The sequence below is a fragment of the Manihot esculenta genome, chromosome 11, assembly GCF_001659605.2.
Source record: "Manihot esculenta cultivar AM560-2 chromosome 11, M.esculenta_v8, whole genome shotgun sequence".
Lineage (NCBI taxonomy): Eukaryota > Viridiplantae > Streptophyta > Magnoliopsida > Malpighiales > Euphorbiaceae > Manihot > Manihot esculenta.
In genome coordinates, this window is record NC_035171.2 from 17827549 (window position 1) to 17899637 (window position 72089).

Genomic DNA, 72089 nt, shown 5'->3' on the forward strand with positions numbered 1-72089 from the left:
CTCTACAGATTAGAGAATGGGTGTGACAATTTTTGGTATCAGAGCTTAGGTTTATAGATTCTGTAGACTTTTCTTGAGTTAGTATTCTTAATTATATTCTAATAATTCTTTTCGTATTTTCATTTGTAGGACAATGCCGCCCAGAGTAGGTAATAGAAGTCGAGGCCGTGGTGTTCGTACAGCTAGATTAGCTAATATTGGTCGACCTCATAGGGATCCTACAATTACACCTCCACCTCTAGAAGGGGTGGCAAGTCATGATTTACCTGAGAGTAGAGAAGGGCATAGAGATTCTGTTTCTCATGGTGCTGAATCAGAGGCATATCCGACTGCACCATCGCCTCCCCAGCCATGTTCGGTGGCTGAAAGTCCTTCGGCTGCCGAACCTGGTTTCTGCCAAAGGGCAGAAACTTGGCTCCTTTCGCACATTTCGCCTCCAAACTCAAACCATCATGCATTTAGCTCAACCAAAACATGCATACAAGCTCCTAGGGGTCTCAAACTACCTTAAACCCCAACTACAACACATCAAACACACATTACAAACCACATTACTCAAAAACTCATCAACAACCCATAAACTCAACATAAGCTTACTCATGCATTTTCTACCCTATGAACTTGCATAAAACTTATTTAAAACATAACGTAAGCTAGAGATCAACTCTTACCTCTTGAAGATCGAGAGAGAGACGACCTAAAACTCGGAGGTGGGAGAGATTGGGTTCTTGAACCTCCAAGCTCCAAAACTTTGCTCAAAAGCTCAAATCTTCAAAACAAAGTTAAAACAAATGAAAAACTTGAAAGATCTAGAGGAAAAACATCAAAGATTAGTGAGGGACGGCGAAGAGCTCACCTTGCTCGAAAATGGGGAAAAAGCTCGCCCGTTTTCGGCTAAGGAATCCTTTTATAGTGGCTGGCCAGGCCACGTTCGGGGGCCGAATGTGCCTCCGCATGCATGCCATGTTCGGCGGCCGAACTTGAGGTTCGGCGGCCGAACCTGGACTTCCCTCACTTATGCTTTCGGGGGCCTAAGGCTCCCCCGAAATGCATGCATGTTCGGCGGCCGAACTTTGAGTTTCGGCGGCTGAACCTGAGCTTTCCTCCAAGGTTGTTTTTATTCAAAAACTCATTTCCTCTTTACTTAAAATCATCAAAAACATTAAAACATTTCATGAAAAACATGGTTTTACCCTTCTAGAGGTCTCCGACATCCGAGATTCCATCGGACGGTAGGAATTCTGATACCGGAGTCTAGCAGGGTATTATATTCTCCCCCCCTTAAGAACATTCGTCCCCGAATGTTCCTCAACTAACACATAGCATGGCATACACATATCAAACATGCAAGGCACATAAAACTCATAGGGAACTAACCTCAGAAAAGATAAGGGTATTGCTGGAGCATGGACTCCCGTGTCTCCCAGATGCACTCTTCCATATTGTGTTGGTTCCATAGGACTTTCACCATCGGGATTTCCTTGTTTCTCAACTTTCTGATCTGGGTGTCTATGATCCGCACTGGCTGCTCAACATAGGTGAGATCCTCTTGGATCTCCACATCAGGCTCACTAAGAACCTTGCCCGGATCTGACACAAACTTCCTCAACATTGAAACATGGAAAACCGGATGGATTCTTTCCATTGAAGCAGGTAAATCCAGCTTGTACGACACATTCCCAATCTTTTGCAAGACTTCAAAGGGTTCGATGTATCGTGGGGCTAGTTTACCTTTCTTCCCAAAGCGAACCACTCCTTTCATTGGAGACACCTTGAGCAATCCCAGATCCCCCTCCTGAAACTCTACTTGCCGTTTGCGGATGTCTGCATAACTCTTCTATCTGCTTGCAGCAGTCTTGATCCTTTCTCTGATTATGGGTACCACCCTGCTGGTGATCTCTACTAGCTTAGGCCCTGCCAAGGCCTTTTCTCCAACTTCCTCCCAGCAAACAAGTGACCTACACTTCCTTCCATATAAAGCTTCATATGGAGCCATCCCGATGCTAGCATGATGGCTGTTATTGTAGGCAAACTCCACCAAAGGTAGATGCTGCCTCCAAGAACCGCCAAAGTCCAGCACACACATTCTAAGCATATCCTCGATAGTCTGGATGGTCCTTTCGGACTGTTCGTCCGTCTGGGGGTGGAAGGCAGTACTGAAATCCAATCTAGTACCCATGGCATTCTGCAGACTCCGCCAAAACCTGGAGGTGAACTGGGGCCCTCTATCCGACACTATCGAAACAGAAACCCCATGCAGCCTGACGATCTCATCCACATATACCTGCGCCAACTTGTCAACAGAGTAGCCACTCCTGACAGGGATGAAGTGAGCAGATTTGGTGAGTCTGTCCACAATCACCCATATGGAGTCCAATCTGTTGGACGCCGCCGGTAACCCCACTACGAAGTCCATAGCTATATTCTCCCATTTCCACTCTGGAATAGGTAGCGGGTTAAGCATTCCAGCCGGCTTCTGATGTTCCAGCTTCACCCTCTGACACACTTTGCAGGCTGACACAAACTGTGCCACTTCTTTCTTCATCGCTGGCCACCAATAAACTTTCTTCAAATCTTGATACATCTTGGTGGCTCCGGGGTGAACGATGTATCTTGCATTATGAGCCTCCCTCATAATGTCTTCTTTTAGCCCTATGTCATCTGGTACACACAATCGACTCCCATAGCGAAGGATCCCCTTACTGTCAAATCTGAACTCGCTGTCCTTGCCTGACTAAACAGTCCTGGCAATCTTCACTAACTCTGGGTCCTCATGCTGTTTCTGAGCCACTTGCTCCAGAAACACAGGTGTCACTCTCATCTGGGCCACTAAAGCACCGGTACCAGACAACTCCAACTGTAGACCTTCATCAATGAGCTTGTAAAACTCCTTCACCACTGGTCTCCTCTCTACCGTGATGTGGGATAGACTGCCTAGTGACTTCCGGCTTAGGGCGTCTGCCACGACATTCGCCTTACCCGGATGATACTGAATCTTGCAATCATAGTTACTCAGCAGCTCTACCCATCTCCTCTGTCTCAAGTTCAAATCTCTTTGACTCAGGATGTACTGCAGGCTTTTATGATCTGTGAAGATCTCACATTTTACCCCGTAGAGGTAGTGCCTCCACATCTTGAGTGCAAAGATTACTGCTGCCATCTCAAGGTCATATGTGGGGTAATTCAACTCATGCTTCTTTAGCTGCCTAGAAGCATAAGCAATCACCCTCTCATTCTGCATCAGTACACAACCCAGTCCCACACGGGACGCATCACAAAAGACTGTAAAGTCCTCATCACTAGATGGCAGAGCTAAAACTGGTGCTGAAGTCAACCTCTTCTTAAGCTCTTCAAAACTCTCTTCGCACTGGTCGGTCCACAGAAATTTCTGATTCTTCCTGGTTAGTCTGGTCAGAGGAGCTGCTATTTTCGAGAAGTCCTGAACGAACCTCCTGTAGTAACTTGCCAAACCCAAGAAACTCCTGATCTCCATCACTGAAGTGGGTCTAGGCCAGTTAGCCACAGTTTCTGTCTTCTTGGGGTCCACCTCTATCCCATTCTCTGACACTACATGCCCCAAGAACGAAATGCTCCTCAGCCAGAACTCACACTTAGAGAACTTGGCATACAAGCCATGTTCCCTCAAGGTCTGCAAAACCAACCGCAGATGATGGGCATGCTCCTCTGCATTCCTGGAATACACCAAGATATCATCTATGAAGACAATAACAAAGTGATCCAGGTACTGGCTAAACACTCTGTTCATGAGGTCCATGAATGCTGCAGGGGCGTTAGTTAACCCAAACGGCATTACAAGGAACTCAAAATGCCCATATCTGGTCCTGAAAGCCGTCTTTGGCACATCCTCATCTCTGATCCTCAGCTTATGGTACCCAGATCTCAGATCTATTTTGGAGAAACAACCCGCTCCTGCTAGCTGGTCGAATAGATCGTCGATCCTTGGCAAAGGGTACTTGTTCTTGGTAGTGACTTTGTTCAACTGTCTGTAGTCGATACAAAGTCTAAGGGATCCATCCTTCTTTCTGACAAACAAGACTGGAGCACCCCAGGGTGAGGCACTCGGTCAGATGAAGCCCTTGTCTACCAGCTCTTGCAACTGTTCTTTCAATTCCTTCAACTCCGCTGGAGCCATCCTGTAGGGAGGGATAGAGATCGGTCGGGTTCCAGGCATCAATTCTATCTCGAACTCTATCTCCCTAGTAGGTGGTAAACCTGGCAGCTCGTCTGGGAAGACGTCTGGAAACTCTCTAACCACTGGCACCGAGGCGGGCTCTCTAACCTGACTGCTAAGCTCTCTCACATGAGCCAAATACCCCTGACATCCCCTCCTAAGCAACCTACGAGCCTGAAGAGCTGATATCAGACCTCTAGGTGTACCCCTCCTGTCTCCTCTGAAGACAACCTCAGACCCATCCTGACCTCTAAACCTGACTACCTTGTCCCTGCAGTCCAAGGTAGCACCATGGGTAGATAACCAGTCCATCCCTAGAATGACGTCGAAATCTGTCAAGTCTAGAACCACAAGGTCGGCGGACAAGCACCTTCCCTCAACAAACACGGGACTACACTGGCAGACTGACTCTGCCACTGATGGATCACACTTGGGTCCACTGACCCAGAGAGGACACTCTAACTCAGAGATCATCAACCCTAACCTCTGGACGGCTCTCGGTGCAATAAAAGAATGAGATGCCCCAGGGTCCATCAAGGCATACACATCTGAACAACCAATGATTAAGTTACCTGCCACCACGGTGTTAGATGCGTCTGCCTCCTGTTGAGTCATCGTGAAGATCCGTGCTGGAGCTGATGGACCTTCACCTCTGAAACCCGCTGAAGCAGAGGCTGCCCCTCTCCCTCTGCCTCTGCCACTGGCCTGAGTCGTGGCTGGAGCTGCTGGCTGCGCTACACTACCTGAAGCTGTCTGCTGGGACTGTGCCATCGGGGCTGCTCTTGGACATTCTCGAGACATATGCCCCTCCTGGCCACATCTGTAACAGGCTGTTGTCCCAACCCGACATACTCCCCTGTGTGGCTTACCACACCTTGCACAAACTGCATTATCCGCACCAGAGCTTGAGCCACTCCCTAGTCTCAGACTGGACTTAACCTTGTTCCAGAACTTGTTCTTCTTAGACTTCCTGGGACCTCTGTCCCACTTCTTGCTACCTGAAGCTGCTGCACTCATTGAAGAAGAGCCTGGGGTCTTAGAACCAGAAGGCTATGCCACTGACTGTTTAACTGTCCCCTGAACGATGGCACTGGCCTCCATTTTCCGGGCCATATCCACTATGGCATGGAAGCTCTCCCTATCTGCTGACTGGATCAAGGAGGAATATCTGGAGTGGAGTTTCATGATATACCTCCTTGACCTTTTCTGGTCTGAGTCAAGGTTTTGCCCTGCAAATGGCAACAACTCCAAAAATCTGTTTGTGAACTCCTCTACACCCATCTCATCAGTCTGCCTCAAGTGCTCAAACTCTATCATCTTCAGCTCCCTTGAACTATCTGGGAAAGCCCATCCTGCAAACTCATTTGCAAACTCCTCCCAAGACATGCTATCCACTTTCGGGTTCACATAATTCTTGAACCACTCTCTTGCCTTCTTGCACCACTCTCTTGCCTTCTTGCACTTAAGTGTGAACCCAGCCATCTGAATGGCTCTACTATCATCAGCCCCAATCTCATCTGTGATAACCTTGACCCTCTCAAGATACACAAACGGGTCATCCCCTTTTTCATACTGGGGAGCACCCAACTTCATGTAGTCGGTCATCTTGACCTTGCTCCCACTGGCTGAGCTAGGTCTAGAAGGTTGAGTAGTTGGGGCTACTGGTTCTGCTGGAGGAGGAGGAGGTGCAGCATCCCCTGGGGTAGGGTTTGTTGGATTTGGATAATAGGGTGGAGATGGATACATTGGGTACTGTGGGTATGGTAGATAATAAGGTGGGTACGGCATCTGTGTGGGATAAGGGCTAGAGCTATGGTAATCCGATATGCCTCCCATCGAATACCCAGGGTTTTGTGAGAAGGGTGGGTAGTAAGGTGGTTGAACAAATCCCGAGGCCTGGGTGCCTCCTTGGGATTCTCTCATTCCTTCTTCTGACATGCTAACTCCTATATTGCCATCCCTCCTCTGCTCTACATCCATATCATCCCCCATGTCCTTTGATGCTCCTCCCTGAACTGTTCCTCTGACTGATCTGCTTCTACCCAGATCCAAAGACCTTCTAGGGTCTCTTACTGCTCTTTCTCTGCTAGACCTACTAGACATTGCCCTAGGCAATGCTGGAGGACGGGCGCTCGTGCCCTCATCCTCAGGTGGTACTCCAGTCAATCTTGCTGATCGACGAGTTCCTCTCATCCTGTTTTCTGAAAAACAGTACATATCACATAAACATTAGCATTATATGGTTCATGTGGGCACACATGAACCCGTATCACACATCATAGCATATCATTAATGCACATGCATATAATCATGGCATTTCACATCATCATACAAGACAGGACTCCACATCCTATCCTAGTGGACATGACCTTTCCTATTGTGCTTGACCTTCTATAACATCTATGAGCCCGACACTCTAGGTTCGACCATATGAACCTAGGGCTCTGATACCATTCTGTAACGACCCGAAAATTGGACCGCTACCGGCGCTAGGATCCAGATCGGCTTAAGGCCGCCGGGACCCGTAGCAAGCCTGACATGTAACCTGTAAACCTGTTTAATCCCATACATGATCAACCATCATACATAAAAATTTAAAACTTTTCTTTCATACATTCTATCATACACCAAACTCAATCTGTGCATGCACTGAACATAGCCATAATCATAAACTTGACCCCTCTGTGGGATCTCATCAATGCCCCCAATGGGTGGCATAACAAGTGTTGAGTTGGCTAAACATAGTCATCAATAAACATTAAGATCATGTATCAAAAAGGGATTACAATATACTATGGTCAAGCACACTTCTAACCTTAATATCATTACATTACATATCTATACATCATTATACAATCTGTCATGTCCACATTCTAACTATTACATACATAAGACTTCATTACTCTTCTTGACTTCTCTGTCTAACCCGTACCTGCAAACCTGGGGAATTTGGGAGAGGGGTGAGCTACTAGAGCCCAGTGAGCAGAATCATAAAGCATTTAAAACACATGCTATCATGAAATGCATCACATCACAACTAATCATATCAAGGATGAACTTGTCACCATTTAGCCCTCTACATATTCCAATCATGCCAGGGGCGTAGTGCAGGCCACACCTGGTCTTTCTCTTATACATAACATAACATAACATACATAATCCATGGTGCCGGGGGCGTAGTGCAGGCCACATCCGGTCTTTCTCTTACATAGTGCCAGGGGCGTAGTGCAGGCCACATCTGGACTTCCATATCATATCACCATGTCATAACATATGAGGGCTAATGGATCATTCAACATTCATCCACATCAACAACATATTATGCAATGCAACATATTCGTGATTTCTAATGCACACAACCTAAAATATCACATGGCATCCGTGATGCATGAACATGCTCAAAACTTATTTATTTATTTAAAAGCATAAGAGTTATTCCACTCACCTCTGGCTAGCTTTGACACTGATTGAAGCAACTGACTCACTGCTGGGGTCCTCGGTTCCTCGGGTCCGAACCTACACAGGTGGACTCAAATGAGGGACCAAACAACTAGAACATAACTCTAAAAACATCCCCCAAAGACCCCCTAAAACATCATGAAACAACCATAGAAGAACATGCAAAGGAGGCCTGGACAGGGCACTTTCGACGGCATGTTCGGCGGCCGAAAGTCCCTCCAGAGCCGAAAGTCAAGCAGGTTCGGCAGCACCTTCGGCGGCCGAAACTGCCAGACAGAGACGAAAGTCTCCTTTCGGGGGCAGGCTTCGGCAGCCGAAAGGCTTGCCTCCCCAGCCATGTTCGGCAGCCGAAAGTCCTTCGGCTGCCGAACCTGGTTTCTGCCAAAGGGTAGAAACTTGGCTCCTTTCGCACATTTCGCCTCCAAACTCAAACCATCATGCATTTAGCTCAACCAAAACATGCATACAAGCTCCTAGGGGTCTTAAACTACCTTAAACCCCAACTACAACACATCAAACACACATTACAAACCACATTGCTCAAAAACTCATCAACAACCCATAAACTCAACATAAGCTTACTCATGCATTTTCTACCCCATGAACTTGCATAAAACTTGTTTAAAACATAATGTAAGCTAGAGATCGACTCTTACCTCTTGAAGATCGAGAGAGAGATGACCTAAAACTCGGAGGTGGGAGAGATTGGGTTCTTGAACCTCCAAGCTCCAAAACTTTGCTCAAAAGCTCAAATCTTCAAAACAAAGTTAAAACAAATGAAAAACTTGAAAGATCTAGAGGAAAAACATCAAAGATTGGTGAGGGATGGCGAAGAGCTCACCTTGGTCGAAAATGGGGATAAAGCTCGCCCGTTTTCGGCTAAGGAACCCTTTTATAGTGGCTGGCCAGGCCACGTTCGGGGGCTGAATGTGCCTCCGCATGCATGCCATGTTCGGCAGCCGAACTTGAGGTTCGGCGGCCGAACCTGGACTTCCCTCACTTATGCTTTCGGGGGCCTAAGGCTCACCCGAAATGCATGCATGTTCGGCGGCCGAACCTAAGCTTTCCTCCAAGGTTATTTTTATTCAAAAACTCATTTCCTCTTTACTTAAAATCATCAAAAACATTAAAAAATTTCATGAAAAACATGGTTTTACCCTTCTAGAGGTCTCCGACATCCGAGATTCCACCGGACGGTAGGAATTCCGATACCGGAGTCTAGCCGGGTATTACATTTGTACTGTCAATCCTTTTTGTATACTTGGTCTATTTATTTTGATATAAATGTTTTGATGACTGTAAAAACCAGGCTTAACATTCTATGAGTTTAACCCGTCTGGAGCATGGATGAGAGCTCTAGTAAGGGGTTACAGATATAGTGCATTCACAGGTTGAGCCGTAGTACAGAGTACAGTTTGATATTTTTACAGAAAATGTATGACCATGTATGGGATTTTATAGGTACCCAGAGAGTATAGCAGGCTTGCTACGGGTCCCGGCGACCTTAAGTCGACCTGGATCCTAGCACCGGTGGAGTCCGATTTTCGGGTCGTTACAAGCATCTTGCTATCATGAAGTCAAAGAAGCTTGGTGAAGCTTCTACTTTAGGTATATTTATGATTGAGATTAATCTTTATACGTTTAATTCTTGTACTTGGGTATTTGATACGAGATATGCATTTCACATTTGTAATGATATGCAAGAACTAAAGAGTCGTAGAAAATTGAGGAAAAGAGAGGTCGATCTATGAGTGGCATAAACATAGAAATAGTCCATGAATGTAATTTTTCTATAATAATTTTATTGTAGTCCATGAATGGTGTCATCAAAACAAAGTTAAACTCAACATAGCACAAACACCTTGATAAAGATAACTTTTTTTAATGAACATTTGTTGCATTTATTAATCATTAGACAAGTTTCTATATGTTATTTTCTGTGATATGAATCCCATATGAAAGTTATGCTCTGAATGCTTGAAGTTGATAATATTATGCATTCCATAGTGATTTTAGACTTCAGGATGAGTTTGGTTGTTATTTTGCTCCCCAACCTCATCAATGATGCTTTTGTTAATTAGTGAAAAAGAAGTAGACGAAATTCACTTATTTTAGTGCATGAGTTCATATTTATGATTTAAGGATATGTTTGATACCATTGTTTGCTAGTCATTAAACATAAACATGATAATTTAAAAATTGAGAGGCAACTAGTAATAAGAAAAGGGAGCTTTTGCACTTTTTGGTATGGTGGCTTGGGATGGTACTTATAATACCAGAGTGATGCTACACTATTAAGATAAAAATAACCATTTATATTTTTGCAGGTTTCTACAGGTTACCAATCTACAGGAACGGTTTTGTTTTTACTGGTTACAATCTACAAAACTTGTTCTGTTTCATTGTAGAAGAAGAAACTACAAACATAAATTCATGGACAGAATACACCTATACTCAATTCAATAGATACTGATATGCTTAGAGAACAATGAGTTTTATTTTACTTTAGCCAACTTCTTAACTTGAAGAAAAATAAAAACAATATTAGCAAGAGCTGCACTAAAATCAAATAACTCAGTTTTCCATCTTTTATTCTACTTGGTATGATGGAACAATTCCATGGTCATAATCTTCTCTTACTCCAAACGCCATATCTTTTTCCCTTGCAAATCGACCTCTTGGTCTATTCTCTGCATTAACCTTCCTAGTTGCATATCTTATTTTCTTCTCAAATTTCCTTGATATCATTTTCTCTCTATATCTTTAGACTCTTACTTCTCTATTTGTTTGTATAAATTGCAGTGGCATCATCAGTTCCATTTGGAAATCTAGAATATGAATTTGGAATGTTGCTTATTTTCAGTAAATAGCCAACATTCATAAAAGGCATAATGATATAGTTTTCAAGCATAAAAGAAAATCAAAATCAATAGTGATCTTTGTAAGGAAACTCAGAGATTACTGCAACCCAAAATTACGCAGCAGAAAAAAAACCAAATGATATTAATCACATTATCAATTCATTTGAGCACGGCCATGCATTTCTCAGTCACACTTATCGAGGGGCCTAAAAGATATCTCTCTCAAAGAGAGGGACAAATTCTATCTTGATTGTTCAATTTCCTTTACATAATTTCTATTATGCTCAATCATAATCTTTATGATTATCCGATTAAATATAATGTTTGGTTATGTCAAAACATAGCAGTCCTTATATTGGAAACTATGACAATTTCAAGTCAAAGGATTAAAACATAACTATTCTTGAGATTCACTTATGACTAATCCATATAGTGATTTCAATATGAGTTCATCAAATACTTTATTCTCTAGCAAGTATTTATGATTATTGATTTATATCAACATACATATAATCATCTCATGATCATCAATTAATAATCATATTAGTCATATTTTATTATTATCATCATAATAATAAGTAACTAGGGATGTTAATTATTATTATATAACATGTAAGTAAATAATAATTGTAACGATCCGAAAATCCGAACCGCTACCGGCGCTAGGGTCCAGATTCCAACGGAGATTCCGCCGGGAGGTAGGGATTCCGATGCCGAAATCTAGCCGGGTATTACAATAATGATAATAAAATTTCTTTTATTAATAAACAAAATGACATACAAAAAAGTTCAAGTTAATGGTGTAGCACAAATACACTAATAATCTTGTGCCAGAAAAATTAAAGAAAGAAATTTCAGAAAAGCTTTGAAAAGGATATGTAAGTTCATATATGCAATTAGATCTGATGATCTCAATCAAGGAGAGTCACTGAAATTTTATGGAACACTTGAGCAATAATCGTTGAGATTCCTTGAGAATTTAACCTAGTCTTGGAAATTTCCATTAGGAAAGCTCTTAAAAGACAAATGAAGATTTTATTTTAGTAATAAAGAAATGGATCTTTGTGGCAGTCCATTCTAACTAAATCAAATTTAGAATAGAATAAAGGAAAAAGTGAGAGACAAGTGTAGGGGAGAGAATCTCAGGTAGCTTTGCTGCCTTCCAACATTATCTATTCATGAAACATGCATTTCTATCTCGCATTACATTACAAAAATCTATCAAAATAGTATTGGATATAAATCCATTATAAATTCGTAACGGATTTTGTATTATGTTACTAATTTTTATTATTTGTTAATCCGTTACTACATTTGTTACTTAATAAAATTATTTACAAATTTAACAATTGATTTTGAAATCCATTACAAATTCCTTACTAAATTAGCTAAAAATTAGTAACGGATCTCAATCTGTTAATAAATTTATTATTATATCGGTTACTAAATAAATAAATTAAATGAATAAAATAGTAACGAATTTAATAACAGAATGCAATCTATTACATAATTAGTAACGGATTTAATTTGTTACTATTTTTTGAATAAAAAAATCAGACTTTATTTTTTGAAATCCCATATTTTCTTTTTAATTTAGTAATTGATATAATATGTTACTAAATCCGTTATTAATTAAAAAATTAGTAACGGATTTCATAATCCGTTACTAAATTTTAGAGAATAAAATACCGTGCTATTATTTTAAAATTCCGGTTTTCCTTTCTAATTTAGTAACGGAAAAAATCTGTCACTGAATCCGTTACTAATATAAAAATTAGTAATAGATTAAGAGATTCGTTACTAAAATTTAGAGAATAATCCCGCCTGTTTATTTTAATTCGTCTGCGTTTTTATTTTAAATTTAGTAATGGATTTAAATCGTTACTAAATCCGTTACTAATTCGCGTATTTATACACTCACACATTTTAGCTCCCTTCATTTCATTTATTTTCTTTCTTTCTCTTCTATACTCATTCCTTCATTTTTCCCTTATCTTGTTTTCTTCTCCTCATTGTTAACTCTATTTTCTTCCATTTTCTTTCGTTTTCTTCAATTTTCTCCTCAATTTTCTTTCATTATTAATCTTCCTTTTATCTCTTTATTTTTGTTTCATTTTCTTTATTTTCTATCATATTTTTTCTTTCATTCTCTTCTATTTTTTTCATTTTCTTCCATTTTCTTTTATTTTCTCTTTCACTTTCTATCATTTTCCCTTCTTTTTTCTTTCATTATTCATTCATTTATTTTCTTTTGAATCATATATATATACTCTAACTTTTTTCTTTCGTTCTTTTCTATATCTTCATTTTTTCTTTTATTTTTCTTCATTTTTTTCATCATCTTTCTCTCATTTTCTTTTTTTTTTTCTCTTTTTTCTTCCTTTTTTCTCATTTTCATTAATTTTCTCCTTTTTTCTTATTTTCTCTTCATTTTTATCATTATTTTCTTCTATTTTCTTTCTTTTCTTATTTTCTATTTTGTATCTCCTTTTTTTCCATTCTCTCACATTTTTTCATTTGTTTAGATTTTTCTCATGTAATTTTATAATAATTTTCTCATAAAATTAATAAAATTTAAAATATTAAAGTTAATATTTAATATAAAATACAATGAAAAAATTAATAGTTTATCATAATTAAATTAATATTTAATATAAAATATAATGAAATAAATTAATAATTTAATATAATTTTTTAAATATTATTTAAAAATTAACAACAATTTAATAACGAAATATAGTTTTAATATTTTCTTATTTTTTATTTATCAAATTAGTAACAGATTAGTAACAAATTTCTATCTGTTACTAAATTTAGTAACAGATTTAATTTTATATATATATATATATATATATATATATATATATATATTTTAAATTTTATTAAATTTTGAATCCGTTACTAAATTTCATTACAAATTCGTTACTAAATCCACTATAATATTAGTAATGGATTGCTAATCTGTTACTATTGTATTAGCAACGAGATTCATAGTAACAAATGTAAATCCGTTACTAATCCAGTTAGTAACGAATTTTTCATCGGTTAGTAATAGAAAAATCTGTTACTAATCTGGAAAAATCTTGTAGTGTTATGATTTACAATTACAATTAGAATGTAACGACCCGGAAACCGATACCCCTCTGTAACGGTCCAAACCGTCACCGGCGCTAGGATCCAGATCGGCTTAAGGCCGCCGGGACCCGTAGCAAGCCAAACATACCTCCTATCACCTGGTCAAATCCCATACATGATCAAAACTTTAACATAAAAACTCAAACATCTGATGTATATACCGAGCCTGACCTGTATGCGACATAACAGAAAACATAAAGAAACCCCCTACTAGAGCCCTCATCAAAACTCTAGCTGGGTCAACATAACATACATCAAGCCGGAGTCACATCCAAAGAACTAGAACCTAACATGTGCATGTGTCAAACCATAAACATAAGACCTCCACTAAGGTCCTCATCCATTACCATAGCGTAGTACACAACACATGCCACAAGATTAGTTCAAACATAACTCAACATCTAGCATAACATACATCATGTATTAAACAGGGACTAACCAAGTCTTAGAGCCAAGCACAGTACTAAACCATAAACATAACTCCACTTAACTTTACATTACATTCTCTTACAAATCATTATATCAATAAACATTACATGTCCACACTAAAACACAAATCTAATACTATTACATAAGCACAACCTTGACTCTTGACGTCTTCCTGGCCTACCACTGACCTGCAAAACTGGGGATAGGGGAGAGGGGTGAGCTAAAAAGCCCAGTGAGTAGAAACAAGGAAAATAGTTCATTAATTACGTGCTTTCATGAAATGCGTCACAGCACAAACAAATCATATCACGGATTGGACCCAACCCCAAAACATCCCTAAGCTATTTGCCCGGCCACCATAGAGGGCACCACAGGACTTCATAATGCCTGGCCCAGCCAGGTCTTATCCATAGGGCTAGTGGGGTCGTCCTTGGTCTAATCTCTATCAACAGTAAATAATGCAATGCTTCATATTCGTGTAACTAGTGCAATCAACCTATTACATATAAACATGATGCATGAGCATGCTTTAAGCATTTGATTTCATAAAATAAAAGATTAAGTTTAGTTCTACTCACCTCTGGCAGACGCTGAACTGACTCTGCAACTGCTAACACTGATGGCCTCCTTGATCCCTCGAGTCTGATCCTACAGAGGTGGACTCGAATGAGGTGCCAAACGCACTCTAAACAACTCATAAACAACTCCCCAAAAACCCCTCAAAACACCACTTAAACATGCATAGAAAACAACCATGAAAAGGCTGGACAGGGCACTTTCGGCGGCACCTTCGGCGGCCGAACCCTCTCTCCAGAGACAAAACTCGGGCACTTTCGGTGGCACCTTCGGCGGCCGAACCCTTCTCTCCAGAGACGAAAGTCAGGCACTTTCGGCGGCCGAAAGTCTGCTTTCAAGCCAAAACTCAGCTTTCGGGGGCAAGGTTAGGCGGCCAATCCATGCATCCAAAGGCAGGTTCGGCGGCCGAAACTACTTTCGGCGGCCGAACCTGAGTTCTTCCCAGAAAGACAAAACTCAGCTTCTCATGCATTCAAGCCTCCCAAACCTTCCAAACACCCCAAAACAAGCACCCAACCTTACCAAAATATGCATAAACCCTTAACCATGCACAAAGGAGTTTAAACAAGCTTAAACTCCAACAAAGAACATCAAAAAGCATACTTAAATGGCTTATAACCCACATAAGCCAAAACCAACAAAACTATCCAAAATCTCACTTGCTCTTTCCCAATCATGCATGCACTCTCCCACATGCATAACCTAACCTAAACATTCAACATAGCATCATATAAACATACATGAGCATCACATAACATACATTGGGCATAAAACCCACATAAATCCTAACATGCATATCTACCCATACTCTACCATTAAAACCTTCATAAAACTTCAAAAGACACTAGGAAAGCAAAGATCTACACTTACCTCTTGAAGATCGAGGGTTGCGTGATCTCTAACTCGGAGGTGTGGAGAATCCAAGCTCCAAAAGCTCCAAGCTCCCAAAACTTCAATCTAAGCTTTAAAACTCTTCAAAATAACCATGGAACTCATGAAAACATGAAGGAGATGAAGAAAAACATGAAAACGGCCAAGGGAGGACAAAAACTCACCTGAGCTCGAGAATGGGGAGAAAACTCGCCCATTTCCGATCTGAGGGCTCTTTATAGGTGGCCTAGTCAGAGACATTCGGCAGCCTAACATGCCCCCTAAATTCATGCATGTTCGGCGGCCGAACTTGACTTTCGGCGGCCGAACCTTGGCTCGTTCGAATAAGACTTTCGGAGGCCAAAGGCACTCCCGAAGCCTTTCCATGTTCGGCGGCCGAACTTCACTTTCGGCGGTTGAACCTGGCAAATGCCTCCTTGGTCTTTTCTTTTCAAAACTCAATTCTTTTTCATTTAAAACCATGAAATCATTGAAAACCTTTTAGAAAACACATTTTACCCCTCTAAAAACCTCTGGCATCTTCAGAAATTCCAGATTCCAACGGAGATTCCGCCGGAAGGTAGGGATTCCGATGCCGGAATCTAGCCGGGTATTACATTCTTCCCCCCTTTAAGAACATTCGTCCCCGAATGTTCCACAAACAAACAGGCATCTCAAATCATAGCATCAATCATACATAAACAAGCAAGCAAACCAGCAAGCAAAACCTAAAAATCTCTCTCCTGAAAGAGAGACACAGGCACTGCTGGAGTATAAACTCTCGGGTTTCTCAGGCACACCTTTTTCCAAAAGAAACACCTTAGCAATACTCAACCTTCTCCTGACACTCAACGCTTCCACTGCGCTTCTCTGATCCTTACTCTTTTCTCTTCATCTTAACTAACAGGCTCCTTCTCACAGCTAACCCAAAACTAACTCTAACTCTCACAGGTAGTACCCGAATTTCAGATCTATCTTGGAAAACAACCAGCTCCTACTAGCTGTCCCAATAGATCATCCATCCTGCATGGGAATACCTGCCCTTGGTAGTGACCTTGGTCAACTGCTTACAGTTGTTACAAAGTCTCAAGAATCTACCCTTCGTTTCCCACAACACTGGAACACTCCAGGGTAAGTTACTAGGTCAGATAAAACCCTTGTCTACCAAGCTCTTACAACTGCTCTAACAACTCCTACAACTCTGCAGGTACCATCTTGTAGAGAAAGATAGAGATGAACCTGATGCTAGGCATCACTTCTATGTCTAAACTCTATCTCTCTAGCAGGTGGTAACCTAACAGCTCACCTGGGAAAATATCTAAAACTCTCTCTAACAACTGGCACTGAGGCTGGTTCCCTGACCTGACTGCTAAACTCTCAACAAGAGCTCGATCCCTCTGACAACCCCTCCTACGCACCCTACGAACCTGACAGGCTGACAACAAACCTCAAGGCATCCCTACTATGTTCCCTCAAAAGACTACCTCTGATCCATCCTATCCTCTGAACTTGACTACCTTGTCTCAGCAGACCAAGATAGCACCACGAGCAGAAACCAATCCATCCCTCGATTGACGTTCAGACAGTCAAGTCTAGGACCTCAAAGTTGGGTGAAGGGCATCTACCCTCAACTGTCACAGAACTGAACCGGCAGACTGACTCTGCCATAGATGGATCACACTCGGGTCCACTGACCCAAAGAGAACACTCTAGCCCAGAAGCTATCAACTCAACCTCTCGACGGCTCCTAGAGCAACTAAAGAAAGAGAAGCACTAGGGTTCACAAAACATGCACATCAGAACATTTATTTATTCAAAATTATGATTTGAGATTATTACAAAGGTACTACTTAATCTTATTAGTTGTTGAAATTTATTAGATAACATTTGCCTTTTTAATATTTTGAAACAATGACAGAATATGAATATCTCCAGAAATTGGATGTATATTAGGAAGCAACAAAATAGTCTATTGAATCTAGAGTTCATTGTGGGGTTAGAGACTTTTATACAATTCGCATTTAGTCAACATATATTCATGGATGGAAGCAAAATTAGGTGACAATGTAAAAAGTGTTTAAACTAGAAGTATCTACCAGTAGATGATATCAAGTTGCATGTTTTGAAATGAGGGTTTAGACTAGATTATTATGAGGGATAAGTCATGGTAAATCATGCAGTACTTCAATTTCTATGGTTGATTTACCGATACGACCTATAGACTTACGAGTCCATGATGATGATAATACATACAGAAATATGGTGCTTGATGCTGTTGGTTTTCAGTTTCAATATATGGATTCAAATATTAATTCTACCCTTTAGATTATGAAGAAGCTCCTAATCCAGACACAAAAAGTTTTATGACATGCTAAGTGCTCTAGAGAAAGAATTATGGACTGGTTGTGAAAGGCATTCCCAATTGTCAGCCATTGCTCAAATGTTAAATATTAAAGCAAAGCATCATTTTTCTTAAACATGTTATGATGCAATAGTAAATTTGATTAGAGAAATGTTACCAGATGACAGTAAATTTGTTGATAGTTTTTACAAGACGAAAAAGCTTGTAAATGGATTAGGCTTGCTTGTTGAGAAAATATATTAGCTGTAAACATGATTGTATGATTTATTGAGGGGAAGGTAGTTCTTTAATAGAGTGCAAGTACTATAGGCATATAAGATATAAGCCTCAAAGTGGGTCAAAGTCAGTGGCATTTAAGAGGATGCATTATTTTCCTCTAACACCAAGGCTTCAGCCACTCTATGCTTTAGATGCAACAACTATAAAAATGAGATGACATCATGAACATAATATGCAAGATGATGTCATGTGTCATCCATCTGATTCTGAGACTTGGAAGCACTTTAATTGTACCTATCCATCATTTGTAGCTAAAAGTCAAAATGTTCGATTGGGATTATGTATTTATGGATTTCAACCATTTGGACAATCAGGACAATAATACTCATGTTGGTCGGTAATAATTATGCCTTATAACTTGCCTCATAATGTATGTATGAAAGAGCTTTTCATGTTTTTAACAATAATAATACCCGAACCTCAGAATCTAAAGCAACAACTAGATGTCTATTTGCAATCACTAATTGCTAAAGTGAATCAATTATGAAATGTGGGGTGCAAACTTATGATATTTCTACAAAGCAAAATTTTCAAATGAGAGCTACTTTAATGTGGACAATCAATGATTTCCTAGCATACTCTATGTTAGCTAGGTGGAGCACTACAGGGAAATTGGCATGTCCTTATTATATAGAGTATTTAGAGGCATTTTCACTTGGACACAATGGGAAAATTAGTTGGTTTCACAATTACCAGAAGTTCCTTCCTGATAGTCATCCATTCAAATGTAATAAGATAAATTTCCTTAAAGGCAAAGTATGTACATTTGAGGCCCCTCCTATCCTTAGTAGTAAAGATATATTTTTTTACAAAGATGACTAGGAATTGAGAAAAGTTACTGATATTGATGGGGAAGCGGTTAATGCGACCATAGCTAGAAATAGCAGATGGCGAAAGAAGAGTATATTTTGGGATTTGCCATATTAGTCTTCTAATATCATTCGCCATAACTTAGATGTCATGCACATCGAAAAAAATGTCTTTGAGAATATTTTCAACATAGTGATGAATATAGAAGGAAAATCAAAGGATAATTTTAAAGTTAGGGAGGATATAGCACATTTTTATCGTAGAAAGGAATTGAAAAGAAATTTGCAAATGGATAGATATCCTAAGGCTTGCTATGCTCTTGATAAACAACAAAAGCATGTTTTATATGAGTGGGTGAAGAGTCTAAAGTTTCCTGATGGGTATGTATCTAACATGGAAAGGTGTGTTGACATGCAAAAATATAAGTTATTCGGCATGAAGAGCCACAATTATCAAGTATTAATGCAGAGATTATTACCTATTGCATTTTGTAAGCTCCTACCAAGTATATTTTGGCAAGCATTGACTGAGTTAAGGTTATTTTTACATCTTATTTTTGCATAAATAAAGGTTCAAGAAATGGAACGCTTAGATTATCAGGTGGATCAAAATGCGCTTGAGTGATCACAAATAGTTTTAAAGAGCGAATGATATTAATGGTTTCAATTAGAAGAATGTCTCACAAAAAATAAGATTTTTATTAGCAAGAACTTAAGATAATATGTTTATTTTTTATATACTTTTTAATATACATTAATATATTTTTCATTTTAATTTCTAACAATATGCAGAAAAGATACTTTTGAAATCTGACCATAGAAGCAGGAATAAAAGCTGCATGAAAAGTAAAGGAAAAAATGTATTATAAAGATATTGATGCGAAACTCAGGATCAATTCATGATAAAGAATCCCATCACACAACAAAGAACGAGATAAAGATATCTTTCATAAGGTTGCTCTACCATACCCCTAGTCAACCAGTGTGAATAGAAATAAAGATAATCAAGTGATTACAGCTAGAGAACGCTGCAAGATATTCTTGATAAGTTAACTAAGTATGCAGGAAATTCATATTAGAATGCCACAAGGTTGAACCTTGATAAGTTACTAAACATTGGAGGCATAAAGAATTAACAATCTTTGCAATGGAGAATAGAAATTCTCATTACGGAAAAAAAAATCTCAAATCTACTTATTAACTTCCTTCTTCTCCTACATACAAAATAAAGACTATTTATAACAAAATATCTCCTAATCCTAGATAGAATAGAAAAACAAAACAAATCCTGATTGAAATAGGAAAATAAGATAAATCCTAGTTAAAATAGAAATAGGAAAACATAAGGTAATCCTATTTAAACGAGGAAAACTACATCTAATCTTACTAATTTAACTCCTAATCCATATAAGGTTATAAAAGATATCAAAACATACTAAAATATCACATATCTGAGCTTCCAAAAGTGAATTTATAATGGCTAAAATTGGACTCATGAATTTTAAATAAATAAGCCCATTTCTTTTTCTTCTCTTCCAAATATGGTATTCAGTATGAATAATTCGATTTCTGCTTGATTCCTCATGATTCCTTGCTTGCCTAGTTGAATACTCAAAGAATATTGCCATACTCTTACACTTTAAGTTGTTAAAAAGTATTGCCCCCATTATGCACGCATCAACTCCTCCCTTCTCAATGAGATTCATCCTCGAATCAACAAGTATAATAGTGAGAAAAGGATCGGTGTACACATACTCATCTTTGGACTTGTGTTCTTCAGCAACAATCTCACAAGCAATTTGATTTTCATGGGTTTGATCGATTGAAAGAACTTCTACATCAGCTACATGGATTTCTTAAACTGAATAATCCTCTTCAACATGTTTGGTCTCAATTATTTTCTTTCTCAAAAGATTTCTTCTCAAATATTATTGAAATCTCTTCATTATCAACATGTTGTGGTGGTAATTGAGATTGTTTTGCCCATTACAATAGAAAATTCTCTAAGACTTTCATTTCTTCTTGAAATTCTTTGATTTTCACTTTTATGAGATCACAATTTTCACTTAATGATTTAAGGATCTCTGATTGGTCATTGAATGAAATTCCTTGGATCTTCTATATACCATGCTTTTTTTTACTCTACTTTTTTTTTCTTTTTCTCTCTCTCTTTTTTTTTTTTAAATCTCACACAATTGAAATAAAACTTTTTTCTTCTCTTTTTTCTTATATAACTGAAACTTTTTTCTTTTTTTTTTTTTTGTGAGAGAAACTATAAAGTACTTACAAAATAAACAAATGTAGATCAATAGGAATTCATCTATCACTGTGCTCTAATACCAATTATTCCGGAATCCATAATCAACTCATGATAAAAAATCCTATCACACAACTTAGCAAAGAACGAGGTAAAGATATCTTACATAAGGTTGTTATACCACACCCTTAATCAACCAATGTGATTAGAAACGAAGATAATTCCAGCTAGAGAATGCCACAAGATATTCTTGATAAGTTAATTAAGGATGGAGGAAATCCATATTAGAAAGCCACAAGGTTGAACCTTGATAAGTTGCTAAACATAGAGGCACAAAAAATTAACCATCTTTGTAATGGAGAATAGAAATCTTCATTGTGGAGATAAATCTCAAATCTTTACTTATTAGCTTCCTTCTTCTCCTACATACAAAATAAAGGCTATTTATAGCCAAATATTTTCTAATCCTAGTTGGAATAGGAAAACAAAATAAATCCTAATTGAAATAGAAAAATAAGACAAATTCTAGTTAAAATATGAAACATAAGGTAATTCTATTTGAATAAGGCAGACTACATCTAATCCTACTTATTTGACTCCTAATCCATATAGGATTATAAAAAACATCAAAACACATTAAAATATCTCATATATGAGCTTCTAAAAGTGAATTTATAATGGCTAAAATTAGACTCACGAATTTTAAATGAATAAACCCATTTCTTTTTCTTCTCTTCCAAACGTGGTATTCAACATCAATAATTTGATTTCTCCTTGATCCCTCATGATTTTTTGCTTGCCTAGTTGAATACTCAAAGAATATCATCATGTTTTTCTACTTCAAGCTATTGAAAAGTATTGTCCCCCTTATGCACGCATCATATATTATAGCAGATCTCAAAAAAACATGAAAGAGGCCGATATACATGAATGAAGAAGCTTGGAGACGAATGGAGCAGCATTAGAATGACCTTGAGTCATTTGTCGATCCGAACATAATTCAAAAAATTAATGAGGCGCTGTAAATGCTCCTGGGCCGACCACCCATACAGATGGATGGATCAATAATGTATGTTGAATGGTCGCAGAGACTTGTGAGTATTTTTTACAACACAAATTAAATATCTAATTTAATTTTATGATTTACTTAAAATTTTGATGTATAAATTATTGATGGAACATATATTGTTATTCGTAGTTTGTGAGGTTTTATTATTTCTAATAGAGATTTTTTAAAGAAAAATTCAAGGGAAACTATGTGCGATTTTATATTAATTTATAATAAATTTTAATAATTTAATATATATATACTGTATATGTTTGTGATTCACAAATATTATTTGTTTAGGAGAAAGAAATAGGTCGAAAGCCAACTCCGACTAAATTGTTTGTCCACACTCACACTCGAAAGCATGATAAAGAGACATTTGTGGACCAGAAATCAAAGCAAATACATGTATGTTAAATACACTATTATATTTTTCATTGTATATAGTATAATGAATTAATCAAATTATGTTTTTCATTATGCATATATGATGCTATTATGGCTACGAGGGATGAGCTTTCACAAACTATGCTGGAAAATACAAATGAAAATCAACTTTATTTGGATGTTGTCACTGGAGGGGATAAGAGATGGAAAGTGTATGGACTTGGATCCAAATCATCATCATTTTACCCTTCAATCAGACCATCTTCTAGTATGGCATGCGATCCTCAAAATGCTTATTTGCAAGAGCAAGTACATGAGTTGAAAAAGCATATTGAGGATGAAAGAAGTCATGTTGATCAATTGAAAAAGCAAATGGAGCACATGAGGAGTTCTACGATGGAAGAGGTCATGAGATTAGTAAGAGACTTACCAACTCCTCCAACACCACCTCGCCAAGATTAAATTATTAAATATTGTGTGAACATTTTGGATATTGTTATTATATAGCTAAAAACTTAATTAGTTATATTTTACTTTATTATCTTGGATTTTATGTTTTAAATTATTAGATATTGTGTGAACATTTTGGATATTGTTATTATATACCTAAAAACTTAATTGGTTATATTTTACTTTATTATCTTGGATTTTATGTTTGACATGTTATTAATTTATTATAGATTTTACAAGTAATATTGTCTTATTAATATGCTCATACAGGTTTATTATTAGCTATTATTAATTTTATTTTATAAATTAATTGTAAATTTATAAAAAAATATTAAAAATAATACCCACCATATTACTTTGGTCAGTACATTTAAAATATAATTTCAAATAAATACCGATCATTTTACCATCAACACGTAGTCGGAAATTACCGACCAATTACCGATCAACACTTGGTCAGTGAATTAGTCACTAAATAATTCTCGACCAATGAATACCAATAACATTACTGATCGAATTTAAAATCTTATTTGGTTAGTAAATTTACCGACCAAACATTTCATCAGTGAAGTTTACTTAGCACTGAAACACTCTATAATTCATTTTTTTGTTGGCAATTGGTCAGTAAAGTGATTTACCGACTAATTTTGCCTATTTTTGGTCGGTAACAATTGTTCAATATATTTTTATTTTATTGTAATGTAAAATCCTAAAATTCATAGTTAAAAATAGTGACACCACTAGATTTGAGTAAAGATTTTTTTCAAAATTAGAGCAAATGGCATTAAGGGAGCTGCTAACTCACCCCGAGTTATTTAGGAGAGTTGCTAGCTTATCCTGATCTACTTGACATACAATTTAACTACAGATACAACGTTATGCTTATAGGTCTTTTTTGCATTGCATAAAGAGTTAAAAAATGTTGAAATAGGGCTAAAGTAAAAATGATCAATAATAATATTTTAATATTTTCAAATTCTAATAATTGGACCATAAAAAATCCAAATAAGGAAATACGCATATGTAAAAATAAAGTAGACAGTGTAATAAGCAAGTTAAAATTAAATCATATTTGAGAGGTGCTTAAGAGTTTCCCAACGTGCTAGATTTAGTTATTTGTTAAATTCAACGTGCTTACCTAAATGAAATGGACTTCTAAAAATTAAAAGTTCAACATTATTAGGTCAATCTATGATATTGAAAGTTTAAAAACTAAATTAAAATATGGTAAAAAGTTTAGTAGGTTAAAGTGTGAATATAGAAAGTTTAAAAGCATAATTCAAATTTAGTCCTTCATTTTTGCCACCTCTTCAACTTAGTCCTTCATGTGATTTGAATAAACTCAAAATAAGTGAAAAATAAAAAAAATATATTATCTTCTTCATCTTGGAAACCTTGGCCGAAATTTCTCCATGAAAGAACAAAGGTGAGCTTAGTTTTCTTCATTTCCATCAGATCTAAGCCAATTTCTTCACCAAATCAACTCATCTCTTCAACCAAAGTTCATCCTCATATCAAGGGTAAGAAAATAAGCCATAAATTAAATATTTAAAGAAAAATTTAGAGTTCCAAGCTTCCAAAGCTTGACAACAAAAGAAATTTCAAAGGAAAAGGATTTCACAAAAAGATGTGTGCAAAAAGGTTTGGTGTTTGTATGATTTTCTGATTTATTTTTATTTTCTCATGAATATGTAAAATTAGATATTGATTTTACTTGTTGAAAATATTTCTTTGATTGTATAAATATGTGATATGAATTTTGGAATTGTGTTTAAAAGGTTTAAAGCAAAGAAATTCAACATGGGAGTTAAAAGTGCAAACATGGCATAATAAATTTTAACAGGACAGTCTGTGTTGAAACCTTCATAACTAATTATGTAGTTATTAAATTAAGCCTAAAATATATCAAATGAAAGCTGAGACACAAAGTTAAAACTTTTATTAATTGATCAAATTTTGAATCGATAGTTAAATATATGTAAATTGCAAGTGAACCTAAACTGGTCATAGGGATAGTGCATCCGAAACAGTCTGTACTTCTTATATAATAACTAATTCTTTACTCAATGAAATGAGTTATGATCAGTGCCAAATGAACCTTGAGAAGTATACCTAAACCTTTTTAAAAGGCACTTAAGCTTGAATATGTATGCAAATATATACATCTGACGTGTTTTATTTTAAATTGAAAACAAGTACCAATATTGAACTGGTTAGTACCTGTTGGGCCGCTTGTAAGGAAAAATTCATAACTTGAGCTAAAAAGGTCAGAATTTAGATGTAAAATATCTTGTTAGAAATATAAGACTTAGACACATAATGTTTATGAATAAAGTTTAATCAAATCCTGTCCCTATGACACTTGAAATTGTGATTCAAAATCAGGCAAAAACAAATCTAAAACTTAATATTCAGCTAAAAGGGATTGACATGCTAGCTTGACATGCCTACTTTACGCATGTGCTAACTTAATAAACTAAAACTTTACACGTATTTCCTTAATAAATTAGCAATACACTCATAACTGAATATGGTCTACTGCACACACATGTATACTTTTAAGAACTCATTTTATCAACATGCTTGCTTAATCGGCAGGAATTACATATGTGCTTGCTTGCCGTGCTTGCTTTGTATGCATACTTGCTTTTTAACCAAACTTATTGTGCATTATGAGGTGAGCAAAATTTACCATTTTATACTTATTAGTGGTGTGAAATGCAAAAGCCAAATTGAATTGATGCAATATTTGGAATGCTAAGTCGACAAAATTATGCACTATGTGCTATGAATTTCTCTTGTTATTGTTGATATATAATATATTTATTTGGGAAATTACTTGAAATGACTTGAAATGACACATGTATTTACTTTAAATAATTTGAGACATTGAACTAAAGATACTTGGCCTGGTAAACTTAGTAGGACTCGTAGATAGAATAAGGGTATGACATGCTATATACAGTTTAGCAGTACTACGCCTTAATAGGCTACATGATATGATATTTTTAACACGTCATGTGTCATATAGTTTTTCTGCTTTTGAGCCATACAGTCACAACTTTCGGCCCCCAGGCCATACAGACACAGTTTTCCATATCTAGCTAGTCGATCCTACTATGTGTTTATAAAGGCTAAGAACTTAATTAAGATTTGATACCAAATTTTATGAATTTATCAGTGAATGGTGACATGTGTGTCTCTATTATTTACTTTAAGCCATGATAATTTGCTATAACCATAAAATGTATAATTTTTGCAAAAGATGATTGTTTTTAATGATTGTAAAGAAAATACTTAAAATGCATAAGGTAGCACATTTGCACTTATATTTTATACTATAATTATGACAAGTATACTATACACTATATTAATTACACTTTACATGCTTATAACTGTTTACTTTATATTATGTTTACATTAATATGCTTGTTCTATGTTATTACTTGTCTACAGTCACCCACTAAGTATAAGTTTAGTGTGTTGGTTTTACCTCACGTAGCTTTTAGATAAAGTAATCACTGCAAAGGTGACCTAGAGATCAACATCAGACATTGAGACTTTTATCATAGCTAGTTGTTTTAAGTTTTTGAATCATTATACAGTTATATTTTAATATGTACATATTAAGTAGAGATTGTGACAAAAATTATGTAGGTTAACAAGATGTAATCATGCATACATAAAAAAAAAGGCTAAACATATATATATAATAATAACCTCAAAAGAATGAGAAATGATGTTATATGGTAATATTTGATTAACTAATGAATCATATGGTATCAAATGACAGATGAGAGTATAACTATTAATATATTTTTCATATGTACTACAGGTTGAGATGTTGATAAAAATAAAGAAAACTCTACCAAATTTTTAGTTTTAAAATCTTTCACATTTACTTTATTCATATTAAGAAATTTACATGTTATATCCAATGACTTGTTAATTATACATATTAAATACATGGTTTAGTTTGAAAATGACTAAGAAAGTATAGTTTGTGACAGTCCTTGTTCAGTCTATACCTGGGCAGAATAACGAGTGTTACATGATGCTTATATGAAGTGTTTGATATTTAATAAGCTAGAAACTAAGTCAAATAAATGTAAGTTTATGAGATATCCAAAAGAAACTATTGGATATTATTTCTACCATCCTATTAAGAGAAAAGTGTTTATCTCAAAACATGCTACCTTTATAGAAAAAGAGTTTTTCCTTAAAGGGAGAAGTGAAAGTTAGATATAACTTAAAGAAGTTCAAGAACTACAGATTGACATCAAAGTGGAACAAGATCCATAGACTACAATGTCTACTGTGGAAAAACACTTTGAAGTACTACCATGTAGATCTGTTAGGAGAGTCGTGCTCCAATGAGATTAGACCTTCTTATGGAGACATCTAACAATGTTTCACTCATGATTATGAGCCTAACAACTATGACGAAGCAATGTCTGATGTTGAATCTTCAGATTCGCTTGAAGTAATGAAATTCAAAATGGATTCCATGTACATTAACCAAGTATGGACTTTAGTTGATGCACCTAAAGGGATAAAAACCCATTGGGTGCAAGTGGATTTTTAAGAGAAAAATAGACATGGAACGCAATGTACAAACGTACAAAGCCAGTCTAGTCATTAAAGGTTATAGATAAAGGCAACATGTTGACTTTGCTGAAACATTTTCACCAGTAGTTATGCTTTAATCCATAAGGATTTTACTTGCAATAACATCATACCATGCTTATGAAATTTGAAAAATGAATATTAAAATAATATTCCTAAATGGAAATCTTCTTAAGGATGTGTATACTATACAACCTAAGTTTTGAATCCAAAAAATTTTCTAATAAGATATGCGAATTGCGAAGGTCTATTTATAGACTTAAGCAAGTTTCGTGGAAATTGGAACACCCATTTTAATGAAACAATCAAACAGTTTGATTTTATAAAAAATATAGATGAATCTTATGTCTATAAAAAGGTTAGTGGGAGTGAAGTTGTGTTTCTTATTTTATATGTGGATGATATATTAATAATAGGAAATGACATTCCATTACTACAATTTGTAAAGATTTGGTTGTCCAATAATTTCTCCATGAAGGATTTGGGAGAAGTAGCTTATATTCTGAGAATTAAGATCTATAGAGATAGAACTAAGAGATTTCTGAGTTTATCCCAATCTACATACATTAAAAAAGTGTTAAAATAGTTTATCATGGAAGAATCCAAGAGAGGATTCCTGCTTATGTGACATGGAGTTCAACTCTCTAAAGACATGTGTCATAAGACACAAGTTGAAAGAGAAAGAATGGATAGAGTTCCATATGCTTCTGCGATAGGATCTATAATGTATGCAATGCTATATACTAGACCGCACATATTGTACACTCTAAGCATAACTAGTAGATACTAAACAGACCTAGGTGAAGGTCACTGGACTAATGTAAAAAATATCCTCAATTACTTGAGAAGAACTAAGGATAATTTTCTAATTTATGGAAGGACGAATGAACTCAAAGTTCATAGATATTTGGATGCTAGTTGCCAACTAGATTTTGATGATATCATATATAAATTTAGTTACATTTTTACTCTAAATGGTGGAGTAGTGAGTTGAAAAAGTTTCAAACAAGAGACCACAGCAGATTCTACAACTGAAGTGGAGTACATATTTGCCTTTGAGGCAGCAAAGAAGAAAGTTTGGATCAAGAAGTTCATTTCTGAACTTGGTGTGGTTTCTAGCATTGTTGATCTAGTTACTTTTTATTGTGATAACAATAGAGCCATTGTACATACAAAGCAGCCCAACTCTCATCAAAGATCTAAGTATGTACTTAGGCGATTACATTTAATTAGGGAGATCATTAAAAGGAAAGATGTGGAGATAAAAGATGCACCCAAAAATGAGAATCTTGCAGATCCTCTCACTAAAGCATTGTTCCAGCATAAATATAACTACCACATGAATGCTTATAAGATAAGGCATATGGGTGATTGACATTAGTGCAAGTGGGAGATTATTAGTTATATGCCCTATAGCCAATCAGTTGGTTATAGTTGGACATTATTTTTTATATATTTTAAGTATTTAATATATTTTAAATAAAAGTATTTACTTATCTTTAATGTTCATTTAAATTGAATCTCTAGTAAAAATAAAATTCATAAAACTATATTACTATGTAAAGGAAATTATAATGTGGTTATAATTATGAGATTTCTATTGTATTTAAGTAATGTCTCTAAATGTTCCTAGTCAATGTTCCTAGTCAATGTTCTTATCGTTATTGAAAAATGATTAAGAATTATTGAGACTAGTACATATTATGTTCTTTTTTTTTAGAGGAAGTAACCGATCACAAAGGTTGAGATAGGTGAAATATCTAGAACTAATATGTATGTACTTATTTTATAAACAAGTACACTTTACTGACCCGGCTGAGAAATGCATATGGAGAATATCGTATGTTTATGGATTACTCAAGTGATGGTTGTGTAAATTATTCTTTTGACTTAAAATTAATAAGTCATCTTATATAGGGACTTCTATATTTTGATTTATTTTGCACGTTAATTAGTTCATGAATAATAAATACGGATGAATTGGGTATAGAAGAAACTATATAAAGGTGTTTATTTAATTGAGACAGGATCCACCACCCTTGGTTAATTAAAAAATATTTCATTTGTTCTCTATTAGCATTGATCATGAAATTCTTGCGCAAGGTGGAGTGAAATTAGCAAATTAGATTTAGAATTTCATTTAACAGGTCAATAGCTAATGCATGAGAATTAATATGGTTTAACATATAGACACACTCCATGCATTAATTATTAAATCGGGACATTAGTGATTAAAGGATATTAGTTACAGGGAGAAATCATGCCTGAAAGGTTAAGTCAAACCACTATTAACATTTTAAATATTTGGATACTTTTGACATGTTGTTAGATAACGTCCTTGATTTTTAAATTAATTAATTAGTTAATTATATTTGTTGCCAATATATTTGGAATCTAATGAGTCACACAAATAAAGAATAGTATGAAAAAATAGAATAAGAAGTCAAATCAAATAACACTTGATTGCATATAAGTTTTATGATATTAGGATAAAATTGTAATTTGATAGAACATAAATTTAGTATATTCTCTCCTTCTCTATCACCAATCTAAGTGATTTTCTATTAATTATGCTCCTTTTGACATGTTTTTGCAGAAAGTAAAAATCAATGAGAAAAGAAGTTGATTATGTGCATTAGTTAAATAGACTTGACCAAATATTTGTTTAAGTCTTTGGGCAAACCTCTTAATAGCAACAAAAGCACACCTGAAGTGGAAAAAAAATTAGTTCTTTCTATTAAAGAATGCACAATCTCATGCATTTCAATCCAGATTTCACATCATGACCTCTTCCAAAGATCAGGTGGATCTCCACCCCTCTTAGAAAATAAATCAAGAGAGTTATTTTATTGAAAATATTCAAATCAAACTCTTTTAGGAAGAAATTTCAAGAGGACTTCTCTAGGGTTTTGCTATTTAAATACCTTTTTTACAGTAGCAATCCACAACATCCTCTCTTCTGGCCAAATTCCTTTCTTTCTTTTATGCTTTCTTACAGCCATGTGTGGCTAATTTATTTAGTTCTAGATGATGATAGGTTGAAGTTTCAATTTCTTAATGAATTGTGAGAACTAAACGTTATTGTTCATCTTTATTCTTTTAATATTTATGCAATTTCATTTATTATTATTATTATTACTTTGTTAATTGATCAATAAAATCTGTTGTTCATATTTTTATGGTAATATATTGTTAGCTTGGATGCTTGAAGTCCATAATTGCTTCAGTTATTCAACAATAAGTAATAATTAATGTAATCCACTAAAGAATTACATGATCAAGCTTAAATTCACCACACGATTTGATTTGGTGGTTAAAATTGGGTCTCTATAATTCTTAAGGTGCTTGATAAATTAAATCCAATAGATGTTCTTTGGCTTGTTTGTTGACTAGGATTAATTAGTGAATATTTTCTAATTAATATACACCTATGAGAGATTGATTATGAGAAGCGTCTTCCATAACTAGAACTAATTTATTAGAATAAATAAATATATTTTTACTTCAATGATCAATTCTCACAATTGAAATAGATACTATTTTTCAACTAGAATTTATTTTTGCATTGATTTGATTTTTTTCTCTTGATTATTGCTTTCTTTAATTGTCTTGATTTTTATTTGGGTTTCACTCTTCATCAAAACCCCCCTTTTTTATTTTCCTAGTTATTGATTAGAGATTCTTAGTGTCCATTTCTTGTGGATTTGATGCTATTCACTCTATACACAATTTATATTTGTTGGATTTGGATAGATTAATTTTTGTGATTTCGACGCCCATAAAAAGTTGGCGCCATTTCTGAAAAATTGACTTAAGCTAATTTATTTCTTTTCATGGCTAGTGTAATACCCGGCTAGACTCCGGTATCGGAATCCCTACCGTCCGGTGGGATCTCGAACGTCGGAAATCTCTAGAAGGGTAAGAACATGTTTTATAAAATGTTTTCATGTATTTTAATGTTTTAAGTATAAAAGAAAATGAGTTTTTGCATAAAAAAATAGCATTGGAGGAAAACCCAGGTTCGGCCGCCGAAAGTCAAGTTCGGCCGCCGAAAGTCAAGTTCGGCCGCCGAACATGCATGCGTTTTGGAGGCACGTTAGACCCCCGAAAGCATGAGTTAGGGAAGTTCAGGTTCGGCCACCGAAAGTCAAGTTCGGCCGCCGAACATTTGCATGGATGCGGAGGCACATTCGGCCCCCGAACGTGGCCTGGCCAGCCACTATATAAGGGGCACTTAGCCGAAATGGGCGAGCTTTCTCCCATTTTCGGCCACAGCAAGTTTCCGACTTTCCCTTTGCAAACCTAGTGTTCTTCCTCCAAATCCCCACCATTTTTCTTGAGTTTTAAACTCACATTGCAAGTTTTGAACGTTTAAACCAAGTTTTGGAGCTTTGGGAACTCAGGAGCTCATCTTCTTGGATCTCCAAGTTTAGGTCGTCTCCCTCTCGATCTTCAAGAGGTAAGAGCCGATCTTAAGCCCCATGTATGTTTAAATAAGTTTTATGAAGTTTTATGGGGTAGAAATGCATGATTAAGTTAGTTGAGCTATGTTAGGTTTTATATGAATTTTGAGCATGATCCATGCATCATGAATGTCATGAGATATAATAGGTTGCTTGCATTAGTATTCACGAATATGTTGCATTACATTTATGATGTTAATGTTGATGTGGATTGGTTATTGGATGATCCTTTAGTCCTCATATGATATGATTGATGTTATGGCATGTTATGGTATGGAAGTCCAGGTTGTACCCATTCTACGTCCCTGGCACGATGTAAGAGAAAGTCCAGGTTGTACCCATTCTACGTCCCTGGCACAGTTGGTCCATATGATATGTTATGATAAGGGAAAGACCGGTTGACCCATTCTACGTCCCGGCACAGTTGGACCTATGTAGAGGACTATAGGTGACAATACCATCCGAGATGTGATTTGTTGTGATGTGTTGCATTCCATGAAAGCATAAAATTTTAATATATTGTTTTATACTATTCTGCTCACTGGGCTTTGTAGCTCACCCCTCTCCCCTAACCCCAGATGTGCAGGTACAGGGTAGATCAAAAGGTTAGCCAGAGTTTTGAAGTATGTCTCATGTATGTAATAGTTAGTTTGTGGACATGACAATTGATGAAATGTAAAAATATTCAGAATGTTATGTAATGAGGTTATTGAGGATAGAGTTGTGCTTGACCATAATGTATTGTTAATCCCTTTTGTCTATACATGATCTTATGTTATGATGTTTATGTAAACTAACTCAACACAGGCTGTTTTGCCTTTAAGGCTTGATGAGATCCCACAGAGGGACTATGTTATGTATATGATCAGAGTATGTACAAGTTGAGTTAGTTGATGACAGTATGTATGAGGAAAAGTTTTAATTTTGATGCATGTTGTTGATCATGTATGGGATTAAACAGGTTTACAGGTTACATGTCAGGCTTGCTACGGGTCCCGGCGGCCTTAAGTCGACCCGGATCCTAGCGCAGGTAACGGTCCGATTTTCGGGGCGTTACAGAATGGTATCAGAGCCCTAGGTTCATATGGTCGGACCTAGAGTGTCGAGCTCATGGATGTTATAGAAGGTCAAGCACAATAGGAAGGTCATGTCCACTAGGATAGGATGTTGAGTTCTGTCTTGCATGATGATGTGAAATGCCATGACTTTATGCATGTGCATTAATGATATGATATACTATGTGATGTATGTGATGAGGGTTCATGTGTGCTCACATGAACCATATGATGCTAATGTTTGTATGTTGTGTACTGTTTTCAGAAAACAGGATGAGAGGAACTCGTCGATCTGCACGGTTGACTGGAGTGCCACCTGAGGATGAGGGCACGAGCGCCCGTCCTCCTACATTGCCTAGGGCAATGTCTTGTAGAGCCAACAGAGAAAGAGTGTCAAGGGACCCTAGAAGGTCTTTTGATGCTAGCAGAAGGGGGACTGATAGAGGAGGAAGTTCTTCAGATCTGAGGGAGGTTATGGAAGAGGATCAGAGGAGGGATGGGAACCTGGATGTGAGCATGCATGAAGAAGGGACAGGGGAGTCACAGGGAGGCGTTCAGGCCTCGGGGTATGGTTTTCCACCCCATTATCCACCCTTCCCACAGGGTTCAGGGTATCCGATGGGAGGTACATCGGATTACTCCAGCTTTCACCCCTACCCTACCTATATGCCTTATCCACCTTTCTATCCCCCCTACACACAGTACCCAGCTTATCCACCCTCACCCTTCTATCCAAACCCGGCAAACCCCACCTCGGGGAATGCTGCACCTCCACCTCCGCCACCTACAGAACCAGCAGCCCCAGTTACTCAACCTCCTAGACCTAGCTCAGTTGATGGGAGCAAGGTAAAGATGACAGACTACCTCAAGTTAGATGCTCCCAAATACAAGTCAGGGGATGACCCCTTTGAGTATCTGAGAGTGGTGAAGACGATAACTGATGAGCTAGGGGCAAGTGACAGTAGGGCCATTCAGATGGCAGGGTTCACTTTAAAGTGCAAGAAGGCACGGGAATGGTTCAAATGTTATGTGGACCCGAGACTAGACGGTATGACGTGGGAAGAATTTGCGAATGAGTTCGCTGGATGGGCCTTTCCGGACAGTTCTAGAGAACTGAAAATGATTGAGTTTGAGCAACTGAGGCAGTCAGAGCACATGAGTGTAGAGGAGTTCACGGATAAATTCTTGGAGCTATTGCCTTTTTCAGGGCAAGCTCTAGATTCAGATACGAAGAAAGCCAAGAAATATGTTATGAAACTGCATTCCAGGTACTCCTCGTTGGTTCAGTCAGCTGAGAGAGAAAGTTTCCACACTGTGGTGGATATGGCTCGAAGAATGGAGGCAAGTGCTATAGTTGAGGGGTCAGTGAAGCAGTCAGTGACCCAGTCTTCAGGGGTTAAGACCCCAGGCAGAGGAGGACCAGGGTTCTCTTCTCAGAGTTCAGGCAAGAAGAGGTGGGATAACACCACCAGGAAGTCGAAGAAGAATAAGTTTTGGAACAAGTTGAAATCCGGTTTGGGATTCGGCGGTGGCTCGAGCTCAGGCTCAGATGGTACAGAATGTCAGAGATGTGGAAGACCGCACAGGGGAGTGTGTCAAGCTGGGACTAACACATGTTTCAGATGTGGACAGGAGGGACACATGGCTCGGGATTGTCCTAGAGCACCTTTTATGGGCCAGCCCCAGTAGACAGCTTCTGGTAGTGTGGCACAGCCAGCAGTTCCAGCCACAACTCAGGGCAGTGGCAGAGGTAGAGGGAGAGGGGTAGCCTCTTCTTCTGGTTCCCGAGGTGAAGGTCCATCAGCTCCAGCCAGGATCTTCACCATGACACAGCAGGAGGCTAACACATCCAACACCGTGGTGTCAGGTAATCTCGTCATTGGGTGTTCTGATGTGTATGCATTAATGGACCCGGGTGCATCTCATTCATTTATTGCTCCGAGAGCCGTTGAGAGGTTAGGTCTGATAGTCTCTGGGTTAGAGTGTCCCCTATGGGTCAGTGGACCCAAGTGTGACCCGTCAGTGGCAGTGTCAGTCTGCCAGTACAGTCCAGTTTTTGTTGAGGGAAGATGCCTCTCCGCCGACCTTGTGGTTCTAGATTTGACAGACTTTGACGTCATTCTAGGGATGGATTGGCTATCTACCCATGGTGCTACCTTGGACTGCAGGGACAAGGTAGTCAAGTTCAGAGATCAGGACGGGTCAGAGGTTGTCTTCAGAGGAGACAAGAGGGGTACACCTAGAGGTCTGATATCAGCTCTTCAGGCTCGTAGGTTGCTTAGGAAGGGATGTCAGGGGTACTTAGCTCATGTGAGAGAGCTAGACAGTCAGGTCAGGGAGCCAGCCTCGGTGCCAGTTGTTAGAGAGTTTCAGGATGTCTTTCCTGATGAACTTCCAGGTTTACCACCTGCTAGGGAGATAGAGTTCGAGATAGAGTTGGTACCTGGAGCTAGACCGATCTCTATCCCTCCCTACAGGATGGCCCCAGCAGAGTTAAAGGAGTTAAAAGAGCAATTGCAGGAGCTGGTAGAAAAGGGTTTCATCCGACAGAGCACTTCACCTTGGGGTGCACCGGTTCTATTCGTGAGAAAGAAGGATGGATCCCTTAGACTTTGTATCGACTACAGGCAGTTGAACAAAGTCACTACCAAGAATAGGTACCCATTGCCAAGGATCGATGATCTATTCGACCAGCTAGCCGGAGCAGGTTGTTTCTCCAAAATAGATCTAAGATCGGGGTACCATCAGCTAAGGATAAGGGATGAGGATGTGCCGAAGACAGCCTTCAGGACCAGATATGGGCATTTTGAGTTCCTTGTAATGCCGTTCGGGTTAACCAACGCCCCTGTAGCATTCATGGATCTCATGAACAGAGTATTTAGTCAATACCTGGATCACTTTGTTATTGTCTTCATAGATGATATCTTAGTGTATTCCAGGAATGCAGAGGAGCATGCCCATCATCTGCGGTTGGTCTTGCAGACTTTGAGGGAACATGGCCTGTATGCCAAGTTCTCTAAATGTGAGTTCTGGCTGAGGAGCATTTCGTTCTTGGGGCATGTAGTGTCAGAGAATGGGATTGAGGTGGACCCCAAGAAGACAGAAACTGTGGCTAACTGGCCTAGACCCACATCAGTGACAGAGATTAGAAGTTTCTTGGGTTTGGCAGGTTACTACAGGAGGTTTGTTCAGGACTTCTCAAAAATAGCAGCTCCTCTAACCAGACTAACCAGGAAGAGTCAGAAGTTTCTGTGGACCGACCAGTGCGAGGAGAGTTTCGAAGAGCTTAAGAAGAAGTTGACTTCAGCACCAGTGTTAGCTCTGCCATCTAGTGGAGAGGACTTTACAGTCTTTTGTGATGCGTCCCGTGTGGGACTGGGTTGTGTACTGATGCAGAATGAGAAGGTGATTGCTTATGCTTCTAGGCAGCTGAAGAAGCATGAGTTGAATTACCCCACACACGACCTTGAGATGGCAGCAGTAATCTTTGCACTCAAGATGTGGAGGCATTACCTCTATGGGGTGAAATGTGAGATCTTTATAGATCATAAGAGCCTGCAGTACATCTTGAGTCAGAGGGATTTGAATTTGAGACAGAGGAGATGGGTGGAGCTGCTGAGTGACTATGATTGCAAGATTCAGTACCATCCGGGTAAGGCGAATGTTGTGGCAGACGCCTTAAGCCGGAAATCACTCGGTAGTTTATCCCACATATCGGCAGAGAGGAGGCCAGTGGTGAAGGAGTTCTATAAGCTTATTAAGGAAGGTCTACAGATGGAGTTATCTGGTACAGGTGCCTTGGTGGCCCAGATGAGAGTGGCACCCGTGTTTCTAGAGCAGGTGGCTCAGAAACAGCATGAGGACCCGGAGTTAGTAAAGATTGCCAGGACTGTTCAGTCAGGCAATGATAGCGAGTATAGATTCGACAGTAAGGGGATCCTCCGCTATGGGAGCAGACTATGTGTACCAGATGACATTGGGCTAAAAGGAGACATTATGAGAGAAGCTCATAATGCGAGATACAGCATTCACCCCGGAGCCACCAAGATGTATCAAGATTTGAAGAAAGTTTATTGGTGGCCAGCGATGAAGAAAGAAGTGGCACAGTTTGTGTCCGCCTGCGAAGTGTGTCAGAGGGTGAAGCTGGAACATCAGAAGCCGGCTGGAATGCTTAACCCGCTACCTATTCCAGAGTGGAAATGGGAGAATATAGCTATGGACTTCGTAGTGGGGTTACCGGCGACGTCCAACAGATTGGACTCCATATGGGTGATTGTGGACAGACTCACCAAATCTGCTCACTTCATCCCTGTCAGGAGTGGCTACTCTGTGGACAAGTTGGCGCAGGTATATGTGGATGAGATCGTCAGGTTGCATGGGGTTCCTGTTTCGATAGTGTCAGATAGAGGGCCCCAGTTCACCTCCAGATTTTGGCGGAGTCTGCAGAATGCCATGGGTACTAGGTTGGATTTCAGTACTGCCTTCCACCCCCAGACCGACGGACAGTCAGAAAGGACCATCCAGACTATCGAGGATATGCTCAGAATGTGTGTGCTGGACTTTGGCGGTTCTTGGAGGCAGCATCTACCTTTGGTGGAGTTTGCCTACAACAACAGCCATCATGCTAGCATCGGGATGGCTCCATATGAAGCTTTATATGGGAGGAAGTGCAGGTCACCTGTTTGCTGGGAGGAAGTTGGAGAAAAGGCCTTGGCAGGGCCTGAGCTAGTAGAGATTACCAGCAGGGTGGTACCCATAATTAGAGAAAGGATCAAGACTGCTGCAAGCAGACAGAAGAGCTATGCAGACTTCCGCAGAAGACAGTTAGAGTTTCAGGAGGGGGATCTGGTATTGCTCAAGGTGTCTCCAATGAAGGGAGTGGTTCGCTTCGGGAAGAAAGGTAAACTAGCCCCACGATACATCGGACCCTTTGAAATCTTGCAAAAGATTGGGAATGTGTCGTACAAGCTGGATTTACCTGCTTCAATGGCGAGAATCCATCCGGTTTTCCATGTTTCAATGTTGAGGAAGTTTGTGTCAGATCTGAGCAAGGTTCTTAGTGAGCCTGATGTGGAGGTCCAAGAGGATCTCACCTATGTTGAACAGCCAGTACGGATCATAGACACCCAGATCAGAAGGTTAAGAAACAAGGAAATCCCGATGGTGAAAGTCCTATGGAACCACCACAACTTGGAAGAATGCACTTGGGAGACACGGGAGTCCATGCTCCAGCAATACCCTCATCTCTTTTAAGGTTAGATCCCTATGTGTTTATGTGCTTATATATGTTGTGTTGTTTGCTATGCATGTGCTAGTTGAGGAACATTCGGGGACGAATGTTCTTAAGGGGGGGAGAATGTAATACCCGGCTAGACTCCGGTATCGGAATCCCTACCATCCGGTGGGATCTCGAACGTCGGAAATCTCTAGAAGGGTAAGAACATGTTTTATAAAATGTTTTCATGTATTTTAATGTTTTAAGTATAAAAGAAAATGAGTTTTTGCATAAAAAAATAGCATTGGAGGAAAACCCAGGTTCGGCCGCCGAAAGTCATGTTCGGCCGCCGAACATGCATGCGTTTTGGAGGCACGTTAGGCCCCCGAAAGCATGAGTTAGGGAAGTTCAGGTTCGGCCGCCGAAAGTCAAGTTCGGCCGCCGAACATTTGCATGGATGCGGAGGCACATTCGGCCCCCGAACGTGGCCTGGCCAGCCACTATATAAGGGGCACTTAGCCGAAATGGGCGAGCTTTCTCCCATTTTCGGCCACAGCAAGTTTCCGACTTTCCCTTTGCAAACCTAGTGTTCTTCCTCCAAATCCCCACCATTTTTCTTGAGTTTTAAACTCACATTGCAAGTTTTGAACGTTTAAACCAAGTTTTGGAGCTTTGGGAACTCAGGAGCTCATCTTCTTGGATCTCCAAGTTTAGGTCGTCTCCCTCTCGATCTTCAAGAGGTAAGAGCCGATCTTAAGCCCCATGTATGTTTAAATAAGTTTTATGAAGTTTTATGGGGTAGAAATGCATGATTAAGTTAGTTGAGCTATGTTAGGTTTTATATGAATTTTGAGCATGATCCATGCATCATGAATGTCATGAGATATAATAGGTTGCTTGCATTAGTATTCACGAATATGTTGCATTGCATTTATGATGTTAATGTTGATGTGGATTGGTTATTGGATGATCCTTTAGTCCTCATATGATATGATTGATGTTATGGCATGTTATGGTATGGAAGTCCAGGTTGTACCCATTCTACGTCCCTGGCACGATGTAAGAGAAAGTCCAGGTTGTACCCATTCTACGTCCCTGGCACAGTTGGTCCATATGATATGTTATGATAAGGGAAAGACCGGTTGACCCATTCTACGTCCCGGCACAGTTGGACCTATGTAGAGGACTATAGGTGACAATACCATCCGAGATGTGATTTGTTGTGATGTGTTGCATTCCATGAAAGCATAAAATTTTAATATATTGTTTTATACTATTCTGCTCACTGGGCTTTGTAGCTCACCCCTCTCCCCTAACCCCAGATGTGCAGGTACAGGGTAGATCAGAAGGTTAGCCAGAGTTTTGAAGTATGTCTCATGTATGTAATAGTTAGTTTGTGGACATGACAATTGATGAAATGTAAAAATATTCAGAATGTTATGTAATGAGGTTATTGAGGATAGAGTTGTGCTTGACCATAATGTATTGTTAATCCCTTTTGTCTATACATGATCTTATGTTATGATGTTTATGTAAACTAACTCAACACAGGCTGTTTTGCCTTTAAGGCTTGATGAGATCCCACAGAGGGACTATGTTATGTATATGATCAGAGTATGTACAAGTTGAGTTAGTTGATGACAGTATGTATGAGGAAAAGTTTTAATTTTGATGCATGTTGTTGATCATGTATGGGATTAAACAGGTTTACAGGTTACATGTCAGGCTTGCTACGGGTCCCGGCGGCCTTAAGTCGACCCGGATCCTAGCGCCGGTAACGGTCCGATTTTCGGGGCGTTACAGCTAGGTTTGATTGTGAAGAAGATTTACTTTGCGATCTTGAGATTGATTGAACTGCCAAAAGTTTGCGAAAACAAGCCAAATTAAGGAAACAAGCCTTATTAGCATCCACTTCTATAGCTTTTGATGAAACAACCCAAGAACCATAAATTATTGCTGAAAAAATTCCCAAACCAGCCCCTGGAACAATAGCTAAACTAGCTGCTATAGAAGCAGTTGCAGCAATACTTAAAGAGACAGAAAATGCAGTAACTACTGCTATTAAACCAGCTGCTATCATTGCTAAATTATAAGCTGAAATCATCGAAGAAAGAGCACCTATGGCACAAGAAATCAGGTTTGATTCACTTGCTTTCCAAGTTTAGAGGAAAGAAAATGAAGATCCATGCAAACACCTTAAAGAGTTCCATATTGTTTGCTCAAGCATGAGACCTCAAGGGATAACCGAAGAACATATCAAATTGCGTGCATTTCCTTTTTCACTCGAGGAAATGCACATCCTCCAAGCTCCATCTTTCTTTGGCACAAGTAGCATAGGTACAACACATGGGCTCAACTTTTACGAATATGACTCTTTACTAGTAATTCTTCAACTTGACTTTGTAGCTCCTTCATTTCCTTGAGATTACTCCTATAGGTTGGTCAATTTGCAATTGAAGCTTATAGTGTAAAGTCTATTTGATACTCAATGCCTCGCAATAGGGGCAATCCTATAGGCATCTCTCTAGGGAACACATCTTTGAACTCATGCAAAAGTGTAACAAATACACTAAGCAAATTGGGATCAATGTCAGCATTAGAAAATAATCCTTCTTTATACCTAATTAACACCAGTGATTTATGACCAACATAACCTCTCTTTAACTCTCTTTCTTTTGCAAAGAAACTCGCTTTAGTTTCAGTTCTCAAAGTCCTCTCTTTTGTGCTCAATTCTTTTTTTACACAAGTAATCATTTTTAGGCCCTTTTGTTTATTCTTTTTTATCACAACCTCTTTACTCTCTTTTCTTTTTTCCTCACATCTCAAATTTCATCATCTTGAGTTGGTCTTCGTAGACTTCAATAGGATGTTAAGGGTGCAAGAGTGTAGTTTTGCCCATTTAAGAGGAAGGAATACCGATTGTGGTACCCATCATATGACACTTTTTGATCAAACTGCCATGGTCTCCCAAGTAAAAGATGACCAGCTTGTATTGGAACTATGTCGCACTTTAACTTCTCAACATATCGACCTATGGAGAAAGGGACAACAACTTGCTTTGTGACTTTCACTTTCCCACTATCATTTAGCCATTATAGCCGATATGGCTTGGGATGCTTTTCACACTTCAACGTAGCTTTTCCATCAAGGTCATACTAACAACAGTAGTACAATTCCCACCATCAATAATCATTATACATACCTTCCCACCTATGCGGCAATGCATGTGGAAGATATTTTCTCGTTGCTCCAAGCCTTCTTCTTTTACTTGCATGTTCAACACATGCCTGGCAACAAGTGACTCTCCTTGCACAACATACTCAATATTTTCTTCATTAGAATAATATTCTAAAGAAGGCATGTTGTCACTGTCAAATTCTGACTCAGAGATAATTTCACCATTATCTAGCAACAGTATAGTCTTGCTATTGGGACATTGAGATGCAATGTGTCCTTTTCCTAAGCACTTGAAACACTTGACATTGTGATGCTTGCTAGAAGAAGATGGTATTTCAATTGTAGCTTTGGAATTAGTGCTTTGTGACTTACTATTGAAATTCTTATCTTTGCTTTCATAAACTTTCTCCTTGCCCTTTTTATCTTTCTTGGACCATTTTAAAGTCCAAGTGTTGTTTTGGAATGTTTTGGCACCACCCTTCCCTTTCAGTTGCTTCTCTATCCTCATCGCCATGCTAACCATATCATCAAGAGTGTAATTCGATGATGTTGGCAATCTCTTTGTTAAGCCCATTCAAAAATCTAGCCATGTTGTCTTTACCTTGTTCTTTATCAAGTTGTGTGATGGGGTTTTTAATCACGAGTTGATCTTAGGTTTTGAATCAGGTGAGCAAATTAGTTACAAATAGTTCCATACGGACAAAGCTCAGTGGTAAATTTGTAGAATGCACCTATAAAAGCAGACAGTTCCACACGGGCAAAGACTTGGGCAAACCTCAATGACAGACCTGCATGATGCATCTGCAGAAATTCAATAAAAAAAAGGGAGAAAACTTATTTCAAAAACATATCAGTAAAGGGAATTTGTTATTCCACCAACTTTTCCAAAGAGGCTTGCTAAATCTAAGAAAGAAAAAGAGGAAAAAGAAATTCTAGAGACTTTTTGCAAAGTTGAGCTAAATGTTTCTTTACTTGATGTTATTAAGCAAGTGACTAAATATGTGAAATTTTTGAAGAAGTTTTGTACCAAAAAGAACAAGCTATCCGAGAATGAAAAGGTAAGTATGGGGAAAATGTTTTTGCAGTTATTCAAATAAAACTACCTCCTAAATGCAATGATAGTGATATGTTTGCTATTTCTTGAACCATTAGTAATGTTGGATTTAAAAAGGCTATGTGTGATCTTGGAGTTTCAATTAATGTCATGCCTTTATCCATTTATAATTCATTGAATGATGGTCCCTTTAAGAAAACAAGTGTTATCATCCAACTTGCTAATAGGTATATCATTTATCCTGATGGTGTTTTGGAAGATAACCTAGTCCAAGTTGATGGGTTAGTTTTTCTGCAGATTTTTACATCATTGACATGAAAGAGGATAAAGTTAATATTAAATCCGATATTTTATTGGGTAGACCTTTTCTTAGCACGGGTAGGACTAAAATAAATGTGCATGATAGTAAAATCACTATAGAATTTGATAGGGAAGTGACTAAATTTAATATTTATGATTCTTTGAAATTTCCTAGTGATGTAACTAATGGTGATAGTATTGATGTTCTTGATACTTTGAATCAAAATACTTTTGAGTTGAGTCATGATGACAAGCTAAATGTTGTTTTGTGTAGAACCCCAGCCACGTGCAGTTTGGAGGGTTAGAATTCCAAGACAGATGTTGAAATCAAAGAAACAGCTTGTTCTTTAAATCGTGCATAGCCTTTAGACCAAACAACCTTACTCAAATATTTGCTCAAATTTAACTCACAACTGCAACCATTTGTTATGATGGCACTTGAATTAGAGTTAAAACTATTACTCAATCATCTAAAAAATTCATGTCTAGGTGCTGGAGATACACTTCATTTGAAAAAAGAGAAACTAATTTTGTTAACTCATGACTACAAGGAAGCAATAGGATGAGTTATAGCCAACACAAAAAGGCATGCTACACTTCTTGTTTGATCATGCTGGGATCTTATTCCCTCTATTAGTTACTTGAGATTTGCCTTATGCCTTACCTATGCCAACTTGACTAAGGGAGTATTGTTCTAACCCTCTTGGTATAACTTTTTACTTTTGCACACACTGAGGGTAATGTGTTGGTTAAGTGTAGGGGAGGAAATTATATATGCTGCATTTTCCTTTTATGTCTTGTCTTATTTTGCAATTTCCTTTTTTAAAAAAAAAAAATTCATGCATTTCCTTTTATTTTCTTTTTATGCATTTTGGTAGGAATTTTGGCTAAGTATTGCAATTTGATTATTTCACTCACTTTTGAATTCTTTGAAATTTGGATTGAATCATAAACAATATGTTAGTATTTATGTGGGTGATTGTCTTGATTTTCACATTGCTTGCAACAATCTTTGATAATTGTCTTGAAACATAAATAGTTAAACTTGAATAAGATGCGTGTGCTTGCATGATTAAGGCACTAGTGGAGTATAATTAGAATTTGCTACAACCATGAATTTTTATTTTTTCTGAAACTATTGTCAAATAAATAAGGTTTTCAAGGTACCAAAAAAAGAGAGAAAAGAGCACAAAATAAATCTATTCCGTTGGTTAAGTGACCATGAGTATTGATAGTATCCACTTGAAACTATGACCAATTGAGTAACCAGAGGTGGGAATCACAAATATGTTCTTTCACGTCAAAAGAGTGGTGATATTCTAAGCAAGAGATGGATAAGTGCTCATAAATAATAAACAAAAAGCTTTAGATACATTGTTTTTAGACTTAAGTACCAGTTTTGAACAAAAATAGAATTGGCTAAGGTAAAGTCTAGTGACTACTCCATGAATTCTACTTGACTATTTGTGTGATTGAGTGTGAATAGCTTGAGCTCTCCTATTTATGTCAAAGATTTTGTTGAGATTATTTTATGCAATGTGACTCTTGTGGGTATTAGTTATATGCATGCTGACATGCTGTTGTGCTTCAATCCAAAAGTATAGGTGAAAGAGTAGAGTTTATGATCTAAATTGTTTGAATGCTTAAAGGCAAGTGTGGTTCAAGTGTGGAAAATTTTGATAGAGTACAAATTTAGCATATAATCCCCTTTTTTCTCTACCACTAATCTAAGTGATTTTCTATTAATCTTGCACCTTTTGTCCTATTTTTGCAGAAAAGCAAAGGATAAAAATGATGAGCCAAAATCAATGAGAAAAGAAGTTGATTATGTGCAGTGGCTGAACATATTTATTCAAATATCTACCCAAGTCTTTAGAAAAACCTCCGAACGACAGCAGAAGCACACTTGACACGGAAAAAAAAAATTAGAACTTCCCATTAAAGAATGCACGATCTTTCGTGTTTTAGTTCAGATTTCACAGCGTGACCTCTCCCAAAAATCAGGGAATCTCCACCCCTCTTAAGAACAAATCAAGAGAGTTATTTCATTGAAAATATTCAAATCAAACCTTTTTAGAAAGAAATTTTAATAGGATTTCTCTAGGGTTTTGCTATTTAAACACATTTTTTACAGCAGCAGCCCACAACATTCTCTCTTCTGGCCGAATTCCTTCCTTTCTTTTATGATTTCTTACCGTCAAGTATGGCTAATTTCTTTAGTTTTAGTTGGTGATAGGTTGAATTTCAGTTTTTTCATGGATTATGAGATGTCAACATTATTATTCATCTTTATTCTTCTAATATTTATACAATTTCAGTTATCATTATTATTTTTGCTTTGTTAATTGATCAATTGGGTCCGTTGTTCATATTTTTAAAGTAATATATTATTAGTTTGGATGCTTGAACTCCGTAATTGCTTGACTTATTCAATAATAAGTAACAATTAGTGTAATCCACTAAGAAATTGTATGATCTAACTTAAACTCACTACATGGTTTGATTCGTTGATTAGAATTGGGTCTCTGTAATTCTTAAGGTGATTGATAAATTAAATCCAATAGTCATTTTTTGGGTTGTTTGTTGACTAGGATTAATAAGCCAATATTTTCTATTTAATTTACATCTAAGGAGAGATTGGTTGTGAGGAGTATCTCCTATAACTAGAACTAGTTTATTAGAATGAATAAAGATATTTTTGCTTCAATGATCAATTCTCACAACTGAAATAGATTCTACTCTTCAATTAGAATTTATTTTCCATTGATTTGATTTTCTCTCGATTATTGTTTTCTTTAATTGCCTTGATTTTTATTTTGGTTTCACTATTCATCAAAACCCTTTTTTTATTTCCGTTGTTTACTTTTCTAGTTATTGATTGGAGATTCTTAGTGTCAATTTCTTGTAGATTCAATCCTATTCACCCTATACGCAATTTATATTTGTTGGATTTAGATAGATTATTTTTTGTGGTTTCAACACTCATCATAGTTTGAAAGGATTATAATTGTGATCTAATTCAACTAAATCCCATTAAATAGGGATTTAATTGAATTTGTCTAAAATTTATATGATTTATTTATTAAAGTTCTAGACCATAAAATTATTTTTTTGATAGTATTATAATTTATTTATTTAATTAGTTATATAAATAAATAAATATTATTCTACTAAATCCTAGGAATTAGAAGACTCTCTTATAAGAGTCTGAACCAACGTTTTGTGAGCCATCAGAATTCGTAGAAATAGTGTAAGAGTAGCACTCTAAACCTTGTTTCCTTCTTGACTCTTAAAATTGTTCTAAGGTTTTTCGATTCACATTTTGTGTGGATATCATTAGAGATCGTACATTTGGACGATTTGTTGTTTGCGACAACCCAATTGAGATGGATGATCTCACATTTTTACAGTAAAGAAAATAAAATGTGTTTATTTTATTATATTTTATTGCTTTATTCTTTAAATGTGATTCATATAGGTGAAAATTATTTTATTTTTTCTATTTTTTTTACATTTATTCCCAATAATCCCAACAAATTTCTTATAAGCTTTTTTAACATATAGTTTCTTGTTTTCAATTTTCTTAAAATAAAGATCGGTTTAGTTTACTTTTTTTTTCAAAGAAAATAAAAAATTTTAATAAAAAATTTATAATTTTTAAACTTAATTCTTTTATAGAATTATATTTTTTTAATGGTAAATTATAAGAATGTTATCGGCAATTCTAATATTCCTTCACTTCCATTTCATTTTTATATTTATATTATAGAAAAATAATTATCATAATTTTCAAATTTATTTTTTTATAGAATTACATTTTTTTGTGATAATACTAAACTATAAGAATATTATTGGCATTTCTCATATTCATTATAGATGATAGATGTAAGATGGATAGATACAGGTACATAGTGTATAGATAGAAATCTCTTATTTAAAAAAATTATTATAATAATTTTATAAAATATAAAAAGTATAATATTTTTATTTAATATCCGTACAGCTCATTGTATTTTTTTTTTTTTACCTTTTTTTATAAATTTTTACTATGTTTCGTTAAATGTTATACATTAATTTATAAGGTTGAAAATAAATCCTCACTAATGCCAATTGAAAAATATTTGGCTGACGCTTGACTACGACTGATGCAGTTGATTCACTGCTGTCCTATACGGTCTCTCGGGTCCGATTCTACACAGGTGGACTCAAGTGAGGGACTAAACATACCCTAACAAGACTCTAAACAACTCTCCAAAAACCCCTTAAAACATCACAAAACATGCATATAAAACAAGCAAAGGAAGGCTGGACAGAGAACTTTTGGCGGCAGGTTCGATGGCCTAAGGTCTTCTACAGATCCGAAAGTCGGGGTCCTTCGGGGGCAGGTTCGGCAGCCGAAGGTCCTCCACAGATCCGAAAGTCAGGGACTTTCGGGGGCGGGTTCGGCGGCCGAAACTTCCTTCCAGATCCGGAAGTGCATGCTTTCGAGGACATGTTAGGCGGCCAAAAGGCTGCCTCCCATGCAGGTTCGGCGGCCGAACCTGAGTTCTCCAGAATGGCAGAACCCGATTCTGCCTCATACATTTCAACCCCAAAACTCTCAAATCCGTACACCCAACTTTCCACAACAAGCATACTCACTCCAACATGCATAAGGGGGCATAAAAACTAACTTAAGCCCCCAACAACAACAACAAAAACATCACATAAGCATACATTCAACAAAAACCCAACTCAAAGCCTATAACCTTAGATCTAGCCATTTCATGCGTTATTTTTATCCTTAACCCTTTTTAAGACTTACTTAAAATATAATAAAGAGTAAGAATCTACACTTATCTCTTGAAGATCGAAGGTAGATGTAACCCCAAACTTGGTGTTGAGGAGAAACGGTCTCTAAACTTTAAAATCTTGGATTTAAGCTTTAAAACTTCAAAATAGGAGAAAAACTCATGAATATGTAAAAGATTTGGAGGAAAACTAATATGAACACAAAGGAAGGGCATGAACTCACCTTTACACGAAAATGGATGGAGAAGAAAACCCTTACATTTTCGGGCTGAAAGCCCTTTATAGGTGGCTAGCCAGACCACATTCGAGGGCCGAAAGGAGAGCTCCCACGGCAGCACCATGTTCGGCGGCCGAACCTGGGCTTGTCCCTCAAAAACATTTTTTATTTCATTTTTTTTTAATTTTAACTCAAAACCAAACAATAAAACCATGAAAAACATTTTATACAAATATATTTTACCCTTCCTAGAGGTTCCGGTATCCGAGATTTCGGATTCCAACGGAGATTCCATCGGAAGGTTGGAATTCCGACACCGGAGTCTAGCTGTGTATTACACAATCCTTAGTAGATCACACAATGTGGTTGATTTCTTTTACGGAGAAAACTTACTTCAACTCGATTCACATGGATTCAAAATATACCAACGTGGATCTCTCCATAAAAAATCACATAGGACCTACATTCATATATTTTGGATCCATGATGGATAGGTTCATCTAAAAATTTTCCTCCTTTCAATGGTTGTGCAGCAACAAGAACTGTTGGAAGAGGCTGACTCCATGGAAGGAGCAGACAAAAAGCTGAAGGTAGCAGTGGAAAATCTGAACAAACTTTCAAGAAATGGATTGGAGAAATTGGTGAGGGAGCATAACATAGATGCCCTAGTGGCTCCTTATGATATGGAAAGGAGCTCAAGTATCTCAACAGTCTTTGCAATTGGAGGATATCCAGGAATCACTGTCCCTGCTGGGTATGACACTACGGGGTTGCCCTTTGGCATCTGCTTTGGAGGATTAAAGGGTACAGAGCCAAAACTAATAGAGATTGTTTATGGCTTTGAGCAGGCCACTAAGAAAAGGAAGCCTCCTGTCATTCAAGCCACGTCACTTTAAATTAAAATCGGAAGCCTCCTGTAGTTCATTAGAACTCGAGGATTTAGAATAAAGTTTCCAAATTTCTTCAGCTCGATTTAAATAAAAAAAAATTATATATATAATAATTATATATATATATATTTCTTACACAGTCTATTTTGATTAAAGTTTAAACTTGAAATTCTACAATTCTGTAAAGGCTTCAATCTATAATATTTTTTTTCAACTTAAAAAGAATATATAGAGAAAATTATTGAATATTTTTAAGTCTTTCATCTCCTCTTAAAATTTAGTATCCTTCCAAGTTCCACCACTAATCAGTAAACAAATAGATATAATCGGTAACGGAACTATTTTTATGTTAACCTTTGTTTTTGGTAAATTATACTTTAGTTCTTGAATTTTAATATAATTAGCATATCAATTTTTATATTTTTAAAATCGAACGCTTAAATTTTTATATTTTTAATTCGTTCAAAATCAATCATTTTATCCATTAGCTATTGTTATATGAATTAAAATATCCTTTTTGTCTCCTTTTTAAATTATCTCAACTAATTATCATTCTTATTAAACACTTTAGTCCTTCAATTATCATTTCATAATATACTTGAGTATAATGAGTAAATTCAATAAATATTAAACATTTTAATCCATCCTTTATCATTACATAATACACTTTAATTCATGATAATATCAATATCAGAACATTAACAACAATTTAAATTATCAAAATTTAACTAATTCTAAATATTTTTATTTTTTCAATTATTATTCATTAAAACACTTTACTTATTATAATTTTGACACGATAATATCCGCAAGTGTATAGTATTATCTCAAGTGATAAAATAGTGAGTATGCAAATCTAATTTAGATTTGAAGATGATTTAAAATATAAAATTTAAATTAATTGACAAAAAATATTTCCATAAATTAAAAAATACGAAATCAATTAATATTAAACATCTCATTCAATTAATTTATCTAATTAATTATTTAATTTTAATTACTAAAATTAGAGCAAATAATCTTAGAGTAATTAACTCTCTTTCGAATAAAATCAAATTAATTAATTAAAATATATCACATGTCTTCCACTAATTCTCTAATTAATTTTTCAAACACTATGATTATTTTCCAAGACTCTATAAAATAAATTTTTATCCTCAACCCAATTAATATTTTTTTATATTCAATTTTCTATTCAAACTTAAAACATTCCACTTTCAATATTAATTTCAAGATGTAATCATTTATGCTCCACAAAAATATTAAAAAGTATTAATCTCAAAAATTAAATAATAAAATTAAATAAAGAAAATTAACATAAATAAATTAAATAGAAATTACATCCAAGTTACACCAACTTCCTTAGTAAAGAATTTTAGCTACCCATAGAAAATTATTTAAGATCAAATTCTATTGAAAAATTTTCGAATAATTTTGAAAAATAAAACAACAAAAGAAGGGAATAAAAACTTTAGAAGCATGATTCCGCCTTACAATCTTCAAATCTTACTCCTTACATCTGTCGCGATCTCTAAAAACTAATATATTTATACTTATCAAGACTCTCCTCTCGTTGCTTTTAGAGTAGACCTGGAAAAATATATTTATTTATGAAAATATGGATAGAAGCCAAAAATACAGGGCAAACATGGATCTCATTGCCTTTAGGGTAGACCTGAAAAAATGTATTTATTTATGAAAATACAGGGCAAACATAGATTAGCCTCTTATTTTTTTTTTTTTTTGTTTTTTTGTGACACTTTTTTCTTCTTTTAGTATTTTAATTATTAAAATACAGTGTAAAGTATTAAAACACAAGGCAGACTTAATTACATGGGTCTATCCTATATTTTTTTTCAGTTTCTTGCAAAAGTATCATGTAATTGTCCAAATCTTCTGTGAACGTGCCTAGTCTGTGCCTTGAGTAATTTTAACATATAGAAATAATGAAAATAAAAAAAAATTAATTAAAAGTATTAAATTAAAAATTTCACAATTAAATATAAAACATTTAATAAAAAATTAAATAGATATAATTATAAAAATATATAAATAATCCATGTAGATTATCATCACATCAAACATAATATTTTAAAAATAAATTTATCTTTTCATATTTTTTTCACCATCAGTATTTGACCTAAATTTAAAATGAAATGATTGATTTTTGAACGGATAAAAAATATAAGAATTTAAATATTTGATTTTAAATATAGATTAATTACTTGCATTAAAATTTAAAATTAAAATATAATTTACGCTTTTTAAAGTTGTAATATAATCTCTAGTTTTACTAAAATTCTAATTTAATTTCTATTTTTTAATAATAAACAATTTAATTCTGAAAATTTTGCTTTTTAAACAAAATAGTAATTCTGTTACAACATTTTAGTAGTAGCAAAATAATTAAATAGTATCAATTATAAATTTACTAGAAATAATTATTATATTTTTTACAAAATTTTATTTATATTATATAATTAGTTATTAAAAAATATAGAGTATTATAAAAAAATATTTCAAATATTTACCATGAAACATATTGCAAGTACTATTTAATTTTAGTACTATAAAACTAAGATATAAAATATAATAAAATATTATTTATTACAAAAATTATGTTATAAATATTTTTATCACATTAATAAAAATGATTTAAAAAAACATTTAAAAGTCGCCAACAAAGGAAGCTGCATAAGAGATATTTAGAGTTATAAGATGCATTACACTATTAGAGTGAGCATTATTCAATTGTTTATAATTTATAAAAAATTAAATAAATAAATTAATTAATTAATATAAATTTTTAAATTTATAAAATTAAGTTGTGTAGCCGTATTTGTCTATCGAAGCATAATTTTAATTTTATAACACTGGAATTCAATAGTATTTTTAATGTTTTTTATTTAAATATTAATAATATAATTAAATATATTTTATAATATATATAAGAAAATATATTATTATTATTATAATATATATAATATAAAATTATAAATATTTTTATATTAACAATATTAACTATTATATAAAATTTATTTAATATTATATTATAAAAATTAAAGAGTACAGTAAAAAAAATAATAAAACTAATTAAATATGTTTAAAAAAGCGGACAAGAGGCTTTTTTATTATTAATTTTTTTATTTATTAATTAAATAACTAAATATATTATATATATATAATAAAATATATTACTATAATATATAATATAATAATTAAAATAATTTTATATTAACATTAAATATAAATATAATATATTGAATGTTATATTATAAAAATAAGAAGTATTAAAAAAATATAAGGGTTACTATAAAACAAATTCAACTAATAAAGATTATTATAAAAAATAACGAACTGTTTAAATATGTAAAACTGTAGGAGAGAATTTTGTAAAAAAATTATGCAGTAAACTTGTAGTTGCTATTATATAATTTCAATACTATAAAATTAATATGTTAAAAATAATAAAATATATAATTATAATATAATATATAATTATAATATAATATATTATAAAAAAATTATTATTATAAAAATATTATAAATAATATTATTAAATTAATATAATAGAAATATATTAATATAATATAATATATTATATTATAATAAAAACAATTTAGTTTTATTTTTTAAAAAATAAAAACATGCGGCAACAGATTTTAAAAATAAAAAGTCTCCTGCAGCCTGCTTTATTATTTAAAAAAAAAAAAAATATTGCGTGCATGTCTCAACCTGGCATCTGTTATAGGGTTTGGCTGCAATGTAAACAGTTAAATTCTTAATTAGTAAATATTTTGTAATCACCACTAAAAAGATAAGTTCTTGTCAATCTATTAATTATATTAAATTTTAAAAATTAAAATATAATTATAGAGATTTAATTATTGAATTTTAAAATTATAAAAAAATTATTTATACAAAAATTTAATAATTAAAATATAAATTACTTTTAAAAATATAAAGATGGATAAAAAAACATAAAAATAAATATAAACATCCATAAATACATGAATAAATATAGATATTGAAGTATGCGTAAATAAAATACAGATATATAGAAAAGCTCAGATCATATAAACAAACACAAATAAAAAAACACATAATAGAAAAGATATATAAAAGGCAAATGAATATATATTCGGATAAATATGAAAAAAATAGACATGAAGACACAGATATGAACAGACAAATACACATATCAATAGATAGAGATACAAACGCAAGTCTATTGTCACGATTCCTAAAGCCTACAATAAGTTTACTATTTCTTACACTTTTAAAAGTTTAGTTTAATATATATGAACATTAAAATAAAAATACTATAAAAAATGTACAATAACAAAAAAAAATAGAGTCCAATTTGATTTAATATATATATTATAATATTTAAAAAAACCAAGTTCAATCGTGTAATTAATCAAAATAACTTTCAACTTATTAAGATTTCTATTTATAAATTTGTTTAATATAATTATTCAATAGTATCACAGTAGAATTATAAGAATAAAATAAATGAATTATTTAATGAAACACATATATTCTACAGAAAAAAATACAGGTTAAACTTTTAAAAAATATTTTTCTTATAATCTGAAAAGAAAAATATTGAATAGGAGTGAATATTCAAATCAATGAGATTAGATATTAAATATTAAAATAATATTTTTATAAATTTATCTACAATAAGTACAATTGAATATGAAATGCACATGTATCGCATATCACAAATATTATACTAAAATTTACACAAAAAATATAAAGAGTCATGTACAGATTTAAGTATGATACACATGGGAGTTGACTTCTATTACAACTCTCTAGATCTAATAGGTTCAATGAGATTAAATCAAGTTAATTTCTATCTACCCAACTTTCTATATCCATATAGACTAGACCCTAAGAGATATTAACTCAAGTTGATCTGCCTATTCAAACTATATCCATCATATATTACCTGTATACTCACCCGATTCTAAATTATTCTAAGGTGACCTTCTGTAAAATTCATATAAGACCAAAAAAATCGGCCACTAAAAAAAAAAACAAAGAAAATGAGGATTTAAAACCCTTATCTTGTTCTGGTTCCCTGTAACGACCCGGAAAACGGATCGCTACCGGCGCTAGGATCTAGGTCGGCTTTGTAATACCCGGCTAATTCAGACATCGGAAATTCTACCGTCCGGTGGAATTCGGGGATGTCCGAGATTTCTAGAAGGGTATGAGAAAGATTTTCTAAATATTTTAAAGTGTTTTAAAGGTTTAGCGTAGAAAACAAGTTGAATTTCGTGGAGAATTGGCCAAAGGAGTTTCTGTCATGTTCGGCCCCCGAAGGTGAAGTTCGGCCGCCGAAAGTGCCCAATGTTCGGCCCCCGAAGGTTATGTTCGGCCCCCGAAAGTTGCATGGTTTTGCATGCAGTTTCGGCAGCCGAAACTGGGGTGGTCGGTTAGCTGTGCACGCTCCTCAGTCCGTGATTTGGCCAGGTGTTCACCTCCAGATCATGACCAGAGGTTAGGCCACGTTTCTCCTGACTCATCTGCAAGTTTTTAATCAGCCTATGCAGAGGGTTGATCATTTGCAAAAGGTTTTGAACGTTCTTGAGAGAAAAGAAGAGTTGTGAGGGTTTGAAGCTTTGGAGGAGGAGTTGCTGAGTTTGGTTGTTCCTCTTCTGATTTCAGGAGGTAAGGGAAGTCTTTAAGTTTGTTTTAATGGTTTTTTAACAGCTTTTAAAGAGGTTAAGGGTAGAGTTGCATGTTTAGGTTTTAGAGTTTAGTTTTTGATGTATTTAATGGTTTATACATGATTATGTGTTATGTGTGCTGTTTGTTGGGGTTAATAGGTAGTTTTGGACCCCTTGGTGCATATACCAAAGTATGTGCAAGTTGAGGAGTTGAGTTATGCATGTGGAGAGGAGTTGTTGATTAGCAGAAGATGGTTGTGCACGAAGCTGAGTTCTGGATGAACTCAGGTTCGGCCGCCGAAGGGAGGATTCAGCCGCCGAACCCCTTGCATGGTGGCTTAGGCTGCCACAGCTTGCCCTTGAGTGTTTTTGAGCTTTCGGCCGCCTAAAGTGGAGATTCGGCCGCCGAAGGTATGCCAGTTTCGGCTCTGGACAGGGCATTCGGCCGCCGAACCTGCAGCCGAATGTGTTCTGTCTAGTTTTTCTTTTGTATGCTAAATGTGATTGTTTTGAGGTATTCTAGAGGGTTTTTTGGGGAGATGTTTATCAGTAATATAGAGTATGTTTGGTACCTCATTTGAGTCCTTCATTGTAGGGTTGGACCCGAGGAACCGAGGTGTTTAGCAGTAGTAGCTGCTTCAGAGTTAGAGTTGGTCCAGAGCTAGTTAGTCCAGAGTTAGCCAAGCAGAGGCTACAGGTGAGTGGAACTAAACTGAATATTTTATTTTGAAAAATAACACGATTCTAACATGATCCATGCATCATAAACTGCCATGTTATGTATTAGGTTGTTTTGCATTAGAACTCACGAATATGCTGCATTGCATAAGATGATATTTGTGCGGATGAATGTTGGATGATCCTTAGCCCTTGATAGAGCACAGAGTACAGATATAGAATTATGGCATGAGGTAGCCATACCAGGTCGCCCCTGGATAGTCCAGGTCGCTCCTGGTACTATGAGATAGACAGTTTGACCTGACTCAGATAGAAAAGTCCAGGTGAGGCCTAATCGCCCCGGCACAGTTGGCCTTGTGATAGAGCCAGGGAAGAGAAGTCCAGGTGAGGCCTAATCGCCCCTGGCAAGTTGGACATATTGTTATATGTATACACTGAAGGGCTATTGGTGACAAGTTCATCCTTTTGATGATATGTTGTGATGTGATGCATTTCATGAGAACATGTAATTAATGAACTGTTTTGCCTGTTCCTTCTCACTGGGCTGTAGTAGCTCATCCCACTCCCTTAACCCCAATTTTGCAGGTTCTGAGATAGCTATGGGAAGTCAAAGTCAGCAAGAGTACAGAGAACAGTGATGCCTGAATGTATGTTTGTAATAGCATAGTGGACATGATGTAATTAACAGATTAGTTGTAATGTAATGTATCGATATGTACTATCAGTTACTGGATAGACTTGTGCTTTCTCTAGTGTCTTTGTCATAGTGTGATGTATGATTAATCCCTTTGTACATGCATCCTGTTTTACGTTTCTTGATGAGAAATGTGTGAGTTGGGCTTAACGTATGGCTTTGATGAGATACCAATGGGATGTGTTATAGATTAAAAGGGTTTCAATCCCTTGACCCACAGCAGATAGTAGTCCCTGGTATAGGCCCTGAGGGCCATTTCAGATTGACATATCTGAGTAGCAGCAGTTAAGCCTACAGAGTTTTACAGGATTGTTGAGTCGTTTTGTGTCATGTATGGGATTTATCAGGTACACAGAGAGTATAGTTGGCTGACTACGGGTCCCGGCGGCCTTAAGCCGATCTGGATCCTAGTGCCAGTGATGGTTCGGACCGTTACTAAGGGGTACCGGTTTCCGGGTCATTACAGGCTTAAGGCCGCCGGAACCCGTAGCAAGCCTGACATAAAACCTGTAAACCTGTTTAATCCCATACATGATCAAGAATATACATAAAAATTAAAACTTTTCTTTCATACATTCTCTCATACACCAAACTCAACCTGTGCATGCACTGAACATAGTCATAGTCATAAGCATTAACCCCTCTGTGGGATCTCATTAATGCCCCAACGGGCGGTATAATATACGTTGAGTTGGTTTACATGAACATCACAAAACATCTAAGATCATGTATAAAAGGGGATACCTTATACATTGGGTCAAGCACAATCTCTAATCCTCAATATCATTACATACATTACTATTCATAACTTTACATCATTTTACAAATTTATCATGTCCACACTCTATCTATTACACACACATGACTTCATTACTCTTGCTGACCTCCTGGTCTACCCTGTACCTGCAAACCTGGGGGATTAGGGAAAAATGGGGGTGAGCTACTAGAGCCCAGTGAGCAGAATAATAAAACATTTAAAACATATGATAACATGGAATGCATCACATCACAGCTAATCACATCAAGGATGAACTTGTCACCACTAGCCCTCTACATATCCAATAGTGCCAGAACGTAGAATGGGTCCTGGTCTTTCTCTTACATAGCATAACATAATCATTCCAATGTGCCAGAACGTAGAATGGGTCCTGGTCTTTCTCTTACATAGTGCCAGCGAACGTAGAATGGGTCCCACTGGTCTTACATTCCATACCGTACATATCATATCGTCACATCATAGGTCGAGGGCTATGGATCATCCAACGTTCATCCACATCAACATTAAAATATGCAATGCAACATATTCGTGAATTCTAATGCAAACAACCTAAATCATCACATGGCATTCATGATGCATGAACGTGCTCAAAACTTTATAATTGATTTGCTTTAAAATGTAAAGGTTTATTCTACTCACCTCAACTAGCTCTGACAAGACACTGGAGCAGCTGACTCACTGCTGGGGTCCTCGGTTCCTCGGGTCCGAACCTACACAGGTGGACACAAATGAGGGACCAAACAACTAGAACATAACTCTAAAAACATCCCCCAAAACCCCCCTAAAATACCTCAAAATAATCATGCCAAAACATGCAAAGGAAGGCTGAACAGGGCACTTTCGGCGGCAGGTTCGGTGGCAGGTTCGACGGCCGAAACTCCCAGACAGAGACGAAACTCATGCATGTTCGGCGGCACTTTCGGCGGCTGAAACTGTCCTCCAGAGACGAAAGTCCTCTTTCGGGGGCAGGCTTCGGCAGCCGAAAGGCTTGCCTCCCAGGCAGGTTTGGCGGCCGAAAGTCCTTCGGCTGCCGAACCTGGTTTCTGCCAAAGGCCAGAAACTTGATTCCTCAAGCACATTTGCCTCCCAAAACCATCCGAACATGCATTTCTCCTAATCTACAACATACATACTCAAACATACAAGTTCCTAGGGGCATCAAACTATCTTAAACCCCATCTACAACACATCAAACATCCACATTGTCCAAAAACATAACATAAACCCATAAACCTAACCATGAGCTAAACATGCATTCTACCCCATAGATCTACTTAAAACTTACTTAAAACATGCCATAAGCTCAAGATCGACCCTTACCTCTTGAAGATCGAGAGGTGAACGACCCTAGCTTGGAAAATGGGAGAGAGAGAGAGTTCCTTGAACCTCCAAGCTCCAAAACTTGCTCAAATGCTCAAAATCTTCAAAACAAGGGTAAAACTAATGAAAATCGAGAAAGATTTGAAGGAAAGAACTCAAAACCGGCGAGGGATGGCGGAGAGCTCACCTTGGCCGAAAATGGGGAGAAAAGCTCACCTGTTTTCGGCTAAGGGACCCCTTTATAGGTGGCTAGCCAGGCCACGTTCAGGAGCCGAAAGTGCCTCCGCATGCATGCCATGTTCGGCGGCCGAACATAAGGTTCGGCGGCCGAACCTGGTTTCCCTCACTTATGCTTTCGGGGGCCTAAGGCACACCCGAAACGCATGCATGTTCAGCGGCCGATCTTGAGGTTCGGCGGCCGAACCTGAGTTTTCCTCCAAGGTTGTTTTCATGCAAAAACCCATTTCCTTTTTACTTAAAACCATGAAATACATCAAAACATTTTATGAAACCTGCTTCTACCCTACTAGAGACTTCCGACATCCGGGATTCCACCGGACGGTAGGAATTCCGATACCGGAGTCTAGTCGGGTATTACATTCTCTCCCCCTTAAGAACATTCGTCCCCGAATGTTCCTCAGCTAGCACAAGCATAGCGATCAATATAACATACATACATAGCACATAAGCACATAGAGATCTAACCTTAAAAGAGATGAGGGTACTGCTGGAGCATAGACTCCCGTGTCTCCCAAGTGCATTCTTCCATATTGTGGTGGTTCCAAAGGAATTTCACCATCGGGATTTCCTTATTTCTTAGCTTTCTGATCTGGGTGTCTATGATCCGTACTGGCTGTTCAACATAGGTGAGATCCTCTTGGACCTCCACATCAGGCTCACCGAGAACCTTGCCCGGATCTGATACAAACTTCCTCAACATTGAAACATGGAAAACCGGATGGATTCTTTCCATTGAAGCAGGTAAATCCAGCTTGTACGACACATTCACAATCCTTTGCAAGATTTCAAAGGGTCCGATGTATCGTGGGGCTAGTTTACCTTTCTTCCCGAAGCGAACCACTCCTTTCATAGGAGACAACTTGAGCAATACCAGGTCCCCCTCCTGAAACTCTACTTGTCTTCTGCGGATATCTGCATAACTCTTCTGTCTGCTTGCAGCAGTCTTGATCCTTTCTCTGATTATGGGTACCACCCTGCTGGTGATCTCTACTAGTTCAGGCCCTGCCAAGGCCTTCTCTCCAACTTCCTCCCAGCAAACAGGCGACCTGCACTTCCTCCCATATAAAGCTTCATATGGAGCCATCCCGATGCTAGCATGATGGCTGTTATTGTAGGCAAACTCCACCAAGGGTAGATGCTGCCTCCAAGAACTGCCAAAATCCAGCACACACATTCTAAGCATATCCTCTATCGTCTGGATGGTCCTCTCTGATTGTCCGTCCGTCTGTGGATGGAAAGCAGTGCTGAAATCCAACCTGGTACCTATGGCGTTCTGCAGACTCTGCCAAAACCTAGAGGTGAACTGGGGTCCTCTATCGGACACTATTGAAATAGGAACCCCATGCAGCCTGACGATCTCATCGACATACACCTGCGCTAACTTGTCCACAGAATAGCCACTCCTGATAGGGATGAAGTGAGCAGATTTGGTGAGTCTGTCCACAATCACCCATATGGAGTCCAATCTGTTGGACGTCGCCGGTAACCCCACTACGAAGTCCATAGCTATATTCTCCCATTTCCACTCTGGAATAGGTAGCGGGTTAAGCATTCCAGCCGGCTTCTGATGTTCCAGCTTCACCCTCTGACACACTTCGCAGGCTGACACAAACTGTGCCACTTCTTTCTTCATAGCTGGCCACCAATAAACTTTCTTCAAATCTTGGTACATTTTGGTGGCTCCGGGGTGAACGCTGTATCTTGCATTATGAGCCTCTCTCATAATGTCTCCCTTTAGTCCTATGTCATCTGGTACACACAATCGACTCCCATAGGGGAGGATCCCCTTGTTGTCGAATCTGAACTCACTATCCTTGCCTGACTGAACAGTCCTGGCAATCTTCACTAACTCTGGGTCCTCATGCTGTTTCTGAGCCACCTGCTCCAGAAACACGGGTGCCACTCTCATCTGGGCAACTAAAGCACCTGTACCAGACAACTCCAACTGAAGACCTTCATCGACGAGCTTGTAAAACTCCTTCACCACTGGCCTCCTCTCTGCCGATATGTGGGATAAACTGCCGAGTGATTTCCGGCTTAAGGCGTCTGCCACAACATTCGCCTTACCCGGATGGTACTGAATCTTGCAATCATAGTCACTCAGCAGCTCCACCCATCTTCTCTGTCTCAAGTTCAAATCTCTTTGACTCAGGATGTACTGTAGGCTCTTATGATCCGTGAAGATCTCACATTTAACCCCATAGAGGTAGTGCCTCCACATCTTGAGTGCAAAGATTACTGCTGCCATCTCCAGGTCATGTGTGGGGTAATTCAACTCATGCTTCTTCAGCTGTCTAGAAGCATAAGCAATCACCCTTTCATTCTGCATTAGCACACAACCCAGTCCCACACGGGACGCATCACAATACACTGAGAAGTCTTCATTACTAGATGGCAGGGCTAACACTGGTGCTGAAGTCAACCTCTTCTTGAGCTCCTCAAAGCTCTCTTCACACTGGTCGGTCCACACAAACCTCTGGTTCTTCCTGGTTAATCTGGTCAGAGGAGCTGCAATCTTTGAGAAGTCCTGGACGAACCTCCTGTAGTAACCTGCCAAACCCAAGAAACTTCTAATCTCTGTCACTGAAGTGGGTCTAGGCCAGTTAGCCACAGCTTCTACCTTCTTGGGGTCCACCTCTATTCCATTTTCTGACACTACATGCCCCAAGAATGAAATGCTCCTCAGCCAGAACTCACACTTAGAGAACTTGGCATACAAGCCATGTTCCCTCAAGGTCTGCAGGACCAACCTCAGATGATGGGCATGCTCCTCTGCGTTCCTAGAATACACCAAGATATCATCTATGAAGACAATAACAAAGTGATCCAGGTATTGACTAAACACTCTGTTCATGAGATCCATGAATGCTGCAGGGGCGTTGGTTAACCCGAACGGTATTACAAGGAACTCATAATGCCCATATCTGGTCCTGAAAGCTATCTTTGACACATCTTCCTCCCTTATCCTTAGCTGATGGTACCCCGATCTCAGATCTATTTTGGAGAAACAACCCGCTCCTGCTAGCTGGTCGAATAGATCGTCGATCCTTGGCTGAGGGTACCTGTTCTTGGTAGTGACTTTGTTCAACTGCCTGTAGTCGATACAAAGCCTAAGGGATCCATCCTTCTTTTTCACAAACAAGACTGGAGCACCCCAAGGTGAGGTACTCGGTCGGATGAAGCCCTTTTCTACCAACTCTTGTAACTGCTCTTTCAACTCCTTCAACTCGGCTGGGGCCATCCTGTAGGGAGGGATAAAGATCGGTCTAGTTCCAGGCATCAACTCTATCTCGAACTCTATCTCCCTAGCAGGTGGTAAACCTGGAAGCTCGTTTGGAAAAACATCCTGAAATTCTCTGACAACTGGCACCGAGGCTGGCTCCCTGACCTGACTATCTAGCTCTCTCACATGAGCCAAATATCCCTGACATCCCTTCCTAAGCAACCTACGAGCCTGAAGAGCTGATATTAGACCTCTAGGTGTACCCCTCTTGTCTCCTCTAAAGACGACTTCTGACCCGTTCTGATCTCTGAACCTGACTACCTTGTCTCTGCAGTCCAAGGTAGCACCATGGGTAGATAGCCAATCCATCCCTAGAATGACGTCAAAGTTTGTCAAATCTAGAACCACAAGGTCGGCGGAGAGGCATCTTCCCTCAATAAAAACTGGACTATACTGGCAGACTGACTCTGCCACTGACGGGTCACACTTGGGTCCACTGACCCATAGGGGACACTCTAACCCAGAGACTATCAGACCCAACCTCTCAACGGCTCACGGAGCAATAAAAGAATGAGATGCACCTGGGTCCATTAATGCATACACATCAGAACACCCAATGATGAGATTACCTGACACCACGGTGTTGGATGTGTTAGCCTCCTGCTGAGTCATGGTGAAGATCCTGGCTGGAGCTGATGGACCTTCACCTCGGGAACCAGAAGAAGAGGCTGCCCCTCTCCCTCTACCTTTGCCACTGCCCTGAGTTGTGGCTGGAGCTGCTGGCTGTGCCACACTACCAGAAGCTGTCTGCTGGGGCTGGCCCATAAAAGGTGCTCTAGGACACTCCCGAGCCACGTGTCCCTCCTGTCCACATCTGAAACATGCATTAGTCCCAGCCCGACACACTCCCTTGTGTGGCCTCCCACACCTTAAGCATTCTGTACCATCTGAGCCTGAGCTCGAGCCACTGCCTAAACCCAGACTGGATTTCAACTTACTCCAGAACTTGTTCTTCTTCGACTTCTTGATGGTGTTACTCCACCTCTTGCTACCTGAGCTCTGAGAAGAGAGACCTGGCCCTCCTCTGCCTGGGGTCTTAACCCCTGAAGACTGGGTCACTGACTGCTTCACTGACCCTTCAACTATAGCACTAGCCTCCATCCTTCGCGCCATATCTACCACAGTGTGGAAACTTTCCCTCTCAACTGACTGAATCAAAGAGGAGTACCTAGAATGCAGTTTCATAACATATCTCTTGGCTTTCTTCAAGTCTGTATCTAGAGCTTGCCCCGAAAAAGGCAATAGCTCCAAGAATTTATCCGTGTACTCCTCTACACTCATGTGTTCTGACTGCCTCAGCTGCTCAAACTCAATGATCTTCAGTTCTCTAGAACTGTCTGGAAAAGCCCATCCAGCGAACTCATTTGCAAATTCCTCCCATGTCATGCCGTCTAGTCTTGGGTCCACATAATACTTGAACCATTCCCGTGCCTTTTTTCACTTTAAAGTGAACCCTGCCATCTAAATGGCCCTGCTGTCATCTGCCCCTAGCTCATCAGTTATTGTCTTCACTACTCTCAGGTACTCAAAGGGATCATCCCCTGACTTGTATTTGGGAGGATCCAGCTTAAGGTAATCTGTCATCTTCACTTTGCTCCCACCGGCTGAGCTAGGTCTAGGAGGTTGAGCAACTGGGGCTGTTGGTTCTGTAGGTGGTGGAGGTAGGGGTGCAGCATTCCCCAAGGTGGGGTTTGCCGGGTTAGGATAGAAGGGTGAGGGTGGATAAGCTGGGTACTGTGTATAAGGTGGATAGAAAGGTGGATAAGGCATGTAGGTAGGGTAGGGGTTAAAGCTGGAATAATCTGATGTGCCTCCCATCGGATACCTTGAACCCTGTGGGAAGGGTGGATAATGGGGCGGAAAACCATACCCCGAGGCCTGAGCGCCTCCCTGCGACTCCCCTATCCCTTCTTCCGCCATGCTGACATCCAGATTCCCATCCCTCCTCTGGTCCTCTTCCATAACCTCCCTCACATCTGAAGAACTTCCTCCTCTATCAGTCCCCCTTCTGCTAGCATCAAAAGACCTTTTAGAGTCCCTTGACACTCTTTCTCTGTTTGATCTACATGACATTGCCCTAGGCAATGTAGGAGGACGGGCGCTCGTGCCCTCATCCTCAGGTGGTACTCCAGTCAATCTTGCAGATCGACGGGTTCCTCTCATCCTATTCTCTGAAAAACAGTACACATCACACAAACATTAGCATCATATGGTTCATGTGGAAACACATGAACCCGCATCACATATATATCATTCACATCATCATACAAGACAGGACTCAACATCCTATCCTAGTGGACATGATCTTTCTATTGTGCTTGACCTTCTAGAATATCTATGCCCGACACTCTAGGTCCGATCCTATGAACCTAGGGCTCTGATACCATTCTGTAACGACCCGGAAAATGGACCGCTACCGGCGCTAGGATTCAGGTCGGCTTAAGGCCGCCGGAACCCGTACCAAGCCTGACATAAAACCTGTAAACCTGTTTAATCCCATACATGATCAAGAATATACATAAAAATTAAAACTTTTCTTTCATACATTCTCTCATACACCAAACTCAACCTGTGCATGCACTGAACATAGTCATAGTCATAAGCATTGACCCCTCTGTGGGATCTCATTAATGCCCCAACGGGCGGTATAACATACGTTGAGTTGGTTTACATGAACATCACAAAACATCTAAGATCATGTATAAAAGGGGATACCTTATACATTGGGTCAAGCACAATCTCTAATCCTCAATATCATTACATACATTACTATTCATAACTTTACATCATTTTACAAATTTATCATGTCCACACTCTATCTATTACACACACATGACTTCGTTACTCTTGCTGACCTCCTGGTCTACCCTGTACCTGCAAACCTGGGGGATTAGGGAAAAAGGGGGGTGAGCTACTAGAGCCCAGTGAGCAGAATAATAAAACATATGATAACATGGAATGCATCACATCACAGCTAATCACATCAAGGATGAACTTGTCACCACTAGCCCTCTACATATCCAATAGTGCCAGAACGTAGAATGGGTCCTGGTCTTTCTCTTACATAGCATAACATAATCATTCCAATGTGCCAGAACGTAGAATGGGTCCTGGTCTTTCTCTTACATAGTGCCAGCGAACGTAGAATGGGTCCCACTGGTCTTACATTCCATATCGTACATATCATATCGTCATATCATAGGTCGAGGGCTATGGATCATCCAACGTTCATCCACATCAACATTAAAATATGCAATGCAACATATTCGTGAATTCTAATGCAAACAACCTAAATCATCACATGGCATTCATGATGCATGAACGTGCTCAAAACTTTATAATTGATTTGCTTTAAAACGTAAAGGTTTATTCTACTCACCTCAACTAGCTCTGACAAGACACTGGAGCAGCTGACTCACTGCTGGGGTCCTCGGTTCCTCGGGTCCGAACCTACACAGGTGGACTCAAATGAGGGACCAAACAACTAGAACATAACTCTAAAAACATTCCCCAAAAACCCCCTAAAACACCTCAAAACAATCATGCCAAAACATGCAAAGGAAGGCTGAACAGGGCACTTTCGGCGGCAGGTTCGGCAGTACCTTCGGCGGCCGAAACTCCTAGAAAGAGACGAAACTCATGCATATTCGGCGGCCCTTTCGGCAGCACTTTCGGCGGCCGAAACTGCCCTCCAAAGACGAAAGTCCTCTTTCGGGGGCAGGCTTCGGCAGCCGAAAGGCTTGCCTCCCAGGCAGGTTCGGCGGCCGAAAGTCCTTCGGCTGCCGAACCTGGTTTCTGCCAAAGGCCAGAAACTTGGTTCCTCAAGCACATTTGCCTCCCAAAACCATCCGAACATGCATTTCTCCTAATCTACAGCATACATACTCAAACATACAAGTTTCTAGGGGCATCAACCTATCTTAAACCCCATCTACAACACATCAAATATCCACATTGTCCAAAAACATAACATAAACCCATAAACCTAACCATGAGCTAAACATGCATTCTACCCCATAGATCTACTTAAAACTTACTTAAAACATGCCATAAGCTCAAGATCGACCCTTACCTCTTGAAGATCGAGAGGTGAACGACCCTAGCTCGGAAAATGGGATAGAGAGAGAGTTCCTTGAACTTCCAAGCTCCAAAACTTGCTCAAATGCTCAAAATCTTCAAAACAAGGGTAAAACTAATGAAAATCGAGAAAGATTTGAAGGAAAGAACTCAAAACCGGCGAGGGATGGTGGAGAGCTCACCTTGGCCGAAAATGGGGAGAAAAGCTCACCTGTTTTCGGCTAAGGGACCCCTTTATAGGTGGCTGGCCAGGCCACATTCGGGAGCCGAAAGTGCCTCCGCATGCATGCCATGTTCGGCGGCCGAACATAAGGTTCGGCGGCCGAACCTGGTTTCCCTCACTTATGCTTTCGGGGGCCTAAGGCACACCCGAAACGCATGCATGTTCGGCGGCCGATCTTGAGGTTCGGCGGCCGAATATGAGTTTTCCTCCAAGGTTGTTTTCATACAAAAACTCATTTCCTTTTTACTTAAAACCATGAAATACATCAAAACATTTTATGAAACCTGCTTCTACCCTACTAGAGGCTTCCGACATCCGGGATTCCACCGGACGGTAGGAATTCCGATACCGGAGTCTAGCCGGGTATTACATTCCCCCTCATATATTTAAGAAAAAAAATTCTTTCAATTCCTCATCTTTTCTCCATCTTTCATTTTAACCCTTCAATCTAAACCAAAGCCCCAAATTAATTTTTATTTTAATTTCTTTCAACCTAAAATCCATCTTCCTCCCTCTTGGACATTAAGCTTTAATAGGTAATTTCCTCTCATTTTCCTTGTAGATTTCTTAAATTTTATGTATTTTCTTAATATATTACATGGTGATTTTTATGATTTAAGATTTGGGAGAGTTAAATGTTGATGTATAGGATGATTTTTTTTTTGTTTAGGGGTTTTGTTTAATGAGTTATTTTTATTATAATAGGTTCCTAATTTTTGTAAAAAAAAGATATTGTAACGACCCGGAAACCGGACCGCTACCGACGCTAAGATCCAGATCGACTTAAGGTCGCCGGGACTCGTAGCAAGCCTAACATACATTCTGTCATACCTGATAAAATCCCATACATGATTATACATGACATAAAAATATTAAACTTTCCATTTACCAAACTTGACCTGTGCATGCACTAAAACTGTATACATAAAAGCCCCATGCTAGAGCTATCATCAAATGCTCTAATGGGTCAACATAACATACATCAAGCTTGGTTCAATATATCTCATCATTCAAACATTTAATAAAGATCATGTACAAAAAGGGATTACAACTGACATTAGGGCCAAGCACAATACTAATCCTCAATTCATTACATACATCATAAAACATATCATTTCATGTCCACTACTAATCTGTTACATGCAAAGCCTTCAACCTTGACGACTTCCCGGTCTATCCTGAACCTGCAAACCTGGGGGTTAGGGGAAAGGGGTGAGCTACTAAAGCCCAGTGAGCAGAATAATAAAATAATTTATTAAATCATATGCTCTTATGAAATGCATCACATCACAAACAATTCACATCAAGGATGGACTTGTCACCAATGGCCCTCTACATAATCCAATCGTGCCAGGGGCGTAGTGCAGGCCACACCTGGTCTTTCTCTTACATATAACATATCATAACATATCCAATTATGCCAGGGGCATAGTGCAGGCCACACCTGAACTTCCATATCATATCATGTCATATCATGCATCCAACATCCATCCACAACAACATAGTATTATGCAATGCATCATATTTGTGAATACTAATACAATACAACCTAATACATACATGGCATTCATGATGCATGAGCATGCTTAAAAGTTTAATTGCTTTAAAATAAAATGAGTTGTGTTCTACTCACCTCTGGCTGACTCTGAACTACCACTGAAGCAGCTATCTCACTGCTGACCTCCTCGGTTTCTTGGGTCCGATCCTACACAGATGGACTCAAATGAGGGACCAAACATGTAACAGCCTAGAAACCGAACTGCTACCGGCTCACAACTCTCCAAACTTCAAAACTTGGTTCTTTTTGCTCAAAACTCTCAAAACCTTCCAAAACACATGAAAACTCTTCAAAACCTTACAAGATTTGAGCAAGATCATGAAAGTCAACTAGAGAGGGTGTTGGACTCACCTCTGGCTGAAGATGGAAGCAAAATATCATCCTTCCACCGACTTGGCGCCCTTTTATAGGTAGCTGGCCAGACCACCTTCGGCGGCCAAACGTGAATCCGAAACCATGCAAGGTTCGGCGGCCGAAAGGCACCTTCGGCGGCCGAACTTGCCATTGTCTCCCTTAACGCTTTTCGTTCAAACACTCATTTTCCTTTATCCTTAACACCTTAAAACAAGTGAAAATACCTTAAAACAAGTCAAAATACATGAGAAAACATATATATTACCCTTCTCGAGGGTTCCGACACCCGAGATTCCACCAGACTACAGGAATTCCGAGGCCGGACTCGAGCCGGGTATTACAAAACAAACTCTAACAAGACTCTAAACAAATCCCCAAAAATTCCTAAGACATCACAAACATGCATGGAAAAATGGGCAAAGGAAGGCTGGACAGGGGACTTTCGGCGGCAGGTTCGGCGGCCGAAGGTCCCTACAAATCCGAAAGTCAGGCACTTTCGGGGGTAGGTTCGGCGGCCGAAGCTTTCCTCCAGAGCCGAAAGTCACCAACCTTCAGCGGCAGGTTCGGCGGCCGAAACTCCCCTCCAAAGCCGAAAGTCCAACTTTCGGGGGCGGCGGCCTAAAGCTACCTCCACAGGCAGGTTCGGTGGCCGAACATGGCTTCGGCGGCTGAACCTGGGTTCTCCATAATGGCAGAACCCGAGCCTCACATATACATCCAGCAACCCCAAACCTTTCAACTCATTCAAAAGCATGCATAACCACATTTTCAAGCATATAGGGGCTTAAAACTAGCATATACCCCAACCAACATCAACATAAAATCACATATAACATACATTTATCATAAACCATAACATTGATAGATCCACTCTAATCATGCAATAAATTCCCTTAAAACCCCTCAAAACTTACTTAAAACATAGGAGAAGGTGAGGATCCACGCTTACCTCTTGAAGATCGAGAGGAGAGGCGATCCAAACTTGGAGATTGGGAGAAATCGAGCTCCGGAGTCTCCAAGCTTCAAAACTTTGTTCTTAGCTCAAAAATCTTCAAAACCAAGTTAAAACTCATAAAGATCTTGAAGGAAAACATGAAATTAACCAAAACAACCATGGAAGGGCAAAAACTCACCTATGCCCGAAGATGGAGAGAAAAACTCACCCATTTTCGGACAAGGGGCCTTTTATAGGTGGCTGGCCAAACCACCTTCGGCGGCCAAACGAGCTTCCGCAATTGCCCAATGTTCGGCGGTTGAACCTGGGCTTTCCTTCCATGCACTTTTCATTCAAAACTCAATTTCTTTCTTCATTAAAACCATGAAAACATGTAAAAACATTTATAAAAACATATATTATCCTTCTAGAGAGTTTCAACATCCGAGATTTTCGAATTCCAACGGAGATTCTGCCGGAAAGTAGGAATTCCTATGCCGGGGGTCTAGCCGGGTATTACAGATATTAAAAGAAAGATTTCACTTTGTATTATGGAATTGAGGTTTATTTTCTTAAATAGTTATTGTATTATTAAAACAATATGTATTGAATAATCTTGGATCTATGATAACTATTGGAATATATATTAATATTGAAAAGGTTGAAATTTAATGTTGGAAAGAAGTTAAATGGGTGTATTGAAGGAAATGAAATATATAATTGGAATGGAAGAGTAGAGATAATCGGAGAATGGTGGAATTTTTACAATATGTGTAACGACCCGAAAATCGGACCGCTACCGGCGCTAGGATCCGGAACGGCTTAAGGCCGCCGGGACCCGTAGCAAGCCTGACATAACCTGTAAACCTGTATAATCCCATACATGATCAACAACAAGCATAAAATTTTAAACTTTTCTATCATCATCCAACTCAACCTGAACATACATGAACATAGTCATGATCATAATCATGATCCCTCTGTGGGATCTCAACAATGCCCTAATGGGCGATACAACATGAGATGAGTTGGCTAACATCTGTATCATCAAATATCTAAGATCATGCATCAACAAGGGATTACAATACTCATAGGGCCAAGCACATCTATAACCTCAATATACCTCATTACATAACATACTGAATCTCTTACATTACATTAGTACAATTGTCATGTCCACAATCTAACTATTACATCAACATACTTCAAAAACTCTGGCTAACCTTCTGGTCTACCCTGTACCTGCACACCTGGGGTTAGGGGAGAGGGGTGAGCTACAAAGCCCAGTGAGCAGAAGAGAGAAATCATATATTAAAATTTCATGCCATTATGTAATGCAACACATCACAACTAATCACATCTCGGATGGTATTGTCACCAATAGTCCTCTACATAGTCCAACTGTGCCGGGACGTAGAATGGGTACAACCGGTCTTTCCCTTAACATAACATATCATACAGTCCAACTGTGCCAGGGACGTAGAATGGGTACAACCTGGACTTTCTCTTACATCGTGCCAGGGACGTAGAATGGGTACAACCTGGACTTCCATACCGTATCATGCCGTAGCATCATCATGCCATATGAGGACTAAAGGGTCAACCAATAACCAATCCACATCAACATCATAAATGCAATGCAACATATTCGTGAATACTAATGCAAACACCCTACTATATCTCATGGCATTCATGATGCATGAATCATGCTCAAAATTCATATTTCATTTAATTTAAAACTTAAGGTTTATTCCACCCACCTCTGGCTAGCTCTGACAAACTCTGTAGCAGCTGGCTCACTGCTGGGGTCCTCGGTTCCTCGGGTCCGAACCTACACGGATGGACTCCAATGAGGGACCAATCATACATAACATGACTCTAATATACTCCCCAAAAACCCCCTAAAACATCAGGAAAACAACACATAAAAACATGCAAGAAATGGCTGGACAGGGCACTTTCGGCGGCAGGTTCGGCGGCCGAAAGTCCCTCAAGAGCTGAAAGTCAGGCAGGTTCGGCGGCGCCTTCGGCGGCCGAAACTCCCAGACAGAGACGAAACTCATGCATGTTCGGCGGCACCTTCGGCGGCCGAAAGTCCCAGATAGAGACGAAAGTCTCCTTTCGAGGGCAACTTCGGCAGCCGAAAGGCCTGCCTCACCAGCCATGTTCGGCTGCCGAAAGCTCCTTCGGCTGCCGAACCTAGTTTCTGCCAAAGTGCAGAAACTTGGCTCCTAAACGCACGTTTTGCCTCCCAACTCTCAAATCAAGCATAAACTCAACCAAAACATGCATACAAGCTCCTAGGGGCCTCAAACAAACAAATGCCCCAACTACAACACTTCAAGCATACTCAAACATGCCACATTGTTCAGAAATCACATAAAACCTAACATTTGCTTAAAAACTCATACAACCCTATACATGCCATTCTACCCCATAAAATCACTTAAAACTTACTTAAAACATGCATTGAGCTTAAGATTGGCTCTTACCTCTTGAAGATCGAGAGAGAGACGACCTAAACTTGGAGATCCAAGAAAATGAGCTCCTGAGCTCCCAAAGCTCCAAAACTTGTTTCAACAGTTCAAAACCTTCAATGCAAGCTTAAAACTCAAGAAAAATGGTGGGGATTTGGAGGAAAAACACTAGATTTGAAAAGGGAAGGTCGGAAGCTTGCTGTGGCCGAAAATGGGAGAAAGCTCGCCCATTTCGGCTAAGTGCCCCTTTTATAGGCGGCTGGCCAGGCCACGTTCGGTGGCCGAATGTGCCTCCGCATCCATGCAATGTTCGGCGGCCGAACTTGACTTTCGGCGGCCGAACCTGGACTGCCCTCACTCATGCTTTCGGGGGCCTAACGTGCCTCCAAAACGCATGCACGTTCAGCGGCCGAACTTGACTTTCGGCGGCCGAACCTGGGTTTTCCTCCAAAGACTTTTCATGCAAAAACTCATTAAATTTCATACTGAAAACCATGAAATACCTTAAAACATTTTATGAAATCATGATTCTACCCTACTAGAGGCTCCCGACATCCGAGATTCCACCGGACGGTAGGAATTCCGATACCGGAGTCTAGCCGGGTATTACATTCTCCCCCCCTTAAGAACATTCGTCCCCGAATGTACCTCAACTAGTATACAAAGCATGGCATAAAGCATAACACACAAACACATAGGGATCTAACCTCAGAAAAGATAAGGGTATTGCTGAAGCATGGACTCCCGTGTCTCCCAAGTGCATTCTTCTAAATTGTGGTGGTTCCACAGGACTTTCACCATCGGGATTTCCTTGTTTCTTAACTTTCTGATCTGGGTGTCTATGATCCGTACTGGCTGTTCAACATAGGTGAGATCCTCTTGGACCTCCA

General features: G+C 38.0%; 1 protein-coding gene across 1 annotated transcript; it reads left to right on the top strand.

Annotated features, from left to right (window-relative positions):
* The first annotated feature begins 42700 nt into the window (after positions 1-42700).
* On the top strand, positions 42701-48908 carry LOC110607592 (probable amidase At4g34880). The gene is made up of 4 exons (XM_021746739.1): positions 42701-42708; positions 42803-42985; positions 43180-43264; positions 48546-48908. Exons 1-4 carry the CDS (start codon positions 42701-42703, stop codon positions 48906-48908), a joined length of 639 nt encoding a protein of 212 aa, XP_021602431.1.
* Positions 48909-72089: the final 23181 nt, after the last annotated feature.

Coding starts and splice junctions, on each gene's coding strand:
- LOC110607592 (XM_021746739.1), top strand. Junction 42,986..43,179: donor AACCTAGTCCAAGTTGATGG/GTTAGTTTTTCT, acceptor GAAATTTCCTAG/TGATGTAACTAATGGTGATA. Junction 43,265..48,545: donor GTCATGATGACAAGCTAAAT/GTTGTTTTGTGT, acceptor ATGGTTGTGCAG/CAACAAGAACTGTTGGAAGA.